Raw genomic sequence first — 71,367 nt, 5'->3', positions numbered from 1 at the left:
TTGGCGTCTCTAACCCTCTTAGTTCCTGAGATCTCAGCGGGGTCAAATTGACCCCCACCCGAACGAAGTGTATCCAGCCGGCCACCCGGGCGCGTGTTGATGGAAGTCACTTATGCAAAAGTGGCATGTCATTTGTGCAAACCTGGGTTTCACGTGCTTCACACGTAAAAAACGTGGTTTACAAAACCAAGTATAAGCTGCGTGAAAAAAGTTGGAGCGACATAGTCCATGTCGGGGAGTCCATACTCTCTATTCGTGTGAGATATGATGAATACCTGCAAGCCGTTAAAAAAAAAACTGGGAACATCTCTTTCGGTGACAGCTTTTTGGCAAAACACGCTCAGACTAAAGTTTGCGGAAATGGGGGCCCTATACCTCTTTTAGAGTGTAAAGTCATCTACAGAGCACAGGACCATCCAAGCTGGAAAATAAGTGAATATATTCTTATAAAAAGTCGGCGAAGAGACCTTAACGTACAGGGCTCATCATGGCCCATTATGGCAAGGTGATAAGTGCATGGATGTGTGTGCGTGCTAGCTTAAAATCGTTTACATGTATGAATGATGTCTGACGCGTGATACGCGATGCTCGTTTAATTGAAGGCTTTTGCATGTTTGCTCGATGCGTGATGCGTCATGCCTCTTTACTTAAAATCGCTCCCATATTTAAATAATGCGTGATGCGCGATGCTTGTTTAATGGAAGCCGTTTGCATGCTTGCTTGATGCGTGATGCGTCATGCCTCTTTACTTAAAATCGCTCGCATATTTGAATGATACGTGATGCATGCCGCATGTTTATTTGAGATTGTTTCCGTGTACACGTGTTTTCGCGTATTCTGATTCTTAGATAAATATGCACTGTATCGTAGTAACGGCTGGCAATTGCTCCTTGTTTAATCCCCCTTAATATTGGTGACCTGTAAAAACCGTGGCTCACTGTTTAAGAAAACAACAACTCTGAAACATGAAGTAGAATTATCGGCAGGCAATGTTGAATTTACTAGTGGTATTCGTTACGTTCAAGGCATGTTGCCGAAATATCAACGCATCTATATCTCCACTGACGGCTTTTCTACGAGAAAGAAAGCTATTGCTACTATCTTATCTAAAGCCATAAACCATAGCGAACTCCGCTGCGGCGAGAACGTCCAATCAACTGCATCTCGTAGATAAACCCCTTCACTTTGATTTTGTTCTCTTGCTTTCCTTGAACGCGATCACTTTCTCTACTGATTCTTGGATTTTGGCACCAAATTCATTCCGATCCTTCTGTTCTGCCGTCAGCATTAAGAACAACCTTGTCGTCAGCTCGTGTCGGGTACGCCAGCGTGTGGCTTGACAATGGCCACTGGCGGAGAAAATGAAACGCTTCATACAGCTCAGCAGTCCAGAAAAGTGTACGGCCATTTGCGAGCTAGCCCGGCGAGCAGGTACAATGATATGAATTGGAGATATTGGGTACTGGATACTGGACTGGATGCTGGATGCTGAACTAAATACTGCAGTGGACATTGGACTGAAAATTGGACTAGATACTGGATTCTGGATACTGGATTCTGGACCGGATACTGGATACCAGATAATGGACTGGATATTGAGCTGGATATCGGGCTTAATATGTAACTGGATACTGAAAACTGAATACTGAATACTGAATACTGGATACTGGATACTGGATACTGGACCGCATACTGATGCTGCATACCGGATGCTGGGTACTGGACTGGATACTGGACTGGATACCGGACTGGATTCTGGACTGGATACTGAAAAAGATGCTGGGCTGGGCACTAGACTGAATACTGATGCTGGATACTGGACGTTGGATACTGGACTGGATGCTGGACACTTAACTTGAGACACTGGAAAGAGCTTCCCAAACTGTGTGAAAGCCGTACACGCCCCTTACCTCCCTCACGTTGCTGGAATTCCGGAGCTTTAAATACAGCAAATTTGATCCGGATTGATTGATCGCCCTCGGATGTGGTCTAGTGACCTAGATCTAACGGCTTTCGCATACTAATGCCGCACTTGTTGGACGGCGGCTTGAAACCTGCTCGGCTTAGCTTGTCCAGGCCAGAAGTGCAGCACAGAAGTTTCAAACTGACGACTGGCTGTCAGACTGTTAACTCCTGGGCTTGTCAGCAGCACATCACTCGCGTAAAAAGGTAAGCCTGCGATACCACCAAATACCCGACGGATCACCCCGTGCAGAAAGTAGGACGACTTGGCGCACCGACCAACTTCCATTTTGGATAGTTCCTTTTTCCAACGCGTAGAAACCGCACATCTCTTGCGATTACTTAGAAAGTTGCACGGGGCTTCGAACTAGCACAAGCACGAGATTTAGACCACCAAGCAGGTGTTTTTTTTTACTAGCTCCGCACCGGATGTTATTCGTCCTTGTCACTACATCGCCTATAGCATCCGATTGCGTCGTTTCCCTCCCGTCTTCGCTGTCTGGCGCCGCCCATGCGAATCTATCGCCAACGGCTTCCGAGTTCGCCTCCCCATCCCACCGCCTGGCGCCGCCCATGCGGAACTATTGCCAATGGCCTCCGAGTCCCCCACCCCGTCCCACCGTCTGGCGCCGCCCATGCGGAACTATTGCCAATGACCTCCGAGCTCCCCTCCCCGTCCCACCGTCTGGTGCCGCCCATGCGGAGCTATTGCCAACAGCCCCCGAGTCCCCCTCCCCGACCCGCAGACTGACGCCGCCTCTACCGGCCACCAACCAACAAGCTGAGCGTCGAGACTCACACCTGCCAAGTGATCGCTGGCGGTGCGACGGTCACAACCAGCTGCGCCGGCGACAGAGTTAACTCGACCTGTGACACGGTCTTGAGCGGGGTCCCGACAGCGCGTACGGTAGCGAACGGGTCACTGTGCTCTCCGTGTCACACGGCCTTAGATACGAGAGCTGCGAAATTGGGGAGAACAGTTCCACGCTGCCTTCCGGTAATTGTCACCCGAGGTCCGTTGCCTTTTCAACTACATTACATAGGACCCCTTTATATGAATTCTACTAAGTGGAAGTGCCTCTGTGAGCACGTTATCTGAATTTTTCTTGGCAACTCATTCGGTGTTATCAAGATGACTGCTAAAATCAGTGAAGGGCATGGTGGAAGACGAGGAATGCTTATGCAGGTAAGAGACAATACTATTGATATTGATATACTGAGAGCATCACTGCTTGAACTGGCAGGATATCTGAGCCTGGCCACCGGGGCGTCGATTTGTTTAGGCGATTGAGTGACCAAGCCAAGGACTCGACAACCTAACCCGCTCCTTCCCCCTCTCAAATGGGAAAAATCACAAGGCAGCGTGCACTTGTACAGTTTCACGATTACAGGTTACTGTGCCGGGTGCAATCTCTGGGGATGGCCAACTGAGTAAACAGATTGCAGTGTGTGCGCATTTCGAGGATAGAAGCATCGTTGCGCGACAAATGTTCAACTATCACGCCGTGCTTTTACCTTTTACGTAACACCAAATCACACCTTATGAGGCCCGAGCCGTACAGTAATATTTTGGTGATTGTGTAAAGGTGGAACATTCAAAAATGTTTATCAAGGTGTAAGAGCACACAAATGATGTGCATATGGCCGGGCCAGCAAAGCCACATCGAGGTTGTATAGTGACGCAAAGGTGGCAGGATACCATTGAGTCAATGAGAGGTAGGAAAATTGTGAGACATTGCCACCAGTGGCGACGTATCTGGGGGGGGGGGGGGGGCAGGAGAGGCAAAGCGCCACACCCATATTTCGCGGCGGGGCAGAGCTATCCCCCCCCCTAGTATATTTTTACGTAACCCAGAAGGGGATTTCGGATCTATCAAAATACTGACTTGTTTTGTTACAAAGCTAGGGGTACAGGAAACCTTCGGTTGGAAACGGTTAACCTTGAGTTTGGAAAGCAATTGTCTCAACTCCGGAGAAGGCCCATCTTAGACTGGAAAGTGAACCTTTCGATGCAGCATTTCGCCTTTGTTAGTTTCCGACACGAGAAAGGGCATTTCTGGCCTGGAAAGGGCCCATCATAGACTCGAAAGGGCCCATCTGTGACCGGGAAACGCCCATCGTAGACTTAGAGAGACCCCTTTGTCGTTATGGGGAGGGTCCATGGAAGGCTCAGACGGGCCCCTCTCACGTCTGGAAAGTGTCCATCTCAGTCCTGCCTCATATGTGTTAAGCCCGGCCGTATATTGAAAGGGGCCCTCTCTGAATCTACGAAGGACCTAAACCTGTGGGCCCTTTATATATCACTACGATGGGCCCTGCCTCACATCTTGAGGTAAAGAAGAGCCGGTCACAAATTAAAAATCGTCCATTTTACAACAGAAAACGGTTAGGTAAGTTGCGTACCTGGAAACAATCCATCCGTGATCAGTACAGGCCGACCGTGAGCTCAGGAATCGCCTCTTTTGAGTCCGGGACGGGCACATCGCAGACTCGGAATAGGAAATCAGGTTGGAAAGAGCTCCATGTTTGAGGAGAGACCCTCAATGCGATAAAATAAACGGACTGGCGCACAACTTACACAAATGTAGACTTAACTTTGTGAACGAGAGACCCCAATCCCGTCATAAACCCATATACACATGTACATGTACATGCACATAAAGGAGTAACTGACCGGATCAAAAGGGCCAGGGCTGCAGAGCTTCCCGAGTTTCAGTACAAACTTAGCTGCATAGGATGAACGGCCCTGGGCATGGCCAAGGGGCATGACCACCTGCCATGTGTGACCAATTCCCTGCCTCTTTATCAAATATACTCAATGCTCTTGGTCAAGAACAGTGCCCTTCTGGCATGATTTACCATTCTTGAAAGGGATTGTGACTGCCCAAAGCACATTGGGCCGTCACAGAAGCCCTAACTTCTAATGGACCTCCGGGTACACCAGGCCCCTGCAATGATGTTCCCAGGATTTCACCCAGGAAGGGGTGTAATTAGACAAAGGGTGCCAGGGGCACGGGCGGGGTAGCACAGAAGGCACGCGACCCCGCATAGATCTTGAGGAGGTCTTTGGAACCCTGGGGGTTGACGATCGGGGGCCTGGTTGGAGCGCCCAAAAACGGGCATGGGATCGTATCAAGGACTCCAGCCCGCTGGGCCGGGGCCCCGCAATTTCAGTCAGCGGACCTCTTGCGTCATTTGGTGCACCCTGAGGCAATGAGGGCCTCTATGTCCATTACAGATCTCCGATAACGAACAGTCCGCTCCGTGTCATTATAGGTAACGGCGGCAAATTTCACAAGCAGGGACATTGCTGGGGGCTATGATTGCACTGAATGCATCTTGCGTCGGTCGAGGGGGGGGGGGGGCTGAAGCAGTGTTGGGCCCTTTGTGTCTGTCAGTGGAACACAGCGCCTCGCAGGGGGATCATGTGTTGGCAGGAGCACGCGGGTCAGCCAGGAGCACATTTGCTGCGCAGTGCCAGAGATGGTGCCCCGATCGTCGGAGGGCCTCTTACGCTGGATGGGACATTCTGATAGCGAAAGGAGAAGCATAAGCCATATGAACGATAAAAATTAGGTTGCGATAACTTAAAATCATGTTACATTGCAATCAATTAATAAGTAATCACAAATTAACAATAAAAATGTCCAGCATGTTACAATGGAGGGACCCTGTGTCAGCCAGGGGTCTCACCATCGAAAAGGAGAAGGAGGGGTCAGGGGCTCCAGTAACCTGTGCCGTTTCCTCCAGGGGATTGACAAGTCAACTTGGTGTCCCTGTATTATTCATTGAGCCCTCTACGCCGATAAGGGATTATTTTACGCCTCACCTGCGTCGACCCAGAGGCAACTGTCGCGGTCAGAGAGCCTCCCCGTCATGAAGGGGACCGATAATTGGTGTATCCTTCTACGGGCCCATGGATCGGCCAGGGGCCCCGATCCCACTGTCGCCAGAAAGACAGTCGGCAGGCGGTAGCGACCCCGAAGTGAGACGGACATTGATTCCTCAGTCCCTGGCCGAGAAATATCATATACTCCGTACCTCTATCTACCAGTCCCTGCCTGGACAATGTAAGGACTGACCTTAATGCTCAACAGAATTAATTGATGCAGGGTAGGTAATTGCATAGGTCTAGCGAACCGATGCTTGCCTTGCGACGCACCTCCATTTTCGAATCAACTGCTTTAAAACATAGCTTCGAGCATCCCCGCTCTCAATCTGATCACGGGGATAGCGTAAGCACTCGTGATTATAAGCATCGCTTAAAATATCAAACCCTTTTTATATGACCGACGTTTGCTCTTTAACCACGTTTAACCAGTACCTCCTGATGAATTGAATAACAATAATTCAGCATAAAATATTTGGAATCATAATAAAGATTCCGCCATTACATTAGTAGCTCGTAGCGCTGTAAATGTTTGAAGTTAGTGTTCCACATTTGCACGGGGTTTTGAGCTGAAATAGCTATCTTCAAGATCATTCCGTGCAGTTTACAGCCCTGCCCTTGTTCAGATATAAGCCCCTTTAGTGTCTGAGCTAAATGCCCGCGAAGATGCGCAAGCTACTTTGGGTAGACGATTTCGTGTTCGTGGACACGATTTCCAGATATAAAGGTTGTCAATTGGCTCTCAATCAATGTTGTGCAAGGTTTGATGACGCAATCAAACGATGGTGTGCTGAGGAGCACACTTCATAAATAGAAAAACCGTGTTATCTAGGACAGTCGCTTCCACTTTGAAGTATACCAAATGTGTCGTGTCCCGGGTCGGGGGTGCTAGGAGGCTGCTGCAATCAGCTGGTATCGCCCGTATGGTTGCGGCCCTCCTCATGCGGCGATCAGCTGCTTAGCGGAGACGGTGCGGGTGAGGAAGCGGGGTCGGCTAAAGTTTCGAGAGTGATGGGCCACATCGGGTCGGTGACTTCCACGCGGTGACTCTGACCTAGGAGCCGGACGAGGCGACTGGTGTCTGAGTGGCTAGACTGCGTGATTGGAGTCTTTGTGCCGGTATGTTTGTATTGGTAGACTGAGGCGTGTAATATCATTCAGTGGTTAATGTTGTGTTAATAATGGTTGTCAGTATAAGAAACTAGCTGAACTGCAGAAAATGCTACACCAGCAATTATGATTGACATTCTGCACCACATTTGATCATTGCTTGAATATCTTCAATTGTGGAGCTTTCCCTGACCTAAGACCTAAAACCCTGTGATTTCTGAGCGACTCGCCCACCAAGACGTGCAGCTTATATCGTCCATGCTATTTCAAATGCTGCCTAGGCATCATTAAGGTGATGATGATGACATTCAATTCCCGACATTCCACTGTCCATGCGCCGTTCAAGGTCAAGCAAAATATGATTGTCGCATCGTCCCCATCCCGCGCTCGTTAGCACAATTTCTAGACATAGCAGCCGCCAGTTGGCTTTCAACCCATGTTGCGCAAGCTATGCAAGTTTTTAACACGACTTACGTGCTGTGCTACATAATGAAGAAGTTATTCATTCTTCCTAGTCATTGCGGAATTAAGACCTAGCATCACACAAATTAAGAAAGGCATTATAACCGACCATTTGAGTGCAAATAAGCACATTAAACTTACAGATAGCTGTGCAAGAGCACCACAAGAAAATGCAAAAACTTGAACAACTAACGATATGTCGCTCAGCAAACATCCAGCAACGCCATGGACTACCTCTCGGGCGATTGGAGAATTACAAGTGAGTGTTATACAAACGCTCCGTGATGCAATTAAGCAATGACGCACTGATGAACATATTCAGGGTTTGAAGACACCTTTTCCGTCACCAATGACACCTGGGACCATCCTAATTGTCGCCTGTAGCAGAGTTTTTCTAAAATCGTTGTAAAATAGCTTAAAATGTAATAAGTCAAAAAAGACCACTTCAATGCAATGCGACGTAACTATCAAGCATTTTGGTTACTGGAGTTCATTTGCACTAAAGTATTATTTGCCAGCCATAAACACTGAATGATCGTTGATGCTTAACTTATAAAATTATCAGATAAAGGCATACTTCACTTAACCAGCCAGCCTAAGGGTTCTCGCTTCTCTTCAGTTGGGAGAGGGGGGGGGGTTGTGCCTATTAACCAGGTATGTATCTTCCCACTTTAAGTGATCATTGTTATGCCTTATTTTCAGTTATCATAACTTGCTACCGTTCAACCCCCAACTTTGATTTTGAGAAACCGCAAATCCGCTCCCAGCTCCCAGCTCTGAAAAGAAAGTGCGCCAAATCTGGGGAGAAAACTGTTTCAAGTGCATTTCGGAGGCAGCCTCAGCCATCTTTTCTTCCCGCACCCCCACGCCTTCTCACCCCTACGTATTTTGCAAAACTGTATCCCTGTAGCCTTTCATTTACTGATTACATGGTTCTGCAAGCCCCTGAAAACAGCCCCTTTTACACTTAAAATATAACAACAGTTTTAAGCGGGCTCATTCCATCATATGTGATATTTGCTTCAAAATCTGCAGATGTGGAACATTTTCTTCAACCGTTGCTGGCATCAGTCTGAAAATTGTACAGTTGCAGCACGAATGAAGCCCTCTCGCTCTCCAGTCGGGCGAGTGGGTCGGCCATCAATCACTCCTTGATTCTGTGGAAGGGTGCTCAGAGGGTTGGCCACATCGATTACAAGGGCGAAACTCGTTTCGGACTACTGGTTTAGCGAGTGATTTAATGCACGAGGAGAAACGAACAGCGCCGGCAGTTTATTTGATGCAGTTTTTGGGTGCAGGATTTGTTCATCTAATTGACTTTTACGGTATTTACTAGAAGCTCTAACTTCTTTGTTTCAGTGGAAGGAGGCAAAAATGCAAGAAAGAGAGCCCTAAAATCCAGCGAACAGAATTCAGTGAGCCATTGTTTAGGGGTGGGACTGTTGGATCTATAGCCCTTCGGTAATTTAGATGCCCCCTCTCCGGTCAAGACGGCTGTGCGCACACAAACATATCACTCAAATAGTTTCGTTTAAGGCCTTCCTTGCGTGCTGTCGTTTTGCCGGGGTGGTGACCCACAGACGTCAGAGGGGCGTCACAACGCTTGAGGGGCCCACTGAGTTTTTTTGTGAGTTTGAAAACGTTTGAAAACGTGACGGTTTTGGGTTTGATGTTTGAGGTTTGATAAGATGACACGTTGTTTGCCCATTGTCAAATTATCAAATTGTTTCCAAATTATCGAACGGGGACCCCCATTTGATAATTCGATTCGGCGCCAGTGATTGTCAATGCTAAAATGAACAGAATAGCTTTTCGCCTTGCCGGCGACCTATCTTAGAACCACTTAGGAACTGGGATCACATTTCTGCAGCCTTCTTAGCATGTTGCGTGCAAATGTGACTAATAGGAAGACAGCTATGTAATTATTGAGAAAATAAGTAGACAGAACGGACAAAGTGGATGTCCCAGTAAAGGGAAATCAAATACATGGATGCGCTCGGCAGCCAGGTATTATGCCGACAAGTTTGTCAATAACTGAACGTTTTCTGCCACTTGTATCCAAGATCTGCACAATGTGCAACGATTATGAGTATTTTGTTCGAAATGAAAACACACTTCCATGACAGAATTGGACGCACTGTTAATAGAAGCACTGGCATATTTGTACATTTCATGGTGGCACGGACAAAACTCAGTCGCGTTTTTAAGGTTAACACTCATGTGGCATAACTTTCATTGCTATACACGATATCAGCTCTACACCTTTAAATTTATACCCATTGATGTAAAACATTTGAGACAGACATATGGTGACATCCCCTTTACAACTTAGCAATATAACACAAGTTACTCTCGTGGGTTCATTGCTAGCTGTAGCCAATACATGCATAATGTGGAAAGTTCGAAAACTGTGTACAGAAAGGCGCGAATAAAAATGGTTGTAGCAGTAAAAAACATCAGAGTTGATTTGAAATAATTGCACGTTAATTGCCGTTTGCACGTTGCACAGCATACAGCTGCAACGTTTAAATAGCGTGTAAAATTGATATAAAGCAAGGACATATTTAACACCAGTGAAAATCACAGGGACAATCTGCAAGGTCATGAGGGGGAAATCTTTAATTCGTAACATATTACACCAAAGCAGTTTGCAGCCAGCGCTGGACTTACAGTTAGCTCACAGCTAAGTTCATTGATGGTCGCTCACTACCAGTCCAAGCCAACATCTATTTTGCGTGAAACGCTCACAAATTGGTCTGCATTTTAAACTAAAATGGCTAAAACGATATCCTGTGCAACGGCAAGAATAGTGAGTGTGGCTGTAGAGAAATGTGAGACGTGCTAAATATTCAATTGTACAACGTTTTCATGGTACATGGGCATATTTTATCCCGGAAAATCATGCACTTTTTGTCCGTGTAAAACTAGTGCGTTTGGTCTTTCCGCGAATTTTTCTAAGTCCCTGCGTCCAAGTGTGTATGTTTCTATTCTATAACGCGTATTCTGAGAAGAAAAACACTGTGTTCTGTCAACGCTGGCTGGTATTTGGTGTCCTATTTACATTTTCACATTTCGACTATGTGGGCAAAGTCTGTGACCGAAAACTCATTCAAAGCACGTTTTACTAAACGACGCCAACTGTGTAATTTTAAGCAGGTTATTTTATTAGGTAGAACATTGTATTCCATTTCAAGCAGTGACACATTTACAGATGGTATGTGAAGATGAGTACATTATGTTGAATTCTGCACATGTAGGACAACATGTGCCGCATTTTGTTACATCAGGCTGACATTCTGAGTCCTTCACCTGCGAGACCGAGCGAAAACAGGCAGAAAGGTCCTTTAATACTTGATTAGTTCCAATCTTTCAAAACAACAGACAAAGCATAGCATCCCTCCGCTTTTTATATGCCATCAGCCCTTAACTGATTCATACGTGGCTATCACAATGGAGCTTATCCAATGGCCTAATTCTGGATGCATTTGAAGCCACGACACGCGGTGGGGCCTCAAAATTGTTATCTAACCGTTCAGGTGTGGAACAAATGGCGTATACACCTTTGCTAGCACTTACATAGATCACGTTAATATCGAACAGTAGTCTTCAAAGTTTTCTATACCAATTTATTTTCAGCGTGCTGATTCCCGGACCCAGAAGGTCAGCACATTTCTTGCCTATACCAAAAACAGATTTGACACAGCAACGTCTTTCCTATAATCAAGGGAAGCATCGCGTTATTTGTCACGTGACTTTGATCGTATTGGTCGTCAGCGTTGGCCACTTGCGATACTAGGAAATGACCTATGACCAGCGGACTATGGGATCAGGATTTTCCGCACAGTTTCAGTTTGTCTCGGTTGCGCTATTATTTGTCATATGTACAGGCCATTTCCGTCCCGCTAATTCGTGCCATTCTGCTTTCCCTAATAGAGTTGCATTGGCACCCATACAGCGCGTGCAACCAGCGATGCATGGCCCTAAAAATAAGACCAGCTACAAAGTTCAGATTGCAATATCTTAGTCCTTGCAAGTTAATGACAGGTCAACATTGCAGCACAGCGGGCTTTTGCGGGCCAGCTCACGAGCTGGCCGGGTCAGGTCTGGCTGAGGGCTGATATTTTGGAATAAGCTGCGTCTTAAGTCCACATCACCGCGGGTTTTGAGTGGTGGTGGCCAAACAACAACGCTCATGGGCAGCGTGAATATAATTCTTGAACACACTCCGACTCGTATGAAACGCACATATATTTATCAGATGTACAGATAACGTTTCTTCGGGCAAAAAAGGGACCACGGATTCATATCTTGCTTTATGCCCCGCTTTCATTGTCTATAATCCTGTTCCATGCTACTTTGTCGTTAAACAACGCAGCGCATATAGCGTCTCAAGAACGCATCGTACGTGGCTCCACACCCAAGGTGAATATGCACATGGTTCGAAACAAGCAGGTCGGAATCGAGATAGGCACGGACCAAGTACGGCCCATCTGGCACATTTTGCGCAAGAAAGCCGGCTTCAGCAGACAATAAACTCACCACACTTGCCACTAGCTCGCCCCACCTGCGGCGGCACGACCACAAGCTTGTTATGATATAGGTCTCCCGGCGCCGGGTCCGGTGATCCGTCAGGTCAGCTGACTGGTCACCAGCTGACTAGCACCCAAGCCCATCGGGGATGGTTAACCTAGACGCCCGCGTGTGCGCATCGCTGTTGTGTCGTAATAGACAAATCGAGCCGAGAACCAGCCGGTGAGGAAAAAAACATGGCGCGGTCCTGTAGCATAATCGGTTGTGTGCGTGAGACAAATTCCAAGGCCTAGTGACATACATGGAGCCGTGCTGGACCGCTCGCGACAGCGATGAGCGGCGGCGAGCAGCCCGAGCGCTTGGCGCCGCTCGTGATGCAGCAGTCTGGGCAGGCGGCGCAGCGGGAGGAGCGGCTCACCCCCGTGCTGGAGCGGGTGCTGGCCAGCCAGGGGCGGCCGCCAGCCGCGCGGAGCGACACGGCCGAGGCCGAGAGCGGGCAGCCCGCTCAGGCCGACGCCGCCGCGCCGGCGCCGAACGCCATCTCGGCGCCACACCTGACCCGGCCGCGTCTCCCAAGGACTTGGGCTCGTGGGGCCAGAAGTTCACCGACTTCTGTCTCCTGACCCGTCTGGAGACGCCGCCAGTCGTAGAACGGAAGGCGGCCCTGATGTCGCTGCTCGACGACGGGTGGACACGGACGCTGCGGTACAGCCTCCAGATCTTTCCAGACGTCGACTTGGCGGCCATCTTCGTCACGATGGAAGCCCATTTGCGCGGTCAGCGCAGTCTCACCCGGGGCTGACCGCCGGGACTTAAGTTCGCGTTCTCAAGAACCCGATCAGGTGTTCGGCGATTCTCTGTCGTCATCAAGGAGATCGCTGCTCATTGTACTTTTGTGTCGCGTGTTTGGACAACCAGAGCTGTGACAGAACCGTGGTCGGTACATAGACGCGGTGGCGCTGAAGCGCATGCTTCACGAGCCAAAGCTGACGCCACAGATGGCGGAGGACATTTGTCGCGCGTGGGAGTCGGCGAGCGCGAGCAGAACTGCAGCCCGCGGCGGGCCGACTGCTGTGGCTCGAGTGTCCGCTTGGGGGATGTATCGTGTCATGCGGCCGTGCTACCGGTCACTTCGCGGCGGCGCGCGCCGCCCAATCGCCCACTAGCGCAGCCCGGGGCGGCGGTAGTCGCTGGCAGGGCTTTAGGTCACGTGACTACGCGGCCGGTGACCGGTCGCCCGGCCGACGTGGGTGAAGGTCACACCGCACGAGAGGTGCGGGGCGTGGTGCGGCGCCAACAAGTGCAGCCGGTGAATGATCGGGGATGCCGATGTCCACGTGGATCAGCTGACCGCGCGGCCCACGCCACAGGTGGAGGTGACGCTCCCCCACCTAGCAGGCCCTACGGCGGTGCTACGCACACCAGCTGCCGGGGCGGAAGCCACGTTGAGGGACGCTGAGATGGCTGCATCTGTAGGCGTCACGGCGAGCTGGATGAGCCCCGTGAGTGACGAGACTGGGTTCTCGTCCGCTGGATGCACGTCCTGCACCTCACCTGCGGCGCGACCTCGACCCTTCGGGAACTCTCTCTCTCTCAGAGATCCCGCATCCAGAGAACTTCACTGACTTGTGGTCGTTCTTGGGACTTTCCAGTCATCTGGCTGGCCTCTCGGCGGACATCGCCAGCGCAGCACAGCCTCTCCGGGATCTGCTAAAGCGGCACACCATCTGTAGATGGACCGTACAGCACGAAGAGGCGCTTCAGGACGCTAAAGACGAGCTGGTTGCGCCGCCCGTTCTGGCGTTCTTTGACTGGCGGGTGCCCACCATGCTCCAGACGGACTCTGCACGAATCTGTGGTCTGGGTTATGCCTTGCAGTAGAGTTACGGAGATACGTGGAACTTGATCCAGTCCAGCTGTCCAGATGTCCAGTCCAATCGGTCCCCGTTCCTCACCGACACCGAGTCACACTACGCGGTATTGGAGTTGGAGTGCCTGGTCTGGCTGTGGACTCTCCACAAGTACCATATATTTGTGGCCGGCCTGCACAGTTCAATCTCGTGAATCGCCAACCGCTTGTCCCGATCCTGAATTCGAAGAGACTATCTGAGATCGACAATCCTCGTCTCTATGGGATGCGGGAGGAAATGTCGAACTACAGCTTCCCTGCCGTGTGGCGTAAGGGGGTGACGGAGGGCGTCCGTGTCGCACTGCATCCCGGATGCTCTGTCACTCTCTCCGGCCTGCGACCCGGCGTCGGGAGAAGAGGTCGCGGAGGTGACGGACGTGCTACACGACTGCTGCGCTGCCAGGCGCTGCTCCGCGCGCTGCCGTGGTCACTGCTCGGAACGCGGCCTCTGAAGATGGCGCTCGGATCGCGCCGCTTCAAGACTGGACTCTGGATTCGGCCCTGAGCGGCCACTTCACGAGATCCCGAGTACTGAGCCCTCTGTAGTGTCATCACGACGGAATTCACCAAGCAACGACGCGAAGAAAAATCAGTTCCACGGCACTGCTGGGGAGTCCGTGCTATGCTGGTGACGACGGTCTCTTCGTCTATGGAGCGCAGCTCATGACTGCGGCCATTCTACACCACGAGGTCCTCGTCCGTCTCCACACCGCCCACCAGAGAATGCAGTGGACCAAGCGCCGTGCACGACTCAGGGTGTGCTGGCCGGGGATGGTCTCAGACATCTGCGACATTGTCTCATCGTGTCAGAGTTGCAGAAAGCTCGCCGCCAGCCATAACTACGAAGGGCTGTGGTAAGAAGACAACCTCCCGAACCACGTTTTTGAGCCGGCAGACTTTTTCATGCCACCAGCCGGACGTTCCTCGTTGGCGTGAACGGGCTGCCGGGCTAGCTGTATGTGACGGTCTGCCCCCGGACGGCCTCAGCAGACCACCTGGTCAAGCAGCTGCGCCAGCTGAGCTCCCAGGCGGACGTGCCCGTCCTGCTGCCCCCGGACAGCCTCAGCAGACCACCTGGTCAAGCAGCTGCGCCAGCTGTGCTCCCAGGCGGGCGCGCCCGTTCTGCTGCGCACGGACGGCCTCAGCAGACCACCTGGTCAAGCAGCTGCGCCAGCTGAGCTCCCAGGCGGGCGCGCCCGTCGTGCTGCGCACAGACGGCGGACCGCAGCTCACCACTCCAGTGTTTCAAACTCCGCCTCTTGGGTTGCAGGCATGTCGCTGTCGATATATTTTCATGGAGTTATACCCAGGCTTGGGGCTCACTGCCTGTTGCCTTTCCCCTTGCTCAAAATTGCCCAATCAGCATCGAGCCGGGCGGCTGTCTACCCAGTATCTGGGCGCTTCAGGCTTGATAATGAGCTGGGCAGGTTAGATGTCTGTGTTCAGCGTCAGAGGGCAGCAAAATAGCGCAAGTAAACTGCGCGCGGTACCGCCGGAAAGCCAGGGTTTTGATAGCATGAATCCATATTTACATCCTACACACCCTACTGGATGACTTTGGGAGCGCTGTTTCATACATTCCGCGCTCCGGCGGTTCCTGGATCGGTGGGGAGTACGCCACGAGAGGTCGTCCCCGCGACACCCCAGGTCCAACGGACATTCCGAGGCTGCCGTATCGATGTGCAGAACATGGAGACCGCCGCTGGGACCGCACCGGCGTCGTCGTCGGCATGGGACAGCGACGGACGTATTTAGTGAAGCTGCCAAATGGTCGCATTTACTGGCGGACCAGGCGGTCCCTGAGACCACATCACTCGACACCGGCCGCCGGTCACTCCCGGCGAGGCCCGGAGACCGTCCGCCCGACGGCGCTCAGGCGACTCCTGAGACCACACCACTCGACACTGGCCAGCGGCGTGGAGGCGCGGCCGCCGGTCACTCCCGGCGAGGTCCGGAGACCGCCCGCCCGACGACGCTCATTTCAAAGTTCGCCGAACTTGGCCGTTTTTAGCCCAGACTGACTGGAGCCCGATACCATACCTGCCATGACGACAGTGTGCTTGGACTTACTTCAACTTGTACGGTATGGCGCATTGTTATGCGTCGCGCGCTTTTACATATGTCGCTGACGTAGAACGCTGAAAAAACATACTATGAACGCTGCCAATATATCTTTTCATGAATGATTGCAAAATTATCATTTTCATTGACACCAACTTCCCAGCAACGCAGTTCAGCTGCCGATTCAGAAATATGCGGTTCTCGACGAGTGCTCTGCTTTGATTCGTGCGGAGTTCTCATAGTGACAGTAATCGACCTGCACTATGCAAGGAGCTACTAGTTAAAAGACGTTTTAACCAAACATTGTTAACTGGCAACCAAACATGAACCAAACCGGTCGCATGCATATTGGTACCAATGTGGATGATCAACGTTTGGAAGTGTGCTTGTAACCACCAGTGAACAGGTTAAGCGCTAAATTACATTAAAAAGCAATGCACCCGAGTACGGAAAATAACTCGAATATGTGGGATGCATTGTTAAAAGATTTAATAGCAAAAAACGTTTACGGATGCAGCTCTGCGATCGGAGCTCATGCTAAGCAGTGTTTATTGTCATCCTTGCTCCACCCATCCGATCGTGCCATTCCTGGCCAGTAACACAATTTTGCGGCGAAATTAAGTGCCGCAATGCTCGGTATGGTTCATTCTGTCCTCTGACAATTACCTGGCGTTTTACGCGGCTGTTGCTATCGATCGCAGGCAAAACCTATAAATAACAACAAATCGCCCCTTTTCTTACGTTGCGTCCTTGACTCATGCATCTACTATACACTCATAAGCCGTTAAGGCAAAACAAAAATTAAATCAAACCACACTGCACAGTAAAAACTTGTACCTTGGTGCTTTTTGTCGAGGGCAGAAAAGGACAACACTGCTACAAAATAGGTGTCATAGTACTGAATTATCAAACTCCTACATCCTCATACCCGATACATGGCGCAATGTTAAGGACTGCACGAAACACAGGCAGCCCGACCGGAAGACTGCGATGACCCATATTAAATATTTGGTTAGAACATTACCCACGACCAACATCAGGCACCACGAGCACCGGACGTATCTCACGAACGTCCCGAGTCACGAGTGTTCGGGTTCTCGCGTCCTTTCGCCCAATACAGGGTATGGCCAGGAGCTGCCCAAAGGGCAGGCAGCTAAGCCGAGAGGTTTCCATAACCCGCAAGACTACGAGGAAAAAAATTTGCTGACGGAAATCGGTTCTCATCATATCCGATATCGAGCCAATTCTTAACGTGCGCTACCTTAAAGGGAACGTTCCACAGCTGAAGATAATGAGGTAGGCATCAGATATGATGGGAAAAGCCTACTGTAACTATTGGTAAGCCTTCAAGGCTGAAAAACGACGCTAAGTAGCACAATTTCAAAGTTTGTAAAAATGCGCCCCATTACGCCATTGTTTGATGGCGTCATGGATTGGTTTTGTGACGAGAGCAAAAGCCGGCAGCATCTGGCAGCCAGACCTGAAGAATACCTCCAAACACACGAAATTTGACGCCAACCGGCCATTCTGGTCGTGGGGGTTGTGTCGAGTGGCGGCTTAGTGGGTAGTTTGTTTGTTGATTTTTTGTCTTGGTGCTGGCCGTAAGAACTTTGGTGGACTGTTTGACATGCACGACGTAGTGATCGCCAGCTTTTATGGCAGATTATTAATATCAAAGCACTATATGCTGCGCTGTTGCTGTTGCTGCTATGCTGTTGATGGTTTTGTCAATACTGTATTGTCAGCCCGTCCTTGCCTGCAGTGTTGTAGTCCTGACATTGGTATCATGTGCTGTGCACAGTAGCTATTTTCTTTATTGTTTGTTGCTAAAAATGCGGTGTCATGCGAAAATTAATTAACTTGTAACGTTGCTATGAATTGATTGCCAACGCATTGCTATTTCTGTGGTACAAATGGTAAAAATATAGAAAATTGTCCCATTCACGACGAATATCGCACATGCCGAAAGTGCTCACGCTTACGTTCGCGACACGCATTCAGCAGCGAAATCTTGCTAACAGCCAATCATCTTCCGCGCATTGTATCATACGCGCCGCATCATCGCTTTTGCGAATGTATCAGAAGCCATGTGTTTTGCCCAAAAACAGAAAACAGCGTGTGGTATGACCGTGATCGCATAACGTTTCTATGACGTTATTAATGCTGCGACGATTTTGAAAAAGGCTCCCAATAAACATTTCGCACTTGCGCGGGCGTGTAAATCAGGAACGAGAGTGTTTTGGGTGTTAAAAAGCATCACCGTGAACTGCATCAAAAGGTCCTCAAAATGGCTATTTTAATTCAAAACCCCATACAAATATGGAACATTCCCTTAAACGACGCTGCCCAAGCCTGGTCCTATGATGGCGTTTGTGTGCTTAGCCTCGGACAAAGATTGCGAATGAGATATTTCATGCACGAAACACAAAGCCTAGAAGTCGTGTCCGCCAGAATTAGCATCTTGGAGACGCACATTCACGAAAAACGCACACAGGAATACGGCAATACATTGCAGATCGGCACGCAGGATGGAGCATGATGCAACGAAATCCAAGCGGTTAATAATTTTTAAGGCGACAGCTTAATGCAACGCAGATTTCAAAATTTCAAAATTGTACGTTGCTAAAATCCCTATGCACAAAACATGTTTGTATTATATTCATGCTCGTGCAAACCTAAATGTTTCTTAACTTCACCTTGCTTGTTCCAAATCATCGGTCTAATATGATAACTTTTCATCATTAAAGACAGCTGCTTGCAGCTACCTAAAAAGCACACCTTCTGTGTAGGTTCTTAACCACTTTCTGATGTTTCCAGATGTTGCACAGAGCCTTCGTGAAAGCGTTAAATGTGCCGTTCCGTTTCCTGATTTGTCTCCCTGTTTCCGGCAGATTATCACGACCGCTTCATTCTCCATGACCCATTTCAACATGGCGGCGGCGGTGGCGTTCAGCGGCGTCTTCACGGAGCAGCTGACCTCCGAGGACGCCGACCTGGCGCTGACCGTGTCGCAGGTCTCGTGGATTGCGTCCGTCTTCAACATCGGCTCCGTGGTAGGCTTCATCACGTCCAGCTACGTCAACCCGCTGCTGGGCACGGTACGCCTGGTCCAGATCTTCTCGCCACTGGTGGCCGCCGGGTGGATGCTGATGGCGTTCGGCGGCAGCTTCTGGGTTATCCTGGCTGGCCGGGTGCTGGTCGGCGTATCCGTTGGAGTCTGCCTCGGGCCCACCGTCACCCACGTCGGCGAGATCTCGTCAGTGAACGTGCGCGGTTTTCTGACCACCTCACTCATCGTGAACGGCTGCTTCGGCATCACATGCACCTATCTCTTCGGGTGGCTGCTGGGCTGGCGACATTCATGTCTGGTCATCGGCATCGGCCCAATGGCACTGCAGTTCCTGACGTCACTGATGTTTCCACGTTCGGCCAGATGGCTTGTCTCCAAGGGACATCCGCTGGAGGAGGCGGAGCGATCTCTGCGCTTCTACCATGGCCAGAGCTATGACGTCGACAAGCAGATTGAGGAAATCAAGCAGTCGCTAGGCAACGCGCACAAGCATGACGCGACACTGCTGCAGGTGCTGTGTCTGCTCAAGCACCGGCACAACCTCATACCGTTTCTCTTGATTCTCGGCCTGTACTTATGCTTTGTATTCTCTGGTGGCCTGACAGCCACCTCATTTGCGCCGGTTGTCTTTAAAGACGTGGGAGGCTTCAGTAACCCTTACATAGGCTCGATCTTGTTAGGGGTCGTCCGAACAATAACCACCGTCCTCCTCGGCATCATCATGGAGCGTGTCGGACGAAATACGCTGCTGATGATAAACGGACTGGTCGGGGCGGCCGCCTGCCTCGTTTGCGGCTGCTACTTCTACTATAGCGAGGAGCTAGTCGACTACGGCTGGATCGCACTGGTCTCCATTCTCGCCATCGTCTGCTCCATGTCCGCCGGCATCAGTCCCCTGATGAACGTTATGTTCTCAGAGCTGCTGCCCAATGCTATCCGCGCCGAGCTGGGCGGTGTGTGCTTGCTCTTCTTTGGCACGGCCAATTTTGTCATGGTGTATTCGTTCCCGTTGGTTGTCTCCAGCCTCGGTATGTACGGAGTATTCTGGTTTTTCACGGCCATGCACTTAATGATGTTTTTATTTGCGAAGTTTTTCTTGCCAGACACGGGAGGGAAATCTATAGAGGAAATACAAATGATGTTTGTGAAACATGTCGTAAACGCAGCAAGTGGACCGGTGCACATCCATGTGGAAGAAAGAAGAGGAAGTCTCAGTGCTGAAACGCTCGATTCCAATTGTTACGACGGCCCTGCGACACCGTACACGCCAGACGTGGAAACGTGAAAGGCGTCGTGGGCCTGACAAACGCCTGCATTATGCGACTCTGTAAGTGTTTGAATACAAAAGTATCTACCAGAATGCAACTGATTTTTTAATAAGCAATGTTCGCTCTCTGGAGTAGGCCATGGGCTGAGCCGCGGTGAAATATCCGCACTTATCCTGGGAATTTAGCCCCAGTGCACCACGGATTTCATGCATGGAAGAGTAATCATGATTTGCGGAATGGATCGCAATCTCTCCGAAACGCCCGCCCCGAAGAACGCTTTTGGTTGAACTCTCCGTGGGTGTTTTTTTTCACATGGAGAAACAAATTTGCTCAAGGCCAGTCTTGGAAGTCTGAGTATTGGTACAGGCAAGAAACATTAACTCGCTCCTACATACCCATTGCAACGCATAGGGATCTTTCTCATGGGGATCACGATTTCTGTGTAAGATCGTGGAGGCAGTCTTGAAAGCTAGAACCGATTTCAAAGTGCTTTACGAGATGAGATCATATGGCAACGATGCTGAAAACCTATTTCCTGTACTTCAAATGGTCAATGAGTAGCCCGCATGGAGAAATCCCAGCCGCTGATCTCTACGATCTCTGTCTGCGCGGACGGCCCGCCGTGCTCACACTGAACGATGGTGGTGTCTCTGTCTTCCTGTCTACCTGAAGCTCTAGAACCTCACGGGCTTCGGCTGCAGTCGCGTCCGATGTGTACGGATGCCATCCGTTTGGAAAGCCTGTGGAGTGAGGGTCCACCGCTGATGACAGCCGCGGCTCCTCCGCTCGTCCGGATGGTTCCGCCGCGCTCACGCCAAGTGTCGGCGGGGCCGCCGTCGTACCTGGCGCCCGTGGAACGAGTGCCGTGAGGTTCACCTGCCGTCGTGCCGGCCTCCGGGGTGAGCGTCCAGGGGCGCGATATCTGATACTGCCGTGGGGTGGACGTCAGCACACCTGGTGCCGCGGTGATGCAGCCGGTGTCCACGGGTCGGCAGGCGCGAGCGTGATGCCGACGTCCGAGTCGCCGCCGAATCTGCATTGTGCGGGGCGTGACGTGTCGCCCTCTGCTGCTTTCGACAGCTTCACGGCTTTCACAGATAGACAAAGAGCACAGGCACTTGTAACGCTGAGATGTATTAGGCGGACGAGCGTGCACCCAGGCCGGGTCAGGAACTGGTTAGCCAGTTTCTAATAAATTAAATGGTGTAACTACCACAGCAATAACAGAAATGATACATACAGTAACAAAGTCACTTTTCAACTATTTGGCAATGCCATCATGCCCTGCAGACTAATGCACGTGCTATTTGCCTGGCATTGCTATGAGATACGTGTTTTATCTATTTCACAATGTCGCAACACCCTTTGATTCAGCATATTCCTCAATTCCTGGATAATGTAGCTGCAGTGGATCTATCGTCCTTCAACAGGTAGTCTTCACGAGCCGTTCACGCCGCCTGATTAACTGCCAGGTACGCGCGAGCCGCCGAACGTCACGAGGCGCCGCAAACGTCCTCCGAGAAAAATGTCTCGGATTCGCGTGCACTTTATGTGCGAGCTGATAGTGAAACTTTAAGTAAATTATGGGCAATTATAGGCTGGTACATAACATCGATGAAACGTCGCACACAAATTGCCATGCTTCAACATAGCGTATCAATACAGTTGTTTCTCCTTACTGAATCACAGATCACGCACAACAAAAGTCTACACAGAAAGCGGTAAATGGGCCGGCCGATCCAACGATCAAAGGGATGCAGAAATTGAAGGAAATATTGGCTGTTGGTTACATCACCGGACAAATGAAGTGAGAATATTGGCGCCTCCAGCTGGCAGAATACCCTCTAAACAGCACTGCTTTAGTTAATATTTTCCAGACCCTGTTCCTCTGCAGGCGTGCGTTGTGCAGCTTCGCCTGGTGATGAAGACACAGCCGTTGGTAGGTCACCATCAGAATCCTGATCAGCTCAGTGTGGTGGTTTTCCAAAGCGCACTGAGTTCCCAGAGGGTAGTGGCCGGGATCTCACACGTCACCGGTACCGATGCAGCACACCACCACACTCTTCAGCATCCGCCAGGGCACTGCATGGTAAGCCGCGTCCAGCTGCACAATGTGGCGGTGGAGCTCCTCCTCAGCACTCAGGACCACCTCTTGACTGCTCCTGGAGAGGGATTCATCAGCCCACCGCCATTTTTTAGCCACAGACGGTGACATAGGGATGTAGGAGTGCAGCCTCCAGATGGCTCACCAGTGCTTGTTGGCAGGTGGCGCAGCCTTCTGTACCAGTGCAGTTTGGATGACGAGCACGGCAATATAGCGAACTACACTGTCGACCGCGAAGAGCAGCCCCGGCCGGCAGTCATGATCGTCCAGTAAATCGGGCACCCCGGTGCTGTCTGTGACACACGTGCCATCGGCACCCCGCTAACTGATGCTGTGGACGTAGGCCACAGCATCAGTCAGAATTTGGGGTATTTTTTCTGGATTTTAACGCGCAGGGGAACTTGTCTTCAAAGCTTTGGAGCAAATGATATTGATGTCCAGTTCTCAAACAGATGCAAAGCCTTAAGTTAAGTGCATTTGCGAGGAACATTATGAATATAGATAGGACAATAGTAAAAGCCCTATTCCTAGTAAGAAAGATAAAACTGTAGAAACTACCGCTATTTCTTTACCCCGCCACTTTGCTGTTTTTTGTTTTTGTGTGTTGGGAATTAGACTATTACCGCTGTCTTTTCTTGTTGGAAATCAACTTGGAAAACAAGGAGCAAAACCAAAGGTCGCTCCAGGCAATAGTCTTCAGTAATAAGTGTTCATCAAGCATTAACTCATTAAGGTCACTGCTGGTAGTTAACAGTGGAGCAATGAAACTCATTGATACATAACAATGTCAACCTCTGAACCGATGCCGAAGTTTCCTCAGATCTTCTTATGTTGTCAGTTTAAAGGGAATGTTTCGCAGTTGAAAATATTGAGAAAAGCACCAGATATAATGGGAAAAGCTTACTAGTAACTACTAGTAAGCTTTCAAAGCTCAACGACGACCCTAAGGAACAAAATTTAAAAGTTTGTAAAAATGCTTCCTATTACGTCATTGTTTGACGGCGCCATGGAATTGTTTTGCGATGACAGCAGTGCCTGGCAGCATCTGGCAGCCGGACCTAAAGAATGCCTCGAAACGCACGACAGCTGACGCCAGCCGGCCATTCTCGTCCCGGGGGCCGTGTTTGGTAGGTGATTAGTGAATGGCTTGTTTGAGGATTTTTTGCCAAGGTACTGGTCGTGACAGACGCTTTGATGGGCAGTTTGACATACGCAGTGCAGCGATCGCCAGTTTTGAGGGCAGGTCATTAATATCAAAGCGCGATATGCTTTGAAGACTGTCATAAAGCGTCATAAATCTTTCACCGAAATCTGCCAGGGAATGTTGAGAATGTCAATGCTTTATTACCGGCTTATCCTTGCCTGCAGTGCTGTAGTCCTGACATTGATATCATATGATGTGCGTAGTAGTTACTTTATTATTTTGGACTTGAAAGGCAGTTGCATGCAATCATAAATAATTCGGCAACACTGCTATGTAATGACAGGCAAAACATTGTTTATGCCATGGTAAAGATGGTAAGGTTGAGCTACCAAGAATGATTTTGTGGCCTAGGATTATTTATGCAATTACTAGTTAACCCTGATATAACCACTGTGGTGCAACATCATTCTCGCGGGTAATAGTCCTTTGGGGTCGTTAGATCACTTGCTACCTGTCATTCACAAATTATAAGCTGTCATCTCATACGCTTGACATGTAGCAGTCAACCAATGTGGTGCACTGTGTGATGGCACGGGTCAACAGTGTCATCGTGGCACTACCTCGGTGCTGTACTGTGGCATGGCACGATGAACAAGGCTTTGGTTTTTGTACTGCAATCCCTGCCGCTTTCATAATAAGTTTCCCCATGAAAAGATGGGCAAAGAGCGCATTTTTGTACTAACTCTCCATCTGACATATAACTTACCACAAACACATGATACAATACACAAATCACTTTCAGCAAAGCACGCAACGAATAAGTGACATTACTTGCTCAGATTGTTTTGAGAATCCACAAAACATAGATGACAAAGATGACAAACACGCATTCTGCTTCCACATCTATGCAACATGCTGCAGCCATCAGGCTGTTCCACTCAAAAATGTTGTTCATGCAAATAATAACATGTATAACAATAAAATATTACATGTTGCGAAATGACACTGCAAACCTGGTGACCTTGCACAATGCTGGAGACATTGCAAGTGCATGCAGCTATGGGTAGATAGATAAAATGCAAGGAAGTGATGAAGCCGCCGGTGCACACAAGGCTGATGATAAAATATTGTTAAGTGCTACCCAAGAAAACAACAGCAATACTTCTCCGCCTTTCTCAGCGCCCAGCAACTCACACAGGTGGCAGTGACTATGGCAATGATGACTCACAAGAAATGCTTGCCTGCATACAAAATGTGTTAAGACATTCGTATGCGTATCTAGAAGAACACAGCACTATGTTTTCAGAGTTCTCACGTGAAAGACAATTTTCAAAGTTGCATCATGCGAGCTTATACCAAGCATGTGTATTAATGAACCGTACTGACCTGTCCCTACTGCCTAAATGAATTGTTAATATAATGGCATGCAATGGATTAATTAGATGTTGTAATACCTCGGTTGGTTAAAAATGTTGGCAAGATCATAATGAAGTAGCAAATTGCCTTTGAACACCCCTGTTGCATGGGTGCTGGTGTTTCTTTCATTTGAACGACATTACTACTTTGTCATGCTCGAACGCAAACCTAAAGATAGAGGGAGGTATCAAAATGTTACATTTAGTTGTGGGTCACTAGATTTAAAGAATACCAAAATAATGTTCTCCCTCAGAAGAACAAACCCCGCACGCACACTTCCCAGCACATCAAGATCAATACATGCCACTGGCACGCACCACCAGTGATCACACCCATTTCAAGCGCCTGGTTTGCACCCTGATGTAAAATAAGTGTGATCTCACACTTGTACAACCCGCGATTTTACCAACTTACACGTTTTCTCGCAATTTCCGCACAGATCTTAGGTAATAACAACGCATTTTACCGTGAGCTCCCTTCAAAGCAAAGTCCCAGCGGGGATCATGGTAATACAACTCAAGAGATTTTACCAGAAGGACACAGTTATTTTGTTCAAGGTTTTAATTTGTACTACAATCAGTGACAAATATTTCGTAACATATTTACCTAAAATTACTCTAACATTTCCTATCTTTTGTAATGCCTTGCTAACCAACAAACCCGTGCGAGGCTTTTTGCTCCGGTACACAAGTCGCTAAACGAGCTGTCTGTAAGAAATACGTCAGTAGAAGAAGAAAAACGCCAACAGGAGATAAAGGCGGACTTGCTATACAGTCTTATTTTTTATAGCATTCGGGTAAGTGCCACTCTTTTTTCGGTGCTGTACTTTCTTCGCAGCAGGGGCGTTTTCTTTTGATAAGATTAACATGTGACCTAGAAATCAGGAAACATGCCCAGTTGGCGACCAATGCCGCACGACCCGTAAGTGCTCACGCTTACGTTCGCGACACGCCTTCAGCAGCAAAATCTTATCAACAGTCAATCACCTGCCGCGGATTGCATCATACGTGCCGATCATCGCTCTTGCGAATGAATCAGTGGCTGCTGCTTTTTGCGAAATGTTGCTTTGACCATAAACAGAAAACAGCCTGTAATATAATGGCAATCCTATGACACTTCTATAACGACATCAACGCCAAGGGGACTTTGAAGTAGTCTCCCAATAAGCCTTTTCGCACTTTTGCAGGCGTATAACTCAGGAAGCCCAGGGTTTTGGGTATTAAAAAGGGCATGGCCTGGAACTGCATTAGAAGATACTCAAGCTGGCTATTTTAATTCAAAACCCCATGTAAAGGTGGAACATTCGCTTTGAGCTACTAACCTCTAATAAGCCACTGGGTTTCATTTTAGGTCGGTGACCTTGTTTGATATCCAGAAGCCCACAGTGACCAAAAGCATGCGAGACTGTGTTGACTTTTTAATTCAATAAGCGATAAGGATTACGCCAGGGGGCATGTTCTTTAAATACAAAAGGGTGACCAGTTAAATTAAATACAAAAGGGTAAATACGAAAAGGTTGTTATAGGCTCGAAACATATTCTGACCTTCATCAATTTTACATAACACATTTTTCATCTCTCTGTGGTAAGCAGATTCGAAACGAGCGTCAACAACTACCCAAAACTGCGAGATCTCTAGTTAAAAAGGCTGGTTTTATTCTCGACCTGACCTGCATGTCTGGCCAAACGTCTATGGAGTTAGTCATAGTCCTAAATTCAGCTGGATACTTGTCAAAGAAACCCTTTCAAAAATATGTTGCATCGTCCAACTCTACAGCTGACCCCTTTCTCCCCTCCCCGAGCGCGTGTTACGGGAAAGGGAACGGTCGCCAACAAGAGTGTATGGTCCTCCGCAAGTCAGGTCAAATGAAAGTATCCCAGATCAATGTGAGGGACCCCTGAGTATCAAGTGCCTCGGTACGTTATCTTATATCGGCCCTATCATCACCGTCGGGGCCTGAGAACAAGTGGAAAGACGCCGAGACCAATGGAAGGGCCGCGAGCAACGCAGTTCCCCGGCAGGTTTACCCGTGGGGCGCCGGCAACAGCGTAAAGAGCCTTTCGGGTCAATGACAAGTATCCGTGGAGGGCCCCTGATTGATCAAGACAGATTAGCACATCTGGCTCCGCCAAGAGCGTAGGGCCCTCCGAGCAGCTAATAGATCAAGAGCAATGTAAACGGCGATTTAGCGATTGGATTGACCCGATAAGTGAACAATAAGGGCCCGCGGTAACAGCGTAGGGCCTATACACAGCTTAATGTGCCTTCCTCCCTTCCCCACCACACCAAATTCCCACCCTCTTAACCAACCAAACAGTATTTTTCCATTTAAAGTGTCCTTCACTTTCGCTGGCCTGGAGGCCCAAAAACGTCCAATTTCTTTTAGTGCGCCGGAAAAACTGCATCCGTTCGGCCGGTTATGGGCCCTTTCGAAATCCAGAGGCTATGTATATCTGGTCTATGTATATCTTCGTGGCTCCCGCTCTGGATCCTGCCTGTCGTCCAACAACTTGTCAAGAGACGACAGACCTTCAGCTCTGATGCAGCAACTGACGTGTGCTGACATCGGGCAACATGAGGTGATGCAGGAGCTGCCGGGATGGACTGGTTTCCCGGCAGCCGTCAGCACACGTACGGCGTCATTTACCGTGCTTTGTTTCTCTGCTTGTGAAGATGTTCAATCGTCCTTGTGATGATTCTGCTCTCCTGCATGGTGCATTAAAATTTGACGGATATTATGAACATAAAGCTTCGGCAACAATTCAACCAACAAGTCAAAAACATAAAGAAATCCATTAGCAACAAAAACGCTGTCCTAAAGTCAGTACCGCAGGCGAGGGCGGGGCACAGGAGGCACGAGCCTCCCCTTGGGTTCTGAGGGTCCTTCGGGTCCCTCGGTGCCTTCTATTAAGAACACGATTTGAGGGCCCGAAGGGCCTGAAATGCCGACCGGAGGCTGTATTCAAGGGCCCGACCCACAGGGCTGCGCATTTCAATGCTATCCAGAGGGCCCTGCGTCGTCAAACTTGATCGTCTTATGATGACCCTGCGCACCAGCTCGGCCACAGCTGAATGCAGATTCATCCCGTGGTAGGGGCTGAAAACTTGCATCGCTTAATGGTAATGCGGAGAAGGATGAGCGCAGTAGTAGTGTGTCACGTGCATCACCGTCGTCTGGATTGAATAGCTCATGATTGCCAAAATCATAGCCTCGGGATGAAACTAGCGCACATATCGCCATGACGGAGTGTAGTGTCTCTTACGTGTGGTCTAGGAGAGACTCCAAGAGCTTCTGAAAGTGTAGAACATTCTTTGACACTGACGCTTGTGTCATTCTGCCTTATGTGAAAACACATCGGTGCGTTGTGGCACACCAGATACATTGCCGTGTGTTAATGTTGGGTGCTTGAGTTTCCATCGCCGCGCATTCCCGCCGCAAATGTGCACCAACCGTGAGCCACCGCCAGGGTATATAACATGCTGGTGAACGTGTGCCATCAACTTCAGAAATTTGTGCATTGAGAAGGGTCCTGGTGGCTATCAATGGATTGGGCAGCCTGAGATGACATGTAAACTCGTCTTACATACAAATATGGGTCATGTTTTTGCTACCAGAGCGACACCATTTTGTACCTTCCTTGATCTGCCATATGATAGAATAAGAACAGCTACAGCACAGTATTCAAGGTATGTTTTAGAAGCTGAAATGTGCATCTGTTTAAAGACAAAGATGAGTTAAATCAGACACAAAAAATAAACTTATATCAGAAAAGAACGGTATGCTCGCGTTGAGCGGGGACCTAACTTAATTAAATAAGGTTTAACGACTCGGTTTTTGCGGCTCGCTTCTCGGGCAAAGCCGTCCCGCTAAATCATCCCGCTCTGAATAAAACGCTCTGATAGTTGCGCTCTGCACGCCGGCCGCTCTGATAGTTCCGCTTTGAACGCCGGCCACTCTGATAGTCCCGCTATGAAGACCGGCCGCTCTGAAAGTCCCGCTCCCGTTGTCCCGCTCTGCACGCCGGCCGCTCTGATAGTTCCGCTTTGAACGCCGGCCACTCTGATAGTCCCGCTATGAAGACCGGCCGCTCTGAAAGTCCCGCTCCGGTTGTCCCGCTCTGCACGCCGACCGCTCTGATAGTCTTGCTCTGTGTACCGGCCGCTCTGATGGTCTTGCTCTGTGTACCGGCCGCTCTGATAGCCTTGCTCTGTGTACCGGCCGCTCTGATAGTCTTGCTCTGTGCGCCGGTCGTCAGGTCATGAGGATCCGCTGATCAGAGCTGAGGTCTCTAGCTTACGCCACTGAAAAAGTGCATTTGGCGGACCCCCCCCCCCTTTCCGCCCCCTCCTGTCCTCAAATACACAATGCTCTCATATTATCCTGTATATCGTAGGCATCCATACTGCACAAAAATCTTCCAAAGAACGCATTACTTGCATGAATCAAGACACGATGCAACCACACATGGCATGGCTTGCTTTCGACGGGACACAAATTCTATCTGCCTACAGGACACTGCTTTCAAGCAATCAACTAGTTTGTAAGCTATGACAAAGATGTGAGCAAGAAACTAATATGCTAACCGTGAGAACATCCTCAGTATTTGAAGAAATAGGTGGGTCCTATTCCCAATCTGGGGCTCTGTTTTACCTGGTATGCTTCAACAAATGATATAGATCAAAATATAGCACACCTCGAGTGTGTGCACAAAATTTCCCAAACTTTTAACCAACAATCCTAAAACTGGCATCATTGGCGGACCTTTCAGGGCATTTTACAAGAACATTTTGTAATATTCAACCTTGAACATATGGGACGTGTATTGGAAGGTACGCTGGTTTGAAACAGCTCTAGATTTCTGGTACCAGCGTTTTCTTATTGGTAAAGCATGGCAAGGATGTCGGTGGGATGCAGTAGGAAGCCTGAATCTTGCTCTAAAATCACACTCTGCTCGATTTGTGGCGCCGTTCGGCAAGTGCACTTAAGAATGGAAGTCCCAGAACTTCCAACACTTTGCTGTCATATGCTGAGCCTATCCCCAAAAGTTACATCAACCAATCCAAAAAATGGAGTTTGCTTGAGGCTGTCCCAAAAACAAATTGTCGAATCTGGCCAATTTCCAGCGTCTTTTCAAACATAAAATAAATCAAGTTCACAATAATGCTGTCCCCACACTGAGCCCTGACGTTGAAATTCTGCTTTCAGCTCCGAATTGCAGTGAACTAAGCACCTCCACGTAATCAAATAACACTTTTTCAGAATCTAGATGCTTAGTCCCATGCCACATTTACACCATGCACACTACACATATCGTTGGACAGGCACCTATGCAGAGTTGCATATGCTTTTTCCCCATTCCTCGGTCAAAGTATGTAGGCAGCTAGCGTATACGCACACGTCACACTATTCACCCACCGAATGTTACATCAAAATTTACTCACGCTCACCAGCGGGGGTGAGAAGAGTGCCTTGTCTGTCGCCGACAAAATTTGGAACCGCTTAAACTGTCACCTGGAGCCAAATCTCTCAGAAGCCGACGCAATGTAACTCTAAATGCAGTAAACCACAAAACAAAAACAAATTTTTTGCAATGTGGCATAACCATCAAGCATTTTTGTCCCGGGAGCTCATTTGCACTGCAGTATTATTTGCTGGCCAACAAGCACTGAATGATAGTTGAGACTTAAGTAATACAGTTATCACGTAAAGCAATACTTAACATGACCAATTTGGAGGCGTGCGGTTTCCTATTCGGATAGGGGGAGGGGATTGTGCCTCCTAACAATAGATGTAGCTTCCTATTTCTTATCTATTATTTTTTCAGCATAATTCTCCGTTAAGCATAATTTTTAGTGTTCAGCCCCCAAAGCGATTTCAAGAAACTACATCCCTGCTCCCAACTTAAAAGGAAGGCGTGTCAGATCTGTGGAGAAAACTGTTTGGAATGTATTTTGGAGGCAAAATCAGTCATTTTTTCTTGTCCTCCAACCTGCATTCCTCAGCCCTACGTATTTTCCAAAACTGCATCCCTGTTGCCCTAGATTTACCGATTACATGGTTCTACAAGCACCTGGCAAGAATATCACTTTTGGTTTTGTGACTTCATCGTACATTCAGCTGAGCACGATGGCGAACTTCACTATCTTCGCATAATCGTTGCTGCTGCAGAGCTCACACCTCCTAACATGATCTCAATCATTTAGAGCAAAACCCATGCGATATTGGTATCAAAAGATGCAAACGATATTTTTGAACACCACTTCTGTATTTATTCAGTTTTATATGCAATATGATGAAAGCAAAAAGCGTTTGATATCACGCCTGTCCACCAATCAGTGCGCTAACCCAGAGGTGCAACGGGCAATAGAGAGGTCTGCAACAGAGATGCTCAGTCTCTTACCCGAAAGCCGCTTTTACTCTCAGGAGAGGAAATCCCCGAATAAGTATTTGACATGCCGCTCCGGCGACCTCCGTTGACCCCTGGAGCTACAGATCAGGTATTCAAAAACAACAGTCTTCCCAGATTGGCAGGACTTTTAACGTTATTATATGAAAAAGCTGACGATCAACTACGCTCTTCTAGCCAGTTTGCTTTTCACATGAACACAACTAACAGCAGCCCACAGCCTTCCGCTAAGTTCATCGCGTTACCGCGTGGCGAGCGTTCGAGTCCATCTGCTTGTCGACCGCGGAAAAGAGACTTTGAGACATTTATATTTTTTCTTACATATTTGCTGTTTTGTTTTTGTTTCTGAAACAAACCCAACATTGTCATCCAGTGAAGTAAGCATGCTGGCATACGGAGCCAGAATACAGCACATCCAGAAGTGACAGCAAAGTTATCGTCATATATCATTTGTAGTGAATTAACACACCGAATACTAAATTATCACAATGGATCTTGACCTAAGTAAATGTACACATAATATAGTACACTAAGTAAATACAGCTCTCTTACCAAAGTTGTTCCTTCTGTCGCCGTTGACGAAACAGGCGGCTTCCACCGGCGCACGCCAAACCTCGCGTCACTCGCCACGTCATCTGACCCCGAAGCAAAAGGGTTCGCGTAACTACACTAACGCCGCGCAGCGAGGCGGCGCCACTTGACGGTAGTCCTTGTCGCTTCACCATCTATCGTCCCTGTTCGGATGCCATCTACGGAGCACGCAGACGCAGCCGTTGTGCACGCAACATGCCTCAAATGACAAGACACTTTAAAACGCTGCGTAGCGCGCTGATCACGTTCATCGCAAGATGCTGCGGTCAGCTATGGTTCTTACGAGTAGTAATAAGCCTGGTTATTTGGTATTTTGTGCTGTTTGGCATGAGAGGTGAACCCTGGCTGAAAAAAAGTTGTGAAACACGCTGATATGAGGGGCGTTGGAAAAACACTGTGTCATCGCTGATCTGTGACATCAACACTATATACGTATAGGTTAAGTGTATTTCTGGCACCTGGTTAAAGCTATCCTGATTAAAGTTACTATGGTTGGCAGCATCTCCTGGCTCAATTTGCTCATACAGTGAAACGTCGACGTTTCGACATGTGTTCTTCGCATGCTCACGCTGCAAGTGTTAGCGATCACAGGCCAGTACTACGCTTTGAGCTTCCTTCAGATGGGTTAGTAAGTTTTAATTTGGTCTGGTTTATTGAAATTTGGCTGCATTTTCGCAATTTTGTCACTAATTGGTACGCCAAAGTGTAAGCTTTTGTCACCGATCACAAATGGCAAATCAGAAGCATTTTTTACCCCTGCTCACCAGCACCTCACAAACCGTCTCGCAAACACACACCGGGACACGAACCCGGGTGATTGACAATGCCTAATGCCCTGATGGCGCATTTCAAGGAAAACCGCGCCACTCCGACATGAAGTTAGGCACACAAGTGTATTTCTGGCACCCGGTTAAAGCTATCCTGATTAAAGTTACTATGGATGGCAGCATCTTATGGCTCAATTTGCTCATACAGTGAAACGTCGACGTTTCGCCGTCATGCCGCCATTATTCTTTAAATCAACATTTATGAATCACACCGTCTTTTGTCAATAATAAAGATATCAACAGTAGCAATAATGACCTGAGCTTCTTATTTGACCACTCCAATAAACAGGGATAATGCTCAAACACAGCGTGATAGTTTCATGACGACATAAAGGGTTCACAAGGTGATTCCTCAGTGAGCGACATAATTGTTTCACGCAGAGAATACAGCGCAGTATAGACGAAGAGCATACTGAAAACTTGACTAAAACTGCTCTTAAACAATGGGTGACAGTAGAGTGGGCTCACTAATTGCCCATTAAATATCTTCCTCACACGGTAGTGGTGAAAAAAGTTTAGGCCACTTTTAACAGCTTCCTTTTCCAGTGTCGTAATGCGCACAATAGTATCGCAAACATCAGTTCCTAAAAGGACATGCCGCATAAAACTTTGAACAATGATGACGTGTTAGTCCCCTTTCAAGCTTGGTAAACATGCATATTCTTCTCCCACGCTCGTGGGCGAGTGAACGCTTTTTACCTCTGTTCATTACGTTCATGTTGATCAAATGTCTTCAATCTGTCTTTTTCACGATTTTTTCAGTTTTGCCAAAGCTTTTACCTTCCTAAAACCAATGATAACTTACTGATGCTCTCTTCAGTCGGTGCAGTTTATCACCGTTTCAAACTTCCATCAGCTCATCACTGCGTTCCTGAGACCGTTTGTTACATTATCCCATCTACTGACCTACCCTTCTGTGGCCCACAGGTCATCAGGGCTGTTTCGCTCTCCATGGTGCCCTTAAGCGTGGCGGCGTCGTGGGCGTTCGGTGGCGTCTTCACCGAGCAGCTGACCTCCGAGGACGCCGACCTGGCGCTGACCGCGTCGCAGGTTTCATGGATCGTGGCAATCTTTAACATTGCCAACATGGTAGGTTTCATCACGTCCAGCCACGTCAACCCGCTGCTGGGCACGGTACGCCTGGTCCAGATCTTCTCACCACTGGTGGCCGCCGGGTGGATGGTGATGGCGTTCGGCGGCAGCTTCTGGGTTATCCTGGCTGGCCGGGTGCTGGTCGGCGTGTCCATCGGAGTCTGCTTCGGGCCTTCAGCTACCCATGTCGGCGAGATCTCGTCAGTGAACGTGCGCGCCTACTTAGCCTCCTTCCTTGCCGTGGGTAACTGCTTCGGCATCACGTGCACCTATCTCTTCGGGTGGCTGCTGGGCTGGCCACACTTGTGTCTGGTGATCGGCACTGGGACAATGGCACTGCAGTTCCTGACGTCGCTGATGTTTCCGCGTTCGGCGAGATGGCTTGTCTCCAAGGGACATCCGCTGGAGGAGACGGAGCGATCGCTGCGCTTCTACAATGGCCAGAGCTATGACGTCGACAAGCAGATTGAGGACACCAAGAAGTCTCTAGGTGATACACACAAGCATAACGCAACGCTGCTGCAGGTGCTGCGTCTGCTCAAGCACCGGCACAACCTCATACCGTTCTCCCTGATTATCGTCATGCACGTGTTCTTTGTATTCTCAGGCGGGCTGACGGCCACCTCCTTCGCGCCGATCGTCTTCAAAGACGTGGGAGGCTTCACCAACCCGTACCTAGGCTCTATCCTGCTTGGGGTGGTACGAACGGTCACGGCCGTTTTCTGCGCCATCGTTATAGAGAAGGTCAAACGAAAGACGCTGCTGACGATAAATGGCATAGTCGGGGCGGCGGCCTGTCTTGTGTGTGGCTGTTCCTTTTACTACAGCGAGCAGCTGGCCGACTACGGCTGGATCCCACTGGTCTCCATCCTCGTCATCGTTTGCTCCATGTCCGCCGGCATCAGTCCTCTGATGGCCGTCATGTTCTCGGAGCTGCTGCCCAACGCAATCCGCACAAAGCTCAGCGGTGCATGCCTACTATTTCTCGGTGCTGCCAACTTCGTCATGATGTACTTGTTCCCATTGACCGTCTCCAGCCTGGGTATGTACGGAGTGTTCTGGTTTTTCACTGCGATGGACTTGCTTACGTTATTCCTTGCGAGTTTTCGTCTGCCGCACACGAAAGGAAAATCCATAGAGGAAATTCAACAGCTGTTTGTGAAGAAACATCAGCCCTGCTAATAAGCCAGTGCACATCCATGTGGAGGAAAGAAGGGAAGGAAAAGGTGCCGAAACTCTCGGTTCCATGTGTTGCGATGTCCATGCGGAACACAACACAGCAGACTCGCAAATGTGAAAGATTCCCGAAACGCTGGTGCGTGCATGCATGTATGCTCCTCCGTAAATGTTTCAATACAAAAGTATGCGTCACATGCCTATTGTTTTTCTCACCCAAAGCTCTTTATCCAGAACAAACAGGCCAGCCCTGAACAGGGAGAAAAGACCGATGTCCTGAACAGACAGACCAGTCCTGAACAGGCAGAACAGACCGCCATCCTGAGTAGACAGAACACCGATGTCCTAAATAGACAGAACGTACCGATTTCCTGAACAGACAAAACAGGTCACGTTCTGAATAGACGAATCAGACCTGAACAGACAGAAAAAACCGATGTCATTAAGAGACAGAACAGGCAAAACAGACCGATGTACTGTACAGCCAGATCAATCCTGGCACATCAAACAGTGGAATCTTCATCCAAAACATGGAAAATAATGCCGGACAAGGGTGGTGACACTGATGCTTACGACTGCTAAGCCACGTCCCTTCCTCTCCAAAACTGAAAAGGTATGCAACGAAATTCGGATGTTGTGAGCGGGTCCGAACCCCGGTTGTTGACTCCAATGAAATGTTGGGAGGCTGCGCATTTGAATGACCGCATTGATCCCACACAACACACTATCTATAATGTCTTTGACACGCTTGCTACTCTGCTACGCCTAAGCATAGGATGATGAGGTTTGACTGGAGCATAACACATTGTTTGAAATTTACTTCGCCGCAATTGCGTTATGTCATTTTGCAGTGATTTCGCAAATGAGCATCTTTCATACTGCATGGCATAAACATTCTGTCCATTGCTGGTGATCCGGACACCAAATGTTATTTCCTAGCAAACTGCAAACCTAGCATAGACGCCTCTGACTTTGTACTTCAATGTTGCCGCTAAAACAGGTGAAAATCGTGTGATCACCAGTGCGGACCTGTTGCTCACAGGGTCTGGGATTGTTATGCCCACCGTCCTGTTCCAGCGCCCGACGCCACCCTTGCGGGACCACCACCAAACACAACCCAACAGTGGTGATTATTACCCGCAAAGTACGCGTTGGCAACGCGCTCGGTCGGAAACGCGGCGGTCTCGGTCGGGCGCAGCCGGCCGTGTACAGCTTATGCTCATCAAGGATTATAAATGAGGAACACTAAGTCGAGTGTGTCAGCAACACGTACTTTGCTGGATTGCCTGGCCAGCTGGCCTTTTCTGAAATCATTTTGTGAGTAACTAACCTACAGCAAGCTCTACCAAGTTGGGAAAGTTCTATTTAGCTGAAAAGTCAACTTGACAAGATGTATGCGTTTGTTTCGAAAAACGCCACCTATGTAGTTGATCTTGAAGACGCTAGCTTCACTCCTGCATGGCTGTTGGGCATCTGGAGTTTTTAAACATCCATTTTGGAAACAACTATCTGACAGAAAAGGTACTGATTGCAGAAAGGCGTTGTTACCAGAACTCGTAGCTGCAGACTAGAGTACGATGACTAAAGTGCACAAACAGGATTAAGATTTGGATTTAACTGGAGGTCTGGAGAATGGAAAAAAACAACACGATAAAACATATGCTTGCCATTAGTGCAGCTTAGTCAGCTGACTTTGTCAGGCATCGTGTTGTTTGCATTTGCGCCATAGCAGTTTTCTGAGCATCTCTGCATTAAAGAACCAAACATCACCTGGCCCAAGTATTTCTAATTCGGTCTGGCAGCACCACCTACATTGCGCAAGAAGTGCAAACGAGTTTCTTTGTGGTCAGGGCCGCTCAGTCTTGCGCCGGAGGTCGCACGGAACTGCAGATAGCTGCATCTGCTATATAAAGCCTGTGACATTTGGCGGGTGCATCACGTATTGTCTCTTTGATTTCATTCGGCTAGCTAGAAAGTCTCCGTGAGGACGCCAACTGAGCTTGTCTTGGCAGCGTTCAGGATTATCAAAATGTCTTTTATGATCAGTGAAGGACAAGATCGGAGACGAGGAATGCTAATGCAGGTGAGGAACATGGTGTGGAAATCTGTATCCCTTTGGGTGGCATGTCCTGTGGGTGTAGGAACAGGGGGAGCCAGGAGGGCTATGCCCCCCCCCCCCACACTTTTGAAGGTGGGGACCAGCAGTATTAACTGCCCCCCCCCCCACACACACTTTTCAGCTAAGGTTAAGTTAAGCTGACTTTCGCACCACATTTAGATATACAGGCCGATTTACCTGGATCACCAGCCATCTTCCTTAAGATGCGTCATCTTCGTTTGCCTATTGGTCATCGCTAGTATCACAGCCACGGGCCGACGCCACGTGGCCTATGGGGACTGCAACGCCGGGCGCTCAGACTTTTGCTGCTATGACTTGCGAGCGCGTGTCTTAAAACCATGCTACGCAGTTGTTTTTAATCTGTAATCAGTTCTGACTGAATCTCTAACTATTTTAAGACGAACATGGATTAGCCATGTTACTACAAGCTCAGGACCCCATTTTATCTACAATTGACGTTCGGGGATTCCACAATATCTCTGAAGAAAACAGAAAAACGCGGAACTCGAGCCTGTGTGACAGCTATTGGACCACCTTTGGCGATCAGGGATGTTGTTGCGTCATTGAGGGCCCCTGTGCTGATCCGGAGCCAACTGCACGGGTCAGAAGGCCCCCCGTGTCAGGGAGGGGAACAATTTGATGTGATATATCCTTCCAATGGCCTCCGGATTAACCATGAGATCCCGCCCCGTGTCGCTAGAATGACAGCCAGAAGACGCTTCACGACGGGACGGAGAGGCCCTTCAGCTCTTGAGCAGAACCGGTAATAGGCCCTTGGTGTTCCATCAAGGGGCCCCTTGCCCGGAAGGAAATAACGGGCCTCACTATTGTCGAGTCAAGTGAATGTCTCATTGTTGTTTAACAGAGTAGGTCTAAATGAATTTTTGCAAAAACGAACGAGGCCTTCCCGCGTTTGCCTCAGAAAGCTCATTTTTTCAGACTGGGTCAGTGGAAAAATGCATCAAAAGGCTTGAACATGCCCGCGTGGAACTTCGGTGCCAAGGACAGCGATGGTGTGGGTTGCAGCTTCCGTAAAACCGAACGGCTTTGGCGACTGCAAATGCCACCAGACGGCGGCCGCCGTGTTAATCTGTCTTTTGGACAAATTAATAGTTACAGATACACGAAAAATATAAAATATACTTTTACTCTTCCAGTTCCACCACCAGATTCTTGCACCACTTCACGGCGCTTTAAGGGCCAATTCGTTCTTTTCATAAGTCTAAAAATCGCACACGTGAAATATACGCTCAGACTGCCTTGTAGATGCCAGATTTGATGTCCTGAAGGTTCAAAGGTACTTTTCCGAGGCGTCATCGTTTTCGTCCACCCGTGGGCACAGCTCAGTATTAGCTGTTGAGCCGACGCTGCGCAGCCTACGGAGACCGCAACACCTGGCGTCGAGGCTCTTTTAACTAAGACTTGCGAGTATGCATGCTCATAATTGTCACACAACTTTTCTTACTAACTGATTCAAATGTTTAAAGTCAATAATTTCAGAGCAATTATCGTTTTTGTCCACCAGTGGACCACAACAAAAAGCTAGCTACTGAGCTGGCGCTCCGCGGGCTATGGAGACTGCAACGTCTGGTGTCAAGGTTTTTGTTGCTAAGATTTGCGAGCGCGCTTGTTACAAACCACGTGATATAAACTGTATCAGTAATAGATTCTGACTGAATGTTAAGCATTTCCAAACAAACATGGCCTGGCGATGTTAATACACATTGTTGACCACTCGATCCACAATTAAAATTTTCACCCTCAAATTTCAATCAAACATGTCGATCTACAATTTACCTTCGCAATGTCCTCAATGTCTATATAACGCAGATAAAACATTTTGAAAAACTTCTGAAGTATGTCGGTTTAGAAAGAGTCTACTAAGCCATCACAAACTAAGGACGCCGGTGATTTATTTCATACGGTCGTTAAGCCCCTAAATTTCCGCGGTAACCTTAATACGTGCTCGGGTAAAAGTTAAATTGACTCGCCTCACGAATATTTTTCCAGAAAGGTTTCCGAGCGACGTATCACAGCTGCACCATGTTTTGCATAGCTGTTGACAATTGAATAGCTGATCGTTTGGCATTAAAAAGTTTAGATGGACTTTGTAAGGTCGCTAACCTACGGCAGGTCAAAGTCAGGTCATGGTTTCAGCAAACTCAACCTCTAGGGAATCGTTCAATCTGATGCAACGATGGAGTGTTAGACAAAGCCATATCTCTCAGAGATGCTTTCTTAGACAATACAAATATTGAATGGGCAAATTAAGCTGATGTAAGGTCAGATGTAAATATCAGAACAAGGTCAACACCAACCTGTTGCATCACTCTAGGGTTTGCTGTGTGCGATAGTTTCTGGCGCTCGTTTTGAATGTATTGATAACAGGAATCGTGTTATACATCTTCCTTAGACTTCTTAGAGGTCATAATAGGTCGCTGACCTAATATGACCGAGGTCCACATTTTGTTTTTAGAAACATACTGTTTAGTGTAATCTTTCTCGCTTATGCAAATGTAAGACTGAGAGCAGTCTTGTATGATTTTGGTCACCATGACCTTCAAAAGATAAAAAAGGTCACTGACCTTGACTGAACGTGTGAACTTTTGTCTAGAAACGGTTATCTGGTTTCCTGGGGCACTTTAGAGACCAACCAGGAACTTAATCTTGTTTGACCTTATTTGACCCGGACTTCGTAGCCTAAGAGCCTCAAACTTTGACTTAAGTGAGCTCACGTACAGGTCAACACACCCTGTGAATTTGGTGTTTCTAGCTCTCTTAGTTTCCGAGATCTTAGGTGGGTGAAACTGACCCCCACCCGAGCGAAGGGTATCTAGCCGGCTACGCGGGCGCGTGTTAAAAATGTAAACATAACTGATCTCACAGTATCTTCTGGCTTCTGTTCTGGTAATAACCTAAAAATAACAATGAAAGGAAAAAATCGTATCCCTTGTTAACAAGTAAACTATATGCGGGGATATTTTTTGTGAGGGGAGGATCACCATAAGCGGGCCTTTTGTCAACCCTGTGTTCCTCTTAGCAAGGCTCTGGCTACCCCCTGCCTACCCACAAAGCGAATCAAGCAATCTACATTGAATGAGGGGCAATTAGATGTCCGTTGGGTAAAGTCATACCTAAAGTAGGCAGCTTCCCGGCGCCATTTTTTGGTTTCTGTGTTGTGAGAGAAGACAATTCAAAAAAGGTACTGTTGCAGGTGTCGTACACATGTTTTACACTCAATTAGTAGCAATGCTGACCCAGAAATGTGCAACAAAGCAGCCATACCATCAGTTCACGGTCAGTCATTCAGAGACAGCCGGGCCAGGACAGTGGCAACCGACGGCGGACGGGAGCAGGGCTCAGACAGGGAAGATATGACAGAAGGACATTCACTCTGTGGCTTGGTTTTCAAAGGAGAATCTCCAGTTCTATGGCTGTTGTCATATGGTTCTTGGCAGTATTTAACTTCCAAATTTGTTTCCGCCCAAGCCGCCGCGACAAGTCTTAACTCTTGAAAAGCAGCCAGCGAAATGAAGGCTCATGCAAAATCTGCTCTACTGTGAGCCATCGATTTGCTTTCAAAATTATCATCAGCCTATGCCCAAGCCATCATTGGCCTTTACCCCATGGAGACAGATGCCTCCTCAATTACCCAAAATGCCTACCCACTCGTAGAATGTGGGATTTCGGCTCCCCAGGAAAGACAGCGTTGAAATGGACGAATAATCTTGGGAACCTGGATAGCCTTATATCCAAAATGGCATAGATGAGTCAGGTAGCGAGGGTGTGCACCAGTGAAACAGCTTTAGATCCATATCTAGAATAGCAATCATTATATTTGAATAAAGAGCGATAATCTCCATCTCTACCCCCACTCTTTGGGCTCGTTTTTCAGAAAAAGTTCCTAAAGTAGACCTGAGTTCCGCCCCCACTTTTTGAAACGTTCTCACGCCTTTACCCCCTCCCCCAAATGTTGGGCTGTGCGCCCCAACATAAGACTAAGCACCCGCTATATTTGACTGGGCATTCATAATATGGAACCCGTCGCCTGATTTTTGTATTAAACATAATTTATGATTTTGTAGCGTCCTACAGCATGGTAATAGAAACAAATATTTATATAGCATAATATACAATAACCAGCGTAAAACGAAACCAGTAGAGTGTTGCGTTTTGCAAGTCGTTAAACGGTCAGTGAATGTTTGCGTGTTACTGGGCCTTCCCGACGCTTCTGAGGAGGGATGGGATGGCCGATGCCCACATGATGGCATCGGGCATCCCTTCCCCGAGGAGTTCGACTTAGGATTTTGTCAGGGTGAAAGGCACAAATGTTGTGTTGCCCTTGATTTCTGAGGCCCTTTGAAAATAAAGATGCTGGGCCCTTGAAATGACCCGCTAAGATTTGGCGCCTGTCAAAGATAAAGGTAAGGCTATCCCAAAATTGAAATTTATTGGCCCGTCGTCGAGCGGACCGATTCCGATACCCCCATGGGAAGATGTGAGTGTTGTGGCGCCCTTAAAATTTGTTGTCTCTTGAACATAAACGTTTGGCGACCCATTGCGGTGCCCCCTGGAATTGGTTACACGCTGGAATAATGTTAACGGCACTCCGCAAAGGACATATTGTGGTGCCTCATTGCGGAAGGTGTCAGACAATAAATTGGTCAAGATGAAAAGCAAGGAAATCGTGGTGTCCTTAAAACTGAGGCTTTGGACCATTTAAATGGGCCGCTTGGACCTGTTGCCTGTAATAAATAAGTAGTTTGGTGCTGCGAAATGAAGGTTTTGGAATCCATCCCTGAGTGGTCGATCCATGATTTCGCCAATGGGGCGTCACAGGTATAGTAACTTCCCCGGAATTTGGTTACTTGTCAAAACGTAAGATTTTGGGACCGTTTTAGGTGCCTCCTGACATAGGGCGTGTCAGTCGAAGGTCAAAGTCTGAAACTTGTAACTCTCATAAGTTGCTTAGGTACGAACTGATTTGTTGAAAATTGCGGAAGTACCCTGTTCTGTGTTACGCAAGTATTTACCGGTTTTGAGAGCACAGACCAATGTTAACCTCTGAGCTTCGTTCAGATGGGATAGTAAGTTGTAAAATGGTCGCGTCTATTGAAATTTATTGCATTTTCGCAATTACGTCATCAAATGGCTCGCAAAAGTGTCAGCTTTTTTACTGATCATATGCAGCAAATCAGAAGCTTTTTTACCCCTGCTTACACGCTCCACACTAACCGTCTCGCAAACAGACACCGGGACAGGAACCCAATGTTTTATAATGCCCAATGCCCTGACGGTGCATTTTAAGGCAAGCCCGCCACTTCCGACGTAAAGTTGTGCACAAAAACTATAATGACGTCATTATTTCTTAAAAGCACGCTTGATGCACCATACCCTTACATACATTGTCAATAATACAGATATCTAGAGCAAAAATAGTGGCCTGAGGCTCTACCCTGACCCCTCCAATGAACAGGGCTAATGCTCAGACTCAGTTTGATGGTTTCTTGACACCATAAGGGGTTCACATGGTGAGTCTTCAGTAAGCGACAAACTGTTTCTCGCTGAGGATACAGCGCAGTACGGACAAGGGGCACACTGAAAACTGAACTAAAACGGCCCTCAACGAAATGAATGACAGTGGAGTGGACTCACAAATTCCTCATCGACTGTCTCCCCACACGGTAATGGTGAAAAAGTCTAGGCCAGTTCTAAAAGTTTCCTCTTTCAGTGTCGCAAGGCATGCAACTGCACCGCAAACAACAATTCATGCGAGGACATGCTGAATAAAACTTTGAACGATGATGGCATTTTAGTCTCCTTTCAGGAATGGCAAGCATTGATATCCTTCTCCCACGCTCGCGGGCGAGTGAACCTCTGGTCACAACGTTAATGCTGATCAAGTGTCTTCAATCTGTCAGTTCCACGACTTTTTCTCGTTTGCCTGAGCAGTCACTTCTCCAATAATTATGATAACTAATTGATGCTCCCTTCAGCCGGTGCAGTTAATTACCTTTTCAGGTTTCCATCAGCGCATCACTGCGTTGCTGAGAGCGTTTGTTACATGGCCCTGTTTACTGACCTGCCTTCTTTGGCCCACAGGTCATCACGGCTCTTTCGCTCTCCATGACTCACTTCAACATGGCGGCGTCGTGGGCGTTCGGTGGCGTCTTCACCGAGCAGCTGACCTCCGAGGACGCCGACCTGGCGCTGACCGCGTCGCAGGTCTCGTGGATCGTAGCAATATTCAACATTGGCACCATGGTAGGCTTCATTACGTCCAGCCACGTCAACCCGCTGCTGGGCACGGTACGCCTGGTCCAGATCTTCTCGCCACTGGTGGCCGCCGGGTGGATGCTGATGGCGTTCGGCGGCAGCTTCTGGGTCATCCTGGCTGGCCGGGTGCTGGTCGGCGTGTCCATCGGAGTCTGCTTCGGGCCTTCAATTACCCATGTCGGCGAGACCTCGTCAGTGAACGTGCGCGGCTGCCTAGCGTCCTTTCTCATGGTGGGCAACTGCTTCGGCGTCACGTGCGCCTATCTCTTCGGGTGGCTGCTGGGCTGGCGACACTCGTGTCTGGTTATCGGCATTGGACCAATGGCACTGCAGTTCCTGACGTCACTGATGTTTCCACGTTCGGCCAGATGGCTCGTCTCCAAGGGACATCCGCTGGAGGAGGCGGAGCGATCGCTGCGCTTCTACCATGGCCAGAGCTATGACGTCGACAAGCAGATTGAGGACATCAAGAAGTCGCTAGGTGATACACACAAGCATAACGCAACGCTGCTGCAGGGGCTGCGTCTGCTCAAGCACCGGCACAACCTCATACCGTTCTCCCTGATTATCGTCATGCACGTGTTCTTTGTATTCTCAGGCGGGCTGACGGCCACCTCCTTCGCGCCGATCGTCTTCAAAGACGTGGGAGGCTTCACCAACCCGTACCTAGGCTCTATCCTGCTTGGGGTGGTACGAACGGTCACGGCCGTTTTCTGCGCCATCGTTATAGAGAAGGTCAAACGAAAGACGCTGCTGACGATAAATGGCATAGTCGGGGCGGCGGCCTGTCTTGTGTGTGGCTGCTCCTTTTACTACAGCGAGCAGCTGGCCGACTACGGCTGGATCCCACTGGTCTCCATCCTCGTCATCGTTTGCTCCATGTCCGCCGGCATCAGTCCTCTGATGGCCGTCATGTTCTCGGAGCTGCTGCCCAACGCAATCCGCACAGAGCTCAGCGGTGCATGCCTACTCTTTTTCGGCGCTGCCAACTTCGTCATGATGTACTCGTTCCCATTGGCCATCTCCAGCCTGGGTATGCACGGAATGTTTTGGTCTTTCACTGCGATGCACTTGTTTATGTTATTCTTTGCGATTTTCTGCCTGCCGGACACAAAAGGGAAATCCATAGAGGAAATTCAACAGCTGTTTGTGAAAAACGTCAGCCCTGCAAATGAACCAGTGCACATCCATGTTGAGGAAAACAGGGGAAGAAAACATGCTGAAACTCTCGATGCCACGTGCGAGGTCCATACGGAACACAACACAGCAAACTCGCAAATGTGAAAGATTTCTGAAACGCTGGTGCGCGCATGTGTGTGTGCTCCTCCTGAAAATGTTTTAATACAAAAGTATGCGTCACATGCCTATTGTTTTTTCTCACGCAGTGCTCCTTATCCTGAAAAACAGGCCAGCCCTGAACAGGGAGAAAAGACCGGTGTCCTAAACAGACAGACCAGTCCTGAACAGGCAGAACAGACCGCAATCCTGAGCAGACAGAACACCGATGTCGTGAATAGACAGAACACACCGATGTCCTGAACAGACAGAACAGGGCGATGTCCTGAACAGACAGACGACCAATGTCCTGAACAGATAGAATAGCTCCATGTTCTGAATAGACTGACCAGATCTGAAGCAGACAGAACAGACCGATGTCGTTGAGAGAGAGAGAACACGCAGAACAGACCGATGTCCTGTACAGCGAGATCAATCCTGGCACATAAAAAAGGGGAATCTTCATCGAAAACATAGGAAACGAGGCCGGACAAGGGTGGTGACACTGATGCTTACGACTGTTAAGCCACGTTCCTTCCTCCCCAAAATTGAAAAGTTATGTAACGAAATTCGGACGTTATTGTGAACGAGCTCGAATGCTGATTGTTTGTTTGGAATGTTTCGTCTCCAAATAAATATTGGGAGGCTGTGTACTTGAATGGCCCCATTAATGCCACACAACACACCATCCATAATGTCTTTGACTGTGCTGCGGCCTTGCTACGCATAGGCGTAGGATGGCAGCGTTTGACTAGGACGTAACGCAATGCTTTCAGTTTACATCGTCGCAATCACATTACTTCATTTTACAGTAATTTCGTGAATGAGCATCTTTCGCACTGTATTGCATGAGCATTCTGCCATTGCTGTCCTGGGCATAAATGCTAATTCATAACAAATTACAAACCTAGCATAAACGCCTCTGAATTTGTACTTCAACGTTATCACTAAAACAGGTGAAAATCGTGGGATTATACCCTAGTGCTGTGTTGTTGTGGAACACCTCCACGACCAGGCCTGTCGTGGCATTCAAACTGCAACAAGGATCTTACTGCAGCATGAAATGATCTGCTTCCGCTACTGATGACGTCAAGGGTATGGATGGAAGTATGGATGCTGTCATGGCTTCCGCTTACTGTCATGGAGTCCTTCCGTTGTGTCTGCCAAGTCGTCTTATTGGTGTTCCAGCTTCCAAGCTTCTTTGTGTCGGTGACTTCTCACAATTTGTTTTCGCCTACGTCAAATCTCGTAGTCGCCGCACATAAATGCCACGTGACTGGGATCTGCCAGTTGAATTCGCCTACGTGCAGTAAGTAATCGTAATAAGCGTTGTCAGAACCTCCCCCCCCCCCCCCCTCCCGTCACCGATTCCCTCCCTGGCCCGCCAGTGTCGCCTCAGCACTTACGGGAGAGGGCGTACAACAGTCACTAATTGTATCAAGTGGTAAGTTCACGTACCCAGCACGCGTTGCCTAGTGCCGTTCAGTCCCTGCGCCGCATACAGCGCCTGGAGAGCCGGCAGTGCAGTGATCAAGCTGGGCGCCTGCCAAATTAGGGGCGCGGGGCTCATTTTTCTCGCGATGGTTGAGCTTATCCCTCTCGTGAGCGTGATATGCGGATTTATTCTCAGCAGCTTTGTGCATGATAAAGATCCAATGACGACAGTGACCTTTACCGCACGTGATTTTGTTGGCTGTCCCCCCCTTCCCCCCCCCCCCCTCCCAGCGCTGCCTGACGTCACCTGTGCGGACCCGTCGGCAACAGAGTCTGAGGGAGATGATCCCAGCACCCCTGCAAAGTGCGCGTTGGCAGTGCCCTCTGTCGGAACGCGGCTGTCTCGACCTGCCGTAGCCAGTCACGTGCAGGTTGTCCGCATCAAGGATTATAAAAAAAACACCTATGCAAAGCGTGTCTATAACACAAACCTTGCTAGAACACTTGGTCAGCCAGCCTTCCTCACACCATTTTGTGAGTCTACCCTACATAAATGAAGAAAATCAGCGTACATGGCGTCATGCTTCACGGCTGTTGGCAGCTCGAGTTTTTTTATAACTATTTTGGAAACAGCTATCCGACAGAAAATGGTACTGAATTCAGACCGTCATCATTACCAGAACTTATAGCTGTAGAAAATAATACCATGAATAAAGTGCACGAAAAGGATTAAAATTTGGATATAGGTGGAGGTCCAAAGCATGGAGAAAAAGCAGCACCATAAAAAAATCTGCTTGGAATTGCAGCAGCTCAGTGAGCTCATTTTGCCAGACATTGCTTTGTCTGCATCTACACCATAACTGCCTGCTGAGTATTTCTGTAACAGAGAACAAAACATCTTCTGGCCCCCGGCTGTCTTGTTTCAGGATGGCAGCACTACCCTGCTGCACTATGCAACACTTGTAAATGAGTTACTGTGTGGTCAGCGGTGCTCAGTCTTGCATGTGAGGTCGTGCGGAACCGCAGATAGCTGCGTCTGCTACATGAAGCCTGTGACATTTGGCAGGTGCATCACCTATTGTCTCTTTAATTTATTCGGCTAACTGGAGGGTCTCTGTGAGGACGCCAACTGAGCTTTTATTAGCAGCATCCAGGATTATGAGGATGGCTCCTACGATCAGGGAAGGACAAGATGACAGACGAGGAATACTAATGCAGGTGAGTAACAGGTGTGGAACTTCTTACTTCTTTGGGGGCATGCCCTACAATATTGGGCTGGGCGCCCCGATTTTGAGCTCGGCCACCGTTACATTTGGCCGGGCCTTCACGGAGCAGAGCTTGGCTCCCGGTTTTGGAAGTAAACATGATTTAAAATTTTACAGGGATTTGAAATATTGTAGCAAATGAAAACTTTATATAACAAAATACATAGCAATCTGCGTAAAGCTAAAACCGTGAAAGTTACATTTTGTAAGCCACTAGACTGGCAGTGAATGTTTGTGCCTCATTGGCGCTTCGCGGCGCTTCTGAGACTACATGGCGGCGTCTGCCTCTCATCCCGTCAGAGAGGGCGCAGCTCGGGGAATCATCCCGGCAGAGAGGGCGCAGGTCGGGGAATCATCCCGGCAGACAGGGCGCAGGTCGGGGAATCCTCCCCGCAGAGAGGGCGCAAGTCGGGGAATCATCCCGGCAGAGAGGGCGCAGCTCGGGGAATCAAACCTCACAATGAATGGCTAAGTACAAAAGCGATCATCTATACACATTGCCTAACGCGTAATACCACACGAGTGGCATGTCATGACTCGAGTCTTGAAATGTTTGTGGTGATAGCAGAAAGCGGCGAAACTATTAAAGGTCCTACACTTTTGACGCGGTATTCTTGCTTGAGGTAAAATACGCGACTGGCTCCCTGCAACATGCATGATTTTTTGTTGTTGTTAACATTAACATATTCAAATATTATACTGTATGGTTGGAGTGTTTTGATGGAGTACGGAAATCTAGTACATTCTGATTTAAGCATGTGACACGAGCCATCCATTATTAGCAAAGCCTACGTATTTTCACATTGTTTTAGGATGTACCGCACCGCGGACTCATGACACGATGGCGTAATCTCGATTGCTCGTGATGCTGTAACTAATAATTCCGTTCAGAAAATCTACCTCGAATTCGTGAGGGTGAATTTTCTAGTGCAGGAGCTAAAAGGCTCTTTCGTCCCAGCCAGGGGTACTTCTGGGTACAACTGCTATTCTGGCGATACGAGGACCGGTTGCCTTGGTCGATATGGAGGACCTCAGAAGGATGCATTATGCACCAGTCCCACCTCGGATGCGGCAGGCCCCCTGAAAGTAGCATCTGACACAGTTCAATGCCGGGACACGTCACTGACGCGGCAGAATCCCTTGCAGGCACAGGGAGTCCAATGCCTGATTGACGCCGAGACAGCGATTCGTCTCATAGGCCCCTGCCTCGTGATTGGAAGGGTAGGCAGGGCCCCTCGTTCGGTGCCGCGACCTCTGACTGGTACAGGTCACGGCCTCATTGTGAGTGCAAGCCGTCGCATCATCATTCCTCATGTCTCCTGTTATTGTCAAGAGGGTCCGAGCCAAGGCCATTTGAATTTCTAGGTCCCGCTCACATCGCATTTCAGCGATCTGGCCAAAGTCGAGTCTGGACTTGGTGCCGACAGGGGGCCCGCTGATGGGCACTGCGAGCCCTTGATAAGCACAGGGGCCCGGCCAATGAGCGACCTTTCGGTTTAACATTTGCATGCCCAGCCGCTGCCCTACTTAATAAAGGGGCTCCAGGGCCAAGACCGGCGCTGGACCAAGTTTTGGTATTGCATACTGGCTGATATCCTTTTATATCCCCCCCCCCCCCCCACCTGTCCTCCGGACCCTTCGATCGCACAATTGGCTGTTGCTTCCTAGGGACCTTCGAGAGCTAAGGGTAGGTCACGTGCCCTGTCCTATCAATAGTGGCACCCTCGGTACCTCGTTAAAGTAAGGCACGGAACACTTCTTGGCACCCTCTAGCACTTCACGGCATTTAAAATTAAAGGGCTTAGCGTCCTCCTAAAGGGTGTGGTGCCTCCTTACAAGTGGGTGCCTATTCAAAATACGGGTCGCGATGTCCGAAATGAAGGCATCGGTTATCTCTTCACCGAGAGGCTTGACTCAGTAGTTCGTCAGGGTGAAAGGCACGGAAGTTGTGTGGCCTCTAATTTGGTGTCCTTTGAAAATAAGGATGCTGGGTCGTTGAAATGTCCCGTTTGGATTTAATGCCTATCAAAACTAAAGATTATACCGCCCCAAAATAAACTTTGCTGGCCCATCGTTGAATGGGCCAGTCCCGGATTTCCCCCATGGAGAGGTGTAAATCTTGTGGTGCCCTTGAAATTGGTTGTTTCCTGGAAAGTAAGCGTTTTGGGACCTACTGTGGTGCGCCGTGGAATTGGGTGCATGCTTAAATAATGTTTATTGTACTCTCATTATTCTGGCCTATTGTGGCTTATGTGAAATCACATTGGTGCCTTGTGGCGCAGCAGATACATCGCCATGTCTTGAAGTTGGGTGCTTGAGTTTCCATTGACACGCATCCCCGCAACAAATGTGCGCAAAGCGTGAGCCATGCTAAGGGTGTATAACATGTGTTGCGCGTGTGCGACCAGTTTCAAACATCCATGCATCGAGAAGGGTCGTGGTAGCTACTTATGGATTGGGTGACCTGAAGTGATATGTAAACATAGGTTACGTTTTTGTTAGCAGAGCGACGCCATTTTGTGCCTTCCATGATGCGCCACACGATGGAGTAAGAACAGCTACAGCACAGTATTCAAGGTATGTTTTAGCAGCTGAGATGGGTGTATGTTCAAAGATAAGAATGGCTTAGATCGAACCCAAAAATATTGAACTAGAACACATGTCAGAAAAAAAACAGTGTGTTTGCATTGAGCGGGGGCCTTCCTTTACTTAGAGAGGTTTAACAATTCGGTTTTTGCGGCTCGCTTCTCGGACAAAATCGTCCCGCTCTGTACGCCGGCCGCTCTAATAGTCCCGCTCTGAACACCGGCCACTCTGATAGTCCCGCTCTGTACGCAGGCCATTCTGACAGTCCCGCTCTGTAAGCAGGCCACTCTGATAATCCCGCTCTGAGCACCGGCCACTCTGATAGTCCCGCTCTGAGCACCGGGCACTCTGAAAGTCCCGCTCTGAACACCGTCCACTCTGATAGTTCCGCTCCAAGCACCGGCCACTCTGAAAGTTCCGCTCTGAACACCAGCCGCTCTGATAGTTCCGCTCTGAACACCGGCCATTCTGATTGTCCCGCTCTTTACGCCGGCCACTCTGATAGCTCCGGTCCGTACGCCGGCCGTGCTGGTAGTTCCGCTCCGTACGCCGGCCACTCTGATAGTGCCGCTCTAGACGCCGGCCGCCAAGTTATCACGACCCGCTGATTAGAGCTGAGTTCTCTTATTTATACCACTGAAAAAGTGAGTGTGGCACCCACACCTCCCCCCTCTCCCCCCCCCCATTCTTCAGATTCACAATGCTCTCATAGTCCAATGGTACTCTACGCCCTGGGCATCCCTATGTCACAACAATCATCCGGCGTATGAATTGCTCGCATAAATCAAGACGCCATGCAACCACACATGATATGACATGCTTTTCATAGGCACAAATTCTATCTGCCTAGTGGACATTGCTTTCAAGCAGTCAACCTGTTTATACTGTATGGCAAAAATGTAAGCAAGATGTTGATTGTGAAAATATCCCGAGTCGTGCCCGAAACGATAGGTTCTTCCCAAGTAATGGTTCTATGTTATCTACCATGCTTCAACATACGATCTATATCAAAAGTTAGAGCACTTCAATTGTATTCACAAAATTTCCCAAGGGTTGAGCGCAAAACTTCCTGAACTTGGCATCCTTAGTTCAGTTTTCAGGATATTTTTCAAAGTTATTTTGAAATATGGAACGTGAACATGCCAGACATACATTGGGAGGCACTATGGTTTGAAACAGGTCTAGGTTTCTGATACGAACTGTTCCTAACTGGCAAAGCAAGGCAAAGATGTCAATGGAATGTGCTGGCCAGCCTGAATCTTGCTCCAAAATCTCACTCTCACCTCGTTTATAGCATTATCTGTCGGGCAAGTGCACCTAAGAAAATGCAAATCTCACTTCGCCTTCATATGCTGAACCTATCTCCAAAACCTACATGAACTAATCCAACAGTGGAATTTTGCTAAGGCTCTCTCCCAATAACATAGTGTCCAATCTGGCCAGTTTCCAGCGTCTACTTCAACACAAGGTAAATCAACTTCACAATGGTGCTGCCTCCCCGCCGAGGCCTCACGTTCAAGTCCTAAAATCAGCTGTGATTTGTAGTCAACTAAACACCTTTATTTGATCAAAAATCAAATTTCCAGAATCTATATGCTCAGTCCCATGCCACGTTCACAGCCATGCACCATACACATGTTGTTGGACGGGCATCTATGCAAAATTGCGTCAGCTTTATCTTCATGCCTAACCAATACCTGTAGGCAGTTATCTTCTGCTCAAAACTCACAATACTCTTTTATGGAATGTTGGTTCAAAATACACCTACGCCTACCAGTTCCTCAAAAACTGCCTTGCAAACACCCAGATGGACACGAACCAAGATAACTGACAATGCCCACTGTCGTTAGGCGACATTTTAAGGCAGCCTGCGCCACTCTGTTGTAAACAAAGTTATGCACAAAGATTATAAAATGTCACTAGTTTTTAGATACCCATTGACACACCACATAGTTTCTGCCCATAATAAACATATTTTAAGTAATATTATTGAACTGAAGTCCATATTTGAGTCATCCAACAAACAAGGCTGATGCTCAAACTCGGCTTAATGTATTCATGACGTCATAAAGGATGCATGTGATCAGTCTTCAGTGAGCGGTTCATTGTTTAACTATAAGGATACAGCGCAGTAAGGACGAGGAGAATATCGAACACGTAACTGAAACAACCATTCACAAAATTGGAAGACGGTGGAGTTTACATATAAATTGCCCACCAACTGTCTACCCACACGCCAGCGGTGAAAAAAGTCCAGAACTCTCAAACATAGTTTCCTTTTTGAGTGTTGTTATCCCCGCAATGGCATCGCGATCGATATTTTGTGGAAGAATATGCTAAAACGAACCTTGAACAACGATAGCGTTTCTGATTTTTTCGTGAAGCGCAAGCGCTGTATACTTCTCCCAGGTTCGTGGGCGAGTGGAGGCTTCTTTAACTATATTTATAACGATCATGTTGATCAACCGTTAATGTGATCAGTCTGCCATTTTTACGCCTATTTGGCCTGAGTTTGAACCATGTTGACACCAACGATTTCTAATTGAAGCCTTCTTCACGCGATGCAACTCATCATTTTTTAAAGCTTCCATAAGCTTACCGCTGCCTTCCTGAGAGCATTTGTTACATGACCCTATTTACTGGCCTGCCTTCTGTGGCCCACAGGTTATCACGACTGTTTCACTCTCCATGACCCCCTTCAACATGGCGGCGTCGTGGGCGTTCGGTGGCGTCTTCACCGAGCAGCTGACCTCCGAGGACGCCGACCTGGCGCTGACCGCGTCGCAGGTCTCATGGATCGTAGCAATATTCAACATTGGCACCATGGTAGGCTTCATCACTTCCAGCTACGTCAACCCGCTGCTGGGCACGGTACGCCTGGTCCAGATCTTCTCGCCACTGGTGGCCGCCGGGTGGATGCTGATGGCGCTTCGGCGGCAGCTTCTGGGTCATCCTGGCTGGCCGGGTGCTGGTCGGCGTGTCCATCGGAGTCTGCTTCGGGCCTTCAGTCACCCATGTCGGCGAAATCTCGTCAGTGAACGTGCGCGGCTACCTAGTCTCCTTCCTCGTCGTGGGCAACTGCTTCGGCATCACGTGCGCCTATCTCTTCGGGTGGCTGCTGGGCTGGCGACACTCGTGTCTGGTTATCGGCATCGGGCCAATGGCACTGCAGTTCCTGACGTCACTGATGTTTCCACGTTCGGCCAGATGGCTCGTCTCCAAGGGACATCCGCTGGAGGAGGCGGAGCGATCGCTGCGCTTCTACCATGGCCAGAGCTATGACGTCGACAAGCAGATTAAGGACATCAAGAAGTCGCTGGGTGATACACACAAGCATAACGCAACGCTGCTGCAGGTGCTGCGTCTGCTCAAGCACCGGCACAACCTTATACCGTTCTCCCTGATGCTGACCCTGTACACATTCTTTGTGTTTTCAGGCGGGCTGACGGCCACCTCCTTCGCGCCAGTTGTCTTCAAAGAAGTGGGAGGCTTCACCAACCCGTACCTAGGCTCTATCCTGCTGGGGGTGGTACGAACAATCGCCACCGTTTTCTGCGGCATCATTCTGGAGCGAGTCAAACGAAAGACGTTGCTGATGATGAACGGCATAGTTGGGGCGGCAGCCTGCCTCATTGCTGGTTGCTACTTTTACTACAGCAAGCAGCTGGCCGACTACGGCTGGATTGCTCTCGTCTCCATCCTCGTCATCGTCTGCTCCATGTCCGCCGGCATCAGTCCTCTGATGACTGTCATGCTCTCTGAACTGCTGCCTAACACCATCCGTGCCGAGCTGAGTGGCGTGTGCCTGCTCTTCTTCGGAGCCCTCAACTTCGTCATGGCTTACTCGTTCTCAAAGACTATCTCCAGCCTGGGAATGTACGGTTTGTTCTGGTTTTTCACCACGATGCACGTGCTGATGTTCTTCTTTGCTACTTTCTTTTTGCCGGACACGAAAGGAAAATCCATAGAGGAAATACAAAAGCTGTTTGTGAAAAACATCAACGCTGCAAATGTGCCAGCGCCCATCAATTTGGAAGAAGGAAGAGCGTGCGTCTGTGCTGAAACTCTCGATTGCACGTGCCACGGTATCCCTGAAGAGCATGACACGACCGGCTTTGAAATATGAGCGAGGCCTTGAACGCTGGCCCGCGCATGCATGCATTTCATTTTATGAATGCCTAAATACAAAGGTGTGCGTCCGTTGCCAATGTTTTTAGCACCCGATGCTTCCTACTTCCTGAACGGAGCACAAGTCGCATCCGAGTCCTCGTGTTTGGAGCCCGAGACAAGTTTAGCCTACTCTTATCAACTTTCACGACTCCAAGTCGTCCTTAGAGGCTGAGTGCAAGAACGAGTCCGAGTCCTTGGAGAATGAGTCGGAGTTAGAATCCGCTTCTGGGCCGTAAAGATTTGCATAGCAGTTCTCTGATTGTGGCATGAATGAATAGAAGAAAGATGGCTGAGGGCAGATTTTCTCATCAAACGTCACTTACAAGTTAATGAAATACGTCGGCCATCTTCGCCTAAAACTTTGCGGGTAGCGATTGTCCAGGGTGCCATGGAAGTTTGCGCTAATATACATTAAGCCTGATCTCACTGTGAGCTAATCATAACTTACTGACGTCTCTGAATTAGCGTTAGAATTGACAATTCGACGTGGGCTCTGAGCAATAAAAGACATGGGCTGATAAACTAGACTGTATAAAACTTCGTGACCGGCTACAACTGCAGTACTGTCTAGCTCAAGCTGACTCATCAACACCCAAGTTTAGTTGAATGCAAGCGGGACCAAGTAAAATAGCGCCTACGTCCAACTCATTCCAACACAACCAGAGAGGAATGACAAAACGTATAGACCGCATTAAATAATTTGAACGGATGTGATTTCCAGCTAAAATGGCCGCTCTGGCCTCTACAGTCTCAGAATCAGTGTCATTCGCTGTAACTTGAGTCGGAACTCGAGCCCCAATCCATGACATGTGGGTCTGTGTCTACATCTTTTCAAACTGGTGAGCCAAGTCTGGCTCATCTGTAAAACGATTGGTGTAAGCTGAGCCGTACTCTCAAAATTACACGAGTCACAGAGCCGAAGAGGATTCGAATTCCGTCGTCTAAGCCCACTTACGACAGGCAATCCAGGTTGAGTACATGTGAAGTGACTATGCAGAATGATCATTCGCTGCCAAACTTTCTTCAGGGTAAGAGCACAATGGTGCAAGGTTACATTTCTTCACGAGCGCGTGTTCAGACAAGAGGGATCGCCTGAATCCGTCATGAAAAGCTAATACAAAACACAAGACATATCATAGCCATCATCCTTGGTTCCATATTCGACTGGGCTACATGAACACTTTAATGAAATATTCATATCATGCTCTTGTTCAGTACATCAAAGATGGACGAGATGTTCTGTATAGGGTTACTGGATAAAATCCTCCCGAGAGGGCTGGCAGGGTCGCAATTTGGCCTCCGCAGTGTCAACAGGTGGTGATAATGTCCGACAGGGTTCACCAGTCACGTCTAGAGAGCTTGTACGCTTGGCTGAATAAGATCCTCGCGGGCGTGCTTAAACACAAGGCAAGCACAGGTGAGGCCCCGGCGACAGGTGACGCCAGCGGTGCAGGGAACTATCGGAGCACGGCGCGCCCTCGCCACATCATTCAACACTTGTCTTGAATGTGCGCAACGCGTAGGGTCGCGAGTACTGCGGTGCGGTGTGCCCATCTGCCCAGACCAACCACTAATATGTCCAATCGCATTCCTATTTTTCTCTACAGACAGCCACGGTGGCACTTCATCGCATCGGTAGGGACTGTAGGCGCCAAGTTCTCCAAAATATCCTCCCGCAGCCCAACCCACCCGTCTAGCTAGTGATCCAGCCCACAAGAGCCCGCTATGCTACAATGCTGATTGGCCATTAGCCCGGAAAGCCTAAGTTATTTCAATTCACATTTTATCGTTTCACCCTAATTTTAGAACTATACATTAAAGTGTGCATAAAATGGAACGTATGTGCCATCATAGCATTGTTTGGTTAACATCAGTGATGTTACTCAGCGAGCAGCAATCGAAGTACCTGCAAAATGAATCTTTTAAGGTGCCAAAGTAAATCTTTTACACCGTTATGGTGGTTTTCAAGCACAGATGAGAAGGAAGAGGGTGGAAATTCGATGTGCCTATCACTAAATGGCTCCAATGATTTCATCCTCCAACCTCTTCTCAATAAACCACAGGCCATTTCTTCTAAAATTGCATGCATTAACTGATAGCTTTGCAACGAGAGGAAAACAACGCCGGATGTTTCGAGTCATGGCAAGTGGCATTTCATTGCAATGTACAATTTGACCGTGTCACAGCTGCCACAAGGTTATATCCCTCATTGAAGTACCAGAGCCAGCCCCCTGTATTGTGTTTGTTGTCCTTAAGTGGATACATGGCTGGACATGGATGGATACTTGGCTTAACAACACCATATGCAAACCTCACAATAGCTTTGAAATGATACTCATTCCTCTCTTACCACTATCTAAATTCCACCCTACAGCCACCGCTGCGCCGCTTGTGCGACACGGCGTGAAAGCAAGGAAGACAATAATATTTTGTTCATGAATATTTGTCCATCCGGTGATGCCATCGATCTTTAGCGATGCCATCAAAAACCGTAACATATTGTTGCATGCTGCAGAAAAACTCTATGAAAACAAATAAGCAATAACAATGTATTTCGAAAACTCTTTCCGCAGTTCACCTAGCCTGTATCCTGCAACTTTCGATCATTATCGGGTGCCTCATCAACGCCATATGTTGAGATGACTTTTTTCACACAGAACTGCATGCAGATACAAGTATAGGAAAAATGGACAAATCAGACACAACAAAACATCTTGGGTGACAACTTTAATGAAAATGGTAACAATCGCAGTAGGGAAACCGTATTGTGTGAGAGCCCTGTGGTCGTGGTTACAAGTTGCATCTCCTTCAGACACAGATAAACAAACTCTATGCCACCACTTTTTCAGCTTCGACCGCCCTTGCACATTTGATACGTTAGTTACTGTCGGCTGTATTCACAAGTGAGTGAAGTTAGGACAATGAAAGACTCCTAGATTAACATACATTTCATTAATCACGGATGCTGATTATGATTTGTGAAACGTGGTTCTTGCGTAAACGAAGAAAGAGTTAAATGCACCACATCTCCAAAATAACAGCCAAATGGGGCGCGTAATCGTATTTATATTAAGGACCCACCCAACTGCTGCTTCATGAAATTGGGCTATAGTTTTGCAAATTAGGGCTGTTTTCCTTTACTAGGTCAGTGAGAGGCTTGCTTAAAGCTTTTCAGTTTGTCCAACCTGGTTTATTGGCGTGTCATGCATGTTATGGGTTCCTGTCACTGGTGCTCTTGCTGTAAAAAATAAAATATGTTTGTTTTGTGTTTGACAGGAGTGGTTTGGGAATGATTCTGATTTTGGCATGATTTCAAATCTTAAGCGATAGTAAACAGTGCATTATCTTGCTTGTTTAAATTTTTGACCTGCAGAAGCCGGCCAAGTCTGACCCATAACCCTGCCAAAACCTTGTGGCTTCTTGCGGGTCAGAAATTAGCGGATTGGTGGGCTGAAAAGTTGCGTCTCTAGTGGGGATGCATAGGTGACCACAATGTTTTCGAAAAGAGCCACAGGATTCTAAATGAATATTATTGTTTCAGTACCAGTCGGCTTATCTCCTGGTGGGTTTCGGCGCTATCGTAAATAACTTTCAAGGGTGGGTAATAGGCGTAAATGTGACGCGCACTTACGCAAATTTAAGATACACGCTGGACATAAGCACTCAAACAAACATGAATACTTTCCCATAGTAGACAGCCCTGGTGGCGAAATTTTGCAACCCGTGACCACAAAAAAAACATATGACTGTTCCATGAAGCATTATAATTCACCAGCTTTCTGTAGCATTGCCACGAAATGAGGTACCTAATAGAGGGATTCGCCAACGCATCCCACATGTCATAGAAGAGTGTTCAACACCACTCTCCGTAGAGCTGCCTGCCCGCTCCGATGCGACGACTGCATGCCATAAGGTAGCTTCAGCACGAAAAGGTAGCAGAATGGCCCTGCTCGCCCAAACTCCGGTTCCGGCTCGGCGGCTTTCCGCCAGAGCTTCGGGACCGCCGGAGCGATATTGTGCGTAAGCTAGTGTTGATAATGGCGGTTAACTTATAGACATGCCAGGTTCGATATGAGAGATGTCTGGTGTTTGCTTGGTTCAAGTGATGGATTAGAGTTTCACGGACATTTTGGCGCGCTGGGTGTTCTGGTTGTGAATGTCATGCTTGGTGTTGCGGATGTCGTGTCCGGTGATACTGTAGCAGGCCTGTCGGAGTAGCGAACCGTACAAGCTAGCCCTGCTTACAGGACACTACACTCAAAACGTTGACATACCATTCATAAGCTCGCACGTACTGCACAACCCTGTTCCAGGTCACCAGTCTTTCCCCAAGCCACATTTGTTTTGTTTATTAAATTATGCCGAGAGAGATTATCTTGCTGTGAGCTGCTCGTGGTCTCATCGGTACGCTGGAGTGGCCTCTCAGCACCGTTCCAGTTTTTTGCCCTGCCGGGCCAGTTGCACCCGTTCGGTTTTCGGCCGTAATGCGGCCGTGATGCGGCTTGGGTGGCACGGCAGTTATGCTGTCCATCCAACGGCCGTGTCGCGGTAGTTATGCTGCCCGTCCCGCGGCCGTGTTGCGGTAGTTATGTTGTCCGCCCCACGGCCGTCTTGTGGCAGTTATGCTGTCCGTCCCGCGGCCGTGTTGCGGCAGTTATGCTGTCCGTCCCGCGGCCGTGTTGCGGCAGCTATGCTGTCCGTCCCGCGGTGGTGTTGCGGCAGTTATGCTGTCCGTCCCGCGGTGGTGTTGCGGCAGTTATGCTGTCCGTCCCGCGGTGGTGTTGCGGCAGCAATGCTGTCCGTCCCGCGGTGGTGTTGCGGCAGCTATGCTGTCCGTCCCGCGGTGGTGTTGCGGTAGTTATGCTGTCCGTCCCGCGGTGGTGTTGCGGTAGTTATGCTGTCCGTCCCGCGGTGGTGTTGCGGCAGTTATGCTGTCCGTCCCGCGGTGGTGTTGCGGTAGTTATGCTGTCCGTCCCCGTGGTGTTGTGGCGTTATGCTGTCCGTCCCGCGGTGGTGTTGCGGTAGTTATGCTGTCCGTCCCGCGGTGGTGTTGCGGTAGTTATCTGCTGTCCGTCCCGCGGTGGTGTGCGGCGTTTGCTGTCCGTCCCGCGGTGGTGTTGTGGCAGTTATGCTGTCCGTCCCGCGGCCGTGTTGCGGCAGTTATGCTGTCCGTCCCGCGGTGGTGTTGCGGCAGCTATGCTGTCCGTCCGGCGGCCGTGTTGCGGCAGTTATGCTGTCCGTCCCGCGGCCGTGTTGCGGTAGTTATGCTGCCCGTCCCGCGGCCGTGTTGCGGCAGTTATGCTGTCCGTCCCGCGGTGGTGTTGCGGCAGTTATGCTGTCCGTCCCGCGGCCGTGTTGCGGCAGCTATGCTGTCCGGCCGGCGGCCGTGTTGCGGCAGCTATGCTGTCCGTCCCGCGGCCTCAATGTTCACGGTCGCGCTGCGCTGGCCGCGGCCGTTGCGCCACCGCGGCCGTGGCTGTGATTGTTGTTATTGTGCGTTAAGTGATTGCTGTTGCCTTGTATGTGCTCTGTTTGGTTACCAGTGTCGGGCGTAGTCGAGTGTTACAATGATTGCCCTGATTTGTTAGCAGTGTCGGGTGTAGTCAGGTCTTATAGTGATTACTTCGTTCTTTTTAGCTGTGTCGGATGTAGTCGGGTATTATCGTGTTTACTCTGTTTTTGTTGGCAGTGTCGGGGTAGTCGGGTGTTATAGTGATGGTTGTCGCCTTTACACTTTATTTGAAAGTAAAGTGTTTCCTCATTGTCAGTTACTTGTGATGTAATCAGGAAGGCTTTTGATTCATTTGCATTGTGACGCTGATCCATGTGATTGCTGTAATTGTTGTCTTTTAGTTTGTGCTCTAGCATTTGCCTGCGCGTGAACTCGCCTTGCGTGGTAAGGCAGAGTCTCCATCCAGACCTGGCGCCGGGCGGGAGCAATACAAGATTCTGTGAAGAGTGGCGCGTGTCACTCGGCTACGCCCACACATACGTACAGAATGGTGTCGCCTGGTCCAGTTGGCCTTTCTGAAGCTGACATCATGCTTACATGACTTGTTAGCGAGCAAACGGGCCGTCGCTGGCGGCGCGGCCGCGGCGTCTCCGCGATGGTGTGAGCGGCCCCTTTGCCGATCGGTCCCCACCATCTGGAGCCCATATGTGGGCCGCGTGGGTTGATGGGGACACGCGGGCGGGGACGCACGGTCCCTGCCGAGCAGTCCACGTCCGGGCTCCAACGGTGCGGCTCGACGCGAGCCGCGTCAGCGTTTACGACGACGACGACGATGACTTCGGAATGTGCGACGCCGCCCTTCCAACCCCTCTCTTACATTTGCCTTGCAACTCTTTGGCTAATAGAGACTCTTCCTTTTCAACTTCTGTTTTCGAATCAAGTCGATGGTCCTCCGGAATATTATCGAACTCTTTCGCACGAACATGGCTGTTATGCAGCTGGAGCTCTTATAACCATTTTGAAAACACTAACCCACAGAAAATGGTATTGATTTGTGAACGCCATCATTACCAGAAATTGCAGCTACAGAATGGAATACAATAGATAAAATACACCAGAATGCTCAAGGTTTGGATTTAGATGGAGATCAGGAGGATGAAGAAAAATAATCATACATGCAACAAATATTTATGAACTTGTGGCAACTGAGTAGGCTGGCTTTGCCAGGTATCGTGCAATAACCAAACATAAGCTGGCACGTGTCATCTAGAGTGGTAGCACCACCATGCTGCATTGTGCAACATCCGCAAACCAGTTACTGCGCGGTCAGTGCCGCTCAGTCTTGCGTACGAAACCTTGCGAAACTAGAAATAGATGCATTTGTTAAATGAAGCATGCTACATTTTGCAACCACCTCAGTTGACTTGTCCTTATTAACGTTCGGCCAATTGGCTGGGTCTTCGTGAGCACGTCCTCTCAGCTTCCCCTGGCTGGGTCTTCGTGAACACGTCCCCTGAGCTCCCCCGGGCTGGGTCTTCGTGAGCACGTCCCCTGAGCTTCCCCTGGCTGGGTCTTCGTGAGCACGTCCCCTGAGCTTCCCCCGGCAGCATTCAATGCCATCAAAATGACTCTTACAACCAATAAAGGACAAGATGAAAGGCGAGGATTGTAGGTGAGAAACAATGCTATTTATCTCCTTGACAACACCATAATTAGTTCGGTGTTGTTGGCAGGATACCTCAGTTTCGCTACGATCAGAAGCGATGCAACAAGGTGGGAGGAAGGGGGTAGAGGGGTCGGTTGCCCCCCTGCCTGCCGGTAGGGAGAACAGCAGTACACACCCTATCGTCAGCTGGGAGGAGTCAATTCCCCCTATCGTTACACCCCTTTTGCAAGAGAAAATGCAATTTTTGCACAGTTTTTCACTAAAGAGGTATTTTTACCTTCGTAAAGCTCTTTCACATGAGTAAGATTATATTGCTACAAATTCTAGTATGATGGTCTCTAGACTCCAGAAGTACCTGTACCAGGACTTCTAAAGGTCGCTCGGGGTTATCCCCCTATACTGAATGAGCATATTCAATGCTCTCCTTGCCTAGTTTAAAGCCGCACGTGTGGGTAATTGGATCATCACGTGTCAGCAACATATGAGTATTGACTATTTCTAATCGGAAACGTGAAACCTGGTAATGAATTGAAGTACATATACTACAACGCATTATCCTGAGTTTTCCAGATACGACTGCCATTTTTGTACGCTCTCGACCAATGACTATCACGCGATGCTATCACTTCTACCGTCATCTTTTTGCCGTAGCCTTAGAACGAAAATGGATCAGGTCCGCCGGCGAAAGTCTTCTAATGATCTCAGGGCTGCTGCTCAACACCATCTGTGCCGAGCTCCGCCGGCGAAAGTCTTCTAATGATCTCAGGGCTGCTGCCCAACACCATCTGTGCCGAGCTCCGCCGGCGAAAGTCTTCTAATGATCTCAGGGCTGCTGCTCAACACCATCCGTGCCGAGCTCAGTGGCGTGTGCCTGCCCTTCTTCGGATCTCTCAGCTTTGCCATGGCTTACTCGTTCTCAAAGGCCATCTCCAGCCTGGGCAGGTACGGCTTATCCTGGTTTTCACCACGATGTACGTGTTGATGTTTTTGCGACTTTCCGTCTCCCGGGCACGAAAGGAAAATCCAGAGGACACACAAAAGCTATTTGCAAAACAAAAACAAAACATATCAAGTGGATCATTGCACATGCGTTTGGAAGAAAGAATGAAAACCTCTGTGCTCGAACACTTGATTCTAAGTACTACGATGCCCCATTGGAACATTACACGCCGGTCTTAAAAACGTGACGGAATTTCCGAAAGCTATCTTCCGCATCCTAAACTATGCACCACGGGACAGCTGTTTTTCGCGCCTAGTGCTCTCTCTCCTGGACAGATAGCGGTCTCTGAGCGCAAATAACCACTGCAGTTGCGCGCCTTTAAAGGGAGTGTTCCACATTTGTATGGGTTTTTAGCTGAAATGGTCATCTTGAAGGTCATTCGGTGCAGCTAACAGCCCTGCCTTTCTTAACCGGCGCCTGGTCGGGGGAGGGGAGAATTGACTTCCTCTATGTTTTTTAAGTACCAGTTAAATAGCACCGATCGCAGCGACACGAAATTTGCAAGTAACTATTAATATATCCGTTTGATATTCTTCGCACACACATCTAATTTCTATCTTCAAAGGTCAGTGACTTAGGTCAGGTCAAAGAGATCAACCTCTGAAAAATTTAAATAAACATAACGTTTTTGTGGGCTTGTTGTCACTGTTCAAGGTTAGTGTAATAATAGAGAACACTGGTAGCTATACTTTGTTTATTGCAGATGTTCGGCAAATCCAGGTTCATTAGCCTGAAAGTCATGCAAATTTCTGCTATTTTTTCGCAACTGATGTTAGTTTGTAAGCATTTTTGCCTTTTTGGTGTAGCGTATGAGGAAAAGCGTACTGATTTAGATGCACAGCCATAATGCGACCAGAGAGTACATGACCTTAGCCCAGGTCATGACCTATCTCTACGAGTTGCTTCTGCGAAGTACATGCTGAGCTCAAAATAGGCAGTTTTACCAAGTAATTTGGACGCAGAATTCGAATACGCTACCAAAAGCATGTTGAGATGTAAGCATTATGCGTAAGAAGGTCACAAAAGGTCATACAGTGTCATATCAGGTCACCGCAAGTCAACAACCCATCTTGCCAGCAGTTGAGGGGCTAGATGAACGAGTGTGACGCGTGTAACCGCCTCCTTTAGGTGTTTGTAAAGCTGATGACGGCAACGTTCCTTTACCAGCGTATCTGTTCTCAGCTTGTTACAAATACATTGCCAAGCGCCGAAGGGACTATTTATAATGTAGATAACAGTTTTGCGATCTTGAGTATCTGCACATGTCTAATTTACTATTTGTTAGCACAAAAAAAATATTGCACTGGTCACAAAGACCCGCTTAGCACTTCACATTTGGCATTTGGATAGCTAGTAAATTTGACCCGAGTTAACCTGAGATGACCTCTAGGGAAACCTTGAATGGTATTATTGCGTTTGAGATGCTTTTGTCGCACAGCTGCACATTATAAAATAAGCTTAGTTAGAAGCGCATTGTGAAGAAAGCATCGCTCTTACATACAGCTGTTTGATCGAATCTGGACGGTGACCTGATCTGACCTGACCCTTGTGAGGGAGCAGAAATGGTCGAAATGGACTCCCCACAGTCCTAATGTTAGTCGTCGTGCCCTCAACATTCGTCTCAATGTTTCAAAGTAGGTTTTTACTGCATCCATGGGAACGACCGTTTTTGGCATTTCGTAACCTCTGATGAACTCACATTTGAACAAAGGTAAAAAGTTTCGAATGCCCCTTTCGTGATTTGACGAGGCCTTCAAAACGGTATCTTTGTTTCTCTAATTTGGCGTCTGGAAGTTGGAGATCACAGGATGGGAAGTCTCCCCTCCCCCCCCCCTCGGCCGACCGCGCTTGTCTCAGGCCCACTGCTGGGCGCGGGTTAAGAGCTAAACCCCTCTATTTTTTTAGCTACATGGCCGCAAAGAAATGCAGAGTATTTCTGGGATACTTTTTCGAGGTCATCCAGGCGCATATGACGCCATCATAAGTCATTCAAATGCAGCTATTCCATCGGCCACGTGGCGGTCAAGGCCAAAAAAGTAGAATTGCCGTGTCGGTTATATCTGACGTTCGTGAGCACGACTTCCAAACATAACGGCCGTCGATTGGCTCTCAGCCTGTTTTGTGCTAGGCACGATGACGCAGTCAAACAATCACCTACCGAGCGGAACATTTACTAAACAGAGATTGTGCTGTCTAGACCAGTCTTTTCCACTTAGAAATACACAGCAGTTATAAGGGAGCTTATTTCATCATATCTGATGCATTCACAAATGTCTTTAAATGAGGAACATTTCCTTTAAAAGTCAATAACTAACTAACAGGCACCGGCCTTAGCCCAAAGTCCAAAGTCCGAACTGTTTCGAGACATGGTGCCTTGAGTCTGAGCCCAAGCCGGTTTACCATTGCCAGATTACACGAGTCTGAGCCCGTGGGGATTGAGCCCAAGACGGATTCCGAGTCCTTGAAGAATAGGCCGGAATTAGCTTTCGCGTATATGTCGTGAAGTTCGATGCTCGAGTCATTTGGTTTCGCACGTGATTGAACAAAAGAAAGGTGATGACGCAAGGCTGTACTAATAATCAAACCTTGTCTTGTAAGACCAAAATAAATGCGTAACGAAGTCTCCCATCTACCAGTGAGTGGCAACAGTTGCAAAGGACAACATGGCAATGCGGTTAACATGCAATTAGCCCCACCTCATCATGAGCTTATGAGAAGCCTATTGACATCCTCCGAGGCTGCGTTTAAAGTGACAATTCAATGCTGGCTCGGAGAAATGAAATACCTGCTCTGAATCAGCGCCGATGATGGGGTGCATAAAGCTTCAATGGCCAGTTATAGATGCAACATCACCTAGCTAAAAATAGTGCAACATAGCTAAAATGTGGTTGAATCCAACCGAGACCAACCGAAAACAACAAGCCTAGCTTATCCAACCCAACACAAACCTAGAGAGTACAGGAATGGCTAGCTATTCATAATGCACGGAACGATTTTTTGCGCATGCGCCTTGCGAGCAAAATGACCGTTCCAGGCCTCTGGAATCGCTGGATTGGTGTTGTTGGTAACTTCTTGAGTTAGTCAGAGTTCTGTTATCATGCGGGTGGGTGCATGCGGGTCTGTATCCTTATCGTTTCAAAGTGCTGAGTCGAGTCTGACCCACCAGAAAGTTTAATCGATTCTATTGACCGCAACTTACAGAGTTCCAAGAGTAAGAGTCATACCTGGTCGGGACATGAATCCACGGCTGAGTCTGGTTGTGACAAATAATGCAGGCTAAACCTACGTCAAATGACTGGGCAGAATGATTTGGGAACCATTCGCTGTAAGTCTTTCTTTAGCATGAAAGAAAGTATTCCACATTTGTATGGAGCTTCAAAGCGAAAGAGCAATCTTGAAGATCATTCGGGGCAGTTCACAGCCTGCATTTTTAGGAGCTAGAGCCCTTTTATCTTCTGAAGTAAACGCCGAGAAAATGTGCAGTGCAATCTCAGTGCGATGCAATGTGCAGTCATAAGTAAGCTTGTTTCATCATATATCATACTTGCTTTAATATTTTAAAATGTAGAGCATTTCCTTTAACGGCATGATGGTGCAAGGATATATTTATCTTTGGGTGCGCATTTGTTATAGCACAATTGCCGCAATCCCGCCTTTCAGCATGTTTCAAGGAGTTACAGCTTATTTTCCGGCCCCATTGCCTCGCACATTAAATTCTCTGTTCCTGTGATGCAAACGAATAGTGCAGGCCAACTCAAACCCACAGTATGCCATCGCTTATCAACGACAATGCAAGCTTTGCGCTAAGAAAGCAGAGTAATTTTCAGGAAGCCAGGGTATAAGAAAATATTTTCAGACGCCTTGGGTCATGCAGTGTACATTAGCAATTATCCATTCATCAGTCATTCAGGCCATAAGCTATTCAAAATTGCTAATGTCCTTAACAACCGGAAGCAGTGCTAATGCACTGGTCCCCAGAGGACACTTGCCACCGCGTCATATTTATGTTATTACTACTTACTACTTCTGCTATTACTACTACTACTACTACTCTTACCATTATTACTACTACTTTTACTGTTACTACTGCTACCATAACTACTATTTCTACGTCTACTTATATTGTTATTATTATTATTATTAGTATTGCTAGTATTACTTTTATTATAATTATTATTATTACTATTATTATTATTATTACTAATATTATTACTATTATTACTATTATTACTATTACTATTATTATTAGAAGTATTATTACTATTACTACGTCTTCTACCACTACCACTTAAGTCCGCATACTAGTACTACTACTACTACTACTCACTATCTCAGTGCTATATGAATGGATATATGTTGGTAACTATAATGCTCAGGTAGGCACGTGAAATTACACCAATCGAAAACATGGGATGTTATTTTACATTACGCGAGAAGTAGGGCGCGCCAACGGCGCACTCAACTAACTTTTCGGAAGCAATTTTCAATTATGCATCAACTCCGTCGCGAATTTTTGTACACGCATGAAATGGAAAGGTAAGCACTTTTGGAAAATGTCGGAAAAATTATGAGCCGAAGTGGTCCAAACGGCCATTTTCTATCGCAGATTGCTATAGGGTAAGAAATGCAACCATAAAGGCAAACATCGTAATAATTGTTAATAAATGTTATGATATAAGTGTGTAATTATCGGATAACGTATAATGATAAGATGTAGGAGACAATGCAACCCAAGTATAAGTCATGTGAACACTTTGTGACACTAAAACGCAGAGCAGGCATAGATGCCGAACTACACTGAAATGAATTGGCATAACATGTTAATAAAATCATACCCAAGTGTAATTTCTCTATGAATGGATGCAGCCTCCAGGAAGTGCAATGTTTCTCAAACACCTGACGAAAGCTGCAAAAAGGGCCCGAGTGGTGAAGCGGCGGTGACATAACCGCGTGGCATCATGATCCCATACCGGCCCCAGCAAAGGCGCGAGCGAGACAGAGGTACACGCCGGTGGAGGCACCTCCGCGGGCCGTGTTATCATCATCGGAGTAGCGGGTCTGGCGGGTGCGGATGGTGACACGTCGGCGCCCGTCATCACTGGCTAATAAAATACGCTAAAACACATTGTTCTCGAGCCCACGTGCCATCTGTATGACGTGCAAGTGTCCGGAGCCAGCGTGTCCACAGAGCTTCTGATGAGACGACAGACCTTCAGCTCTGATAGCGCATCAAATGTGGCGGCATGCGGTATTATAGATTCATCGGGAGATGACGGGTTATACTGGTCTCGACGGCATGCGCTGCAAAGCCGGCTTTACGTCACGCACTGTACCCTCAGCAAGGTTGTTCCTCTGCCTTGGACGTAGTTTATTGATGCTGTGATGAACACCGTTCGCTTGCAAGATGCTCTGAGATTCAGTGTACGTGAACGTAAAGCATTGTCTAACGCGTTGTCGGCAACAAAGCTGGAATGAACAGCAAAATCAAGAAGTCAACAACAGAACAACCGAAAATAAAACAGCAACGAAAAACCCTTTTATTTGCCGTCAGATCTGGTAGTACCAACCAACCAATGCATTTGGAGGGCCCTTTAACTCAAATATCATCATGGTAGTCCCAAGTAGAGAGCATCACGCGGCTTGTAGAACAAATGGTAGTGTACTAAATATTTCGGTGCTGGCTTGTGGCAAAACTGTCAAAATACCGTTATCTGTGTCACCTCTACATCCATCGACAAGGAATGAGGTCAGCATAAGTGCTCTTACGTATACGCAATGATCTTACAGCTGCACTGAACAACTCACAATGGTGACATGAACACAGTGCGGCAAAAGTGAAATGTACACATACACAAAATAATTTAAACAGAGAGACGGCTCTAGAATGCGCGACACGAAATTGCCCGGCAAGACGACGACAGGCGAAAAGCTGATGGGTGCGGCGAGCCCGCTAACGCCGTCAGGATGGTGCGCTGTGATGCAATAGCACGCGCCGCGAACAACGAACAGACAGCCACGCGAGCCCGCTGATGTTTCAGAGGCCTGGAAACGCTTACGTTGTCACGCTGGGTGACAGTCACATCGCACACACACACACACACACACACACACACACACACACACACACACACACACACACACACACACACACACACACACACACACACACACACACACACACACACACACACACACACACACACACACACACACACACACACACACACACACACACACACACACACACACACACACACACACACACACACACACACACACACACACACACACACACACACACACACACACACACACACGCCAACTCCAATTTGAAAGCGGAAAAAGTCGCCTTCTACCGGGACTGCCGGAATAGCTCGGTGCCCAGGATGTGCCGAATTTTGCAACTGGGTGCAATGACATCTGATACTAGACATTCATGAGGTAGTTGGGATGATAGGTCGTTTGCGAAGGCGTTAAAGAGAATGGAGCCCACTAAGAATCCCTGAAGAACACCTTGAGAGAGGCGACGGGACACGGAGCCGCCTCTCACGAACTGCCGCCGGCCACAGAGGTAGCTGCGGTACCGCCCTGGGTACCGCAAGCCCAATACCACTGGGACTTCGTCTGGAGGCACAATGGTCGACGCTTTCAAATCCACGATCAAGATCAGCTGAAGTGACGGCTGCAGCTTCGGATCAAGATCAACTGAAGTGACGGCGGCAGCTTCGATCAAGATCAACTGAAGTGACGGCTGCAGCTTCGATCAAGATCAACTGAAGTGACGGCGGCAGCTTCGATCAAGATCAACTGAAGTGACGGCTGCAGCTTCGGTCAAGATCAGCTGAAGTGACGGCTGCAGCTTCGATCAAGATCAGCTGAAGTGACGGCTGCAGCTTCGATCAAGATCAGCTGAAGTGACGGCTGCAGCTTCGATCAAGATCAGCTGAAGTGACGGCTGCAGCTTCGATCAAGATCAACTGAAGTGACGGCTGCAGCTTCGATCAAGATCAACTGAAGTGACGGCTGCAGCTTCGATCAAGATCAGCTGAAGTGACGGCTGCAGCTTCGATCAAGATCAACTGAAGTGACGGCTGCAGCTTCGATCAAGATCAACTGAAGTGACGGCTGCAGCTTCGATCAAGATCAACTGAAGTGACGGCTGCATCTTGTCCACCATTGACGCGGTGAGTTACCCATCACTGCAACAGCTTACAACGGATATACCGATACCGATACCGATACCAACCGATCTGCACGACCAATATACGACCTTTTCACCAATACTGGAAATATAAAAGTTGAAGACGGGTCTAACCAACTTCTTTGCGACGACCAGAGTTGTGCAGATGCACTGCTAATACAATTTTTTTCAAAAGCACGGAAAGACGCACCACATTTTGGTCATTTGAGCCAGTGCAGCACGTGGGGTGCGAGCATCACGAAGCCTTGGCGAATATATACTATTATATATTTTGCATCATATGCGGTCGTGACCTACAGCCCGCGAGGACGACGCGTCCCGCATGGTTTGGGATAATTCCGGCAGGGTTGCAGGGCACAGCCGTGAACTCGGCGTTGCGATCCAACGGCGGTCCGGACGGGAGGGGAGGGAATCGTCCGCTGTCAGCTCATCAAGAATGCACGGTCAGACGGCCACCAAGCGGCGATTGAATCCGTCCGCTTGTGCAGGTGGCATTTCCTTTACGGCAGCACCTTCCCTTAGCGGGACGAAGTACAGTCCCGACCCCCCCCCCCCCTTCCCCCCTCAAGGAAATACGGGTGTCTGTCCACATTTCAGCGTGAATGACGTTCTTGATGGCCTCTGGTCGCCAGCGCGTGTAACGGCACGTCGGCGTGATGACGTCGCAGAAGTGCAGCCGCTATGTTGGGGTAGGTGCTGTAGACTCTCGCATGGTAACTGGGCTGCTGGCTTGAGTGGACAGCCGTTCAAATCCCTAGCTTTCACTAGCGTTGTGTCCGGTCACAGTACAAACGTTTACCGCGTCTGGCCCTCCAGCTCGTCGAAATCTGACATTGGCAGAAGAGCTGTGTTCGTATGATGAAAGTCTGCGGGTGTCAATTAGTGATCGCTTTTGTTTGTAGGTACACGATTACACCCACAAACGAAATGGGCGCCACGTGATTAGGAAGTGGACGTATCGCTCTTTTTCGTTACGAATGTTGGAAGCATCTCAAAATCGTTTGAATCCCTTGCCGACAGAGCTTGATTCTAAGACACTTTAATGCCTTCCATTTGGTGCATGAACGGCAGGGGCGCATGAGCTCAACCAGCGCAACCAACAAATTCTCTGAAGTATAATGACACGGTCACCCTGCATGAGACTCAGCAGCTGAGTGTTTTACAAAGCGCCAGTAGTGGCGGCAACGTTTGCAACGCCTGCTGTGTTGGCTCCCCTCCTCCCGCTGCTTGGCAGCACCCGCGTGACCTGTCACCAGCAACGTCTGTGGATGGTGACCCCATCCCCCGTCCCGCCGCCTGACGCCGCCCTTGCTGGACCACCTCCGATAGCAACAGCAAGCAGCAGGTGAGCGACAGTGGTTCTCTCTTGCAATTCGAAGCATCAGAAGTTGTACATGCAGAGTATGGTATGGCGATCTACATGCGAAACCACTTTGGAGTTGCGTCGACAAGGTCGGGTGACCTTTTCAGCTGACGTTTTGCTTATACCCGGACCACGGCTGATCTTAAACATCTCCGTGATGTAAAGCTAAACAACAGCTCATCAGTAATGGTAAGGTCAAGGCGTTTTCAGGACGCTGCGACATGACTGAACACTGGCGGACGGGTCCTTAGCGGCCGGCGTCGCACGCTCTTGCATACGTGACCCGGGGACGAGCCTGGAGAGGGCGATTGCGAGCTGCTCTGCGCTATTACCATATGAAGTTTGTTGCCATTTGCAGCTACATCAAGTAACTGCCCTTTATTTTATTCTGCGCAGCAAAAGTGTCACCGTGATCACGTCAACTGACATTTTCTTGTCAGCATTCAGTACTCTCAAGATGACTCCTGCTATTGATGAAGGACATAGCGGACGACGAGGAATGCTGATGCAGGTAAGACAATGATGCATCGAGAATGACACCA

At 48.6% G+C, this 71,367-nt stretch overlaps 5 protein-coding genes across 7 annotated transcripts in view; all 5 read left to right on the top strand.

The window, feature by feature from the left end:
- Positions 1-2,776: 2,776 nt before the first annotated feature.
- LOC119104560 (facilitated trehalose transporter Tret1) lies at positions 2,777-20,321 on the top strand. 2 transcript variants are annotated; one of them, XM_037228281.1, is made up of 3 exons: positions 6,864-6,970; positions 7,567-7,682; positions 18,815-20,321. In XM_037228281.1, the coding sequence occupies exons 2-3, from the start codon at positions 7,620-7,622 to the stop codon at positions 20,276-20,278; spliced, it is 1,527 nt and encodes a 508-aa protein (XP_037084176.1). In that variant the 5' UTR covers positions 6,864-6,970; positions 7,567-7,619; the 3' UTR covers positions 20,279-20,321. The 2 variants fall into 2 exon arrangements, with proteins under 2 accessions (XP_037084177.1, XP_037084176.1); XM_037228282.1 differs by lacking the exons at positions 6,864-6,970; positions 7,567-7,682 and adding an exon at positions 2,777-3,148.
- Positions 20,322-33,701: 13,380 nt separating this feature from the next.
- LOC119104306 (facilitated trehalose transporter Tret1-like) lies at positions 33,702-35,051 on the top strand. Its single transcript, XM_037228004.1, has one exon. It carries the CDS (start codon positions 33,702-33,704, stop codon positions 35,022-35,024), a length of 1,323 nt encoding a protein of 440 aa, XP_037083899.1. The 3' UTR covers positions 35,025-35,051.
- An 8,275-nt stretch (positions 35,052-43,326) lies between these two features.
- On the top strand, positions 43,327-44,724 carry LOC119104305 (facilitated trehalose transporter Tret1-like). The gene has a single exon (XM_037228003.1). The coding sequence runs from the start codon at positions 43,399-43,401 to the stop codon at positions 44,695-44,697; it is 1,299 nt and encodes a 432-aa protein (XP_037083898.1). The 5' UTR covers positions 43,327-43,398; the 3' UTR covers positions 44,698-44,724.
- A 2,419-nt stretch (positions 44,725-47,143) lies between these two features.
- Positions 47,144-55,354, top strand: LOC119104304 (facilitated trehalose transporter Tret1). Its single transcript, XM_037228002.1, has 3 exons — positions 47,144-47,340; positions 52,638-52,882; positions 52,914-55,354. The coding sequence occupies exons 1-3, from the start codon at positions 47,281-47,283 to the stop codon at positions 54,097-54,099; spliced, it is 1,491 nt and encodes a 496-aa protein (XP_037083897.1). The 5' UTR covers positions 47,144-47,280; the 3' UTR covers positions 54,100-55,354.
- A 15,740-nt stretch (positions 55,355-71,094) lies between these two features.
- LOC119104883 (facilitated trehalose transporter Tret1) overlaps positions 71,095-71,367 on the top strand; it is an 8,095-nt gene continuing 7,822 nt past the window's right edge. The window contains exon 1 of one of the 2 annotated variants that reach the window (XM_037228621.1): positions 71,095-71,192. Coding sequence is in view for 1 of the 2 variants with exons in the window: in XM_037228620.1 (XP_037084515.1) it covers positions 71,283-71,336 (54 nt within the window). In the remaining variant the exon portion in view is untranslated. Of the gene's footprint in view, positions 71,337-71,367 lie in introns of both variants that reach the window. The other variant, XM_037228620.1, reaches the window with a different exon arrangement.

Source organism: Pollicipes pollicipes, unplaced genomic scaffold (genome assembly GCF_011947565.3).
Source record: "Pollicipes pollicipes isolate AB1234 unplaced genomic scaffold, Ppol_2.1 Scaffold_6052;HRSCAF=7182_pilon_pilon_pilon, whole genome shotgun sequence".
NCBI lineage: Eukaryota > Metazoa > Arthropoda > Thecostraca > Pollicipedomorpha > Pollicipedidae > Pollicipes > Pollicipes pollicipes.
The sequence above is the reverse complement of the archived record's forward strand: the minus strand, read 5'-3'. Positions and strand labels throughout refer to the sequence as shown.

What these genes read in the sequence shown, in the direction of transcription:
- LOC119104305 (XM_037228003.1), top strand. Translation starts at nt 43,399, where the DNA reads ATGGTAGGCTTCATTACGTCCAGCCACGTCAACCCGCTGCTGGGCACG.
- LOC119104560 (XM_037228281.1), top strand. Translation starts at nt 7,620, where the DNA reads ATGTCGCTCAGCAAACATCCAGCAACGCCATGGACTACCTCTCGGGCG. An exon ending in GGGCGATTGGAGAATTACAA is followed by an intron (nt 7,683 to 18,814) that starts GTGAGTGTTATA and finishes TGTTTCCGGCAG; the next exon opens with ATTATCACGACCGCTTCATT.
- LOC119104304 (XM_037228002.1), top strand. Translation starts at nt 47,281, where the DNA reads ATGAGGATGGCTCCTACGATCAGGGAAGGACAAGATGACAGACGAGGA. An exon ending in GACGAGGAATACTAATGCAG is followed by an intron (nt 47,341 to 52,637) that starts GTGAGTAACAGG and finishes TGTGGCCCACAG; the next exon opens with GTTATCACGACTGTTTCACT. An exon ending in TTCTCGCCACTGGTGGCCGC is followed by an intron (nt 52,883 to 52,913) that starts CGGGTGGATGCT and finishes CTTCGGCGGCAG; the next exon opens with CTTCTGGGTCATCCTGGCTG.
- LOC119104306 (XM_037228004.1), top strand. Translation starts at nt 33,702, where the DNA reads ATGGTGCCCTTAAGCGTGGCGGCGTCGTGGGCGTTCGGTGGCGTCTTC.